Genomic DNA, 72,089 nt, shown 5'->3' with positions numbered 1-72,089 from the left:
GATCACTACTGTACTCCCTTGCCAAATTCAGGGCAGGGTATACAATAGGTCTGGTACACAGCATGGCATACTTTATAGAACCTAGGGCTGAGGCATAGGGAATGACTTTCATTGTCTCTCTATCTCCTGCCGTGGTCGGGTTTTGAGTCTTACTCAACTTCACACCTTGTAACACAGGCAAGAACTCCTTCTTTGACTGTTCCATTTTGAACTACTTCAAATCTTGTCAAGGTATGTACTCATTGAAAAACTTATCAAGCGTCTTGATCTATCTCTATAGATCTTGATGCTCAATATGTAAGCAGCTTCACCGAGGTCTTTCTTTGAAAAACTCCTTTCAAATATTCCTTTATGCTTTGCAGAATAATTCTACATTATCTCCGATCAACAATATGTCATTCACATATACTTATCAGAAATGTTGTAATGCTCCCACTCACTTTCTTGTAAATACAGGCTTCACCGCAAGTCTGTATAAAACTATATGCTTTGATCAACTTATCAAAGCGTATATTCCAACTCCGAGATGCTTGCACCAGTCCATAGATGGATCGCTGGAGCTTGCATATTTTGTTAGTACCTTTAGGATTGACAAAACCTTCTGGTTGCATCATATACAACTCTTCTTTAATAAATCCATTAAAGAATGCAGTTTTGTTTATCCATTTGCCAGATTTCATAAAATGCGGCAATTGCTAACATGATTCGGACAGACTTAAGCACAGATATGAGTGAGAAACTCTCATCGTAGTCAACACCTTGAACTTGTCGAAAACCTTTTTGCGACAATTCTAGCTTTGTAGATAGTAACACTACTATCAGCATCCGTCTTCCTCTTGAAGATCCATTTAATCTCAATGGCTCGCCGATCATTGGGCAAGTCAATCAAAGTCCATACTTTGTTCTCATACATGGATCTCATCTAAGATTTCATGGCCTCCAGCCATTTCACGGAATCTGGGCTCATCATCGCTTCCTCATAGTTCGTAGGCTCGTCATGGTCAAGTAACATGACCTCCAGAACAGGATTACCGTACCACTCTGGTGCGGATCTCACTCTGGTTTACCTACAAGGTTTCGGTAGTAACTTGATCTAAAGTTACATGATCTTCATCATTAGCTTCCTCACTAATTGGTGTAGTAGTCACAGGAACAGAATTCTGTGATGAACTACTTTCCAATAAGGGAGCAGGTACAGTTACGTCATCAAGTTCTACTTTCCACCCACTCACTTCTTTCGAGAGAAACTCCTTCTCTAGAAAGACTCCGAATTTAGCAACAAAAGTCTTGCCTTCGGATCTGTGATAGAAGGTGTACCCAACAGTCTCCTTTGGGTATCCTATGAAGACACATTTCTCTGATTTGGGTTTGAGCTTATCAGGATGAAACTTTTTCATATAAGCATCACAGCCCCAAACTTTAAGAAACGACAGCTTAGGTTTCTTGCCAAACCATAGTCCATACGGTGTCGTCTCAACGGATTTAGATGGTGCCCTATTTAACATGAATGCAGCTGTCTCTAATGCATAACCCCAAAACGATAGTGGTAGATCAGTAAGAGACATCATAGATCGCACCATATCTAATAAAGTACGGTTATAACGTTCGGACACACCATTACACCGTGGTGTTCCAGGTGGCGTGAGTAGTGAAACTATTTCACATTGTTTTAACTGAAGGCCAAACTCTTAACTCAAATATTTTACCTCTGCGATCATATCGTAGAAACTTTTATTTTCTTGTTACGATGATTCTCCACTTCACTCTGAAATTCTTTGAACTTTTCAAATGTTTTGGACTTGTGTTTCATTAAGTAGATATACCCATATCTGCTCAAATCATCTGTAAAGGTCAGAAAATAACGATACTTGCCGTGAGCCTTAACACTCATCGGACCGCATACATTAGTGTGTATTATTTCCAATAAGTCAGTTGCTCGCTCCATTGTTCCGGAGAACAGAGTCTTAGTCATCTTGCCCATGAGGCATGGTTCGCAAGCATCAAGTGATTCATAATCAAGTGATTCCAAAAGTCCATCAGCATGGAGTTTCTTCATGCGCTTTACACCAATATGACCTAAACGGCAGTGCCACAAATAAGTTGCACTATCATTATTAACTTTGCATCTTTTGGTTTCAATATTATGAATATGTGTATCACTATGATCGAGATCCAATGAACCATTTTCATTGGGTGTGTAACCATATAAGGTTTTATTCATGTAAACAGAACAACAATTTATTCTCTTACTTAAATGAATAACCGTATTGCAATAAACATGATCTAATCATATTCATGCTCAACGCAAACACTAAATAACATTTATTTTAGGTATAACACTAATCCCGAAAGTATAGGGAGTGTGCGATGATGATCATATCAATCTTGGAACCATTTCCAATACACATCGTCACTTCACCCTTAACTAGTCTCTGTTCATTCTGCAACTCCCATTTCGAGTTACTATTCTTAGCAACTGAACCAGTATCAAATACCGAGGGGTTGCTATAAACACTAGTAAAGTACACATCAATAACCTGTATATCAAATATACCCTTGTTCACTTTGCCATCTTTCTTATCCACTAGACATTCAGGGCATTTCCGCTTCCAATGACCAGTCCCTTTGCAGTAGAAGCACTTAGTCTCAGGCTTAGGTCCAGACTTGGGCTTCTTCACTTGAGCAACAATTTTCTTGCCGTTCTTCTTGAAGTTCCCTTTCTTTCCCTTGGCCCTTTTCTTGAAACTAGTGGTCTTGTTAATCATCAACACTTGATGCTCTTTCTTGATTTCTACCTTCATCGATTTCATCATCATGAAAAGCTCGGGAATCATTTACGTCATCCCTTGCATACTATAGTTCATCACGAAGTTCTACTAACTTGGTGATGGTGACTAGAGAATTCTGTCAATCACTATTTTATCTAGAAGATTAACTCCCACTTGATTCAAGCGATTGTAGTACCCAGATAATCTGAGCACATGCTCACTGCTTGAGCTATTTTCCTCCATCTTTTAGCTATAGAACTTGTTGGATACTTTATATCTCTCAACTCGGGTATTTGCTTGAAATATTAACTTCAACTCCTGGAACATCTTATATGATCCATGACGTTCAAAACGTCTTTGAAGTCCCGATTCTAAGCTGTTAAGCATGGTGCACTAAACTATCAAGTAGTCATCATATTGAGCTAGCCAAACGTTCATAACGTCTGCATTTGCTCCTGCAATAGGTCAGTCACCTAGCGGTGCATCAAGGACATAATTCTTCTGTGCAGCAATGAGGATAAACCTCAGATCACGGATCCAATCCGCATCATTGCTACTAACATTTTTCAACTTAGTTTTCTCTAGGAACATATAAAAATTAAACGGGGAGCAACATCGCGAGCTATTGATGTACAACATAGATATGCTAATACTACCAGGACTAAGTTCATGATAAATTAAAGTTCAATTAATCATATTACTTAAGAACTCCCACTTAGATAGACATCCCTCTAATCATCTAAGTGATCACGTGATCCAAATCAACTAAACCATAACCGATCATCACGTGAAATGGAGTAGCTTTCAATGGTGAACATCATTATGTTGATCATATCTACTATATGATTCACGCTCGACCTTTCGGTCTCAGTGTTCCGAGGCCATATCTGCATATGCTAGGCTCGTCAAGTTTAACCTGAGTATTCTGCGTGTGCAAAACTGGCTTGCACCCGTTGTAGATGGACGTAGAGCTTATCACACCCGATCATCACGTGGTGTCTGGGCACGACGAACTTTGGCAACGGTGCATACTCAGGGAGAACACTTTTTATCTTGAAATTTAGTGAGAGATCATCTTATAAAGCTACCGTCGAACTAAGCAAAATAAGATGCATAAAAGATAAACATCACATGCAATCAAAATATGTGACATGATATGGCCATCATCATCTTGTGCCTTTGATCTCCATCTCCAAAGCATCGTCATGATTTCCATCGTCACCGGCATGACACCATGATCTCCATCATCTTGATCTATATCAATGTGTCGTCACATGGTCGTCTCGCCAACTATTGCTCTTGCAACTATTGCTATCGCATAGCGATAAAGTAAAGCAATTATTTGGCGCTTGCATCTTATGCAATAAAGAGACAACCATAAAGCTTCTGCCAGTTGCCGATAACTTCAAAAAAACATGATCATCTTATACAACAACTTTTATCTCATCACATCTTGACCATATCACATCACAACATGCCCTGCAAAAACAAGTTAGACGTCCTCTACTTTGTTGTTGCAAGTTTTATGTGGCTGCTACGGGCTTAGCAAGAACCGTTCTTACCTACGCATCAAAACCACAACCATAGTTTGTCAAGTTGGTGCTGTTTTAACCTTCGCAAGGACCGGGCGTAGCCACACTCAGTTCAACTAAAGTTGGAGAAACTGACACCCGCTAGTCACCTGTGTGCATAGCACGGCGGTAAAACCAGCCCTTCGTAAGCGTACGCGTAATGTCGTTCCGGGCCGCTTCATCCAACAATACCGTCGAACCAAAGTGTGACATGCTGGTAAGCAGTATGACTTATATCGCCCACAACTCACTTGTGTTCTATTCGTGCATATTACATCAACGCATAAAACCTGGCTCGGATGCCATTGTTGGGAAACGTAGTAATTTCAAAAATTTCCTACGCACACGCAGGATCATGGTGATGCATAGCAACGAGCGGGGAGAGTGTTGTCCATGTACCCTCGTAGACCGAAAGCGGAAGCGTTAGCACAACGCGGTTGATGTAGTCGTACGTCTTCACGATCCGACTAATCAAGTACCGAATGCACGGCACCTCCGAGTTTTGCACACGTTCAACTCGATGACGTCCCTCGAACTCTGATCCAGCCGAGTGTTGAGGGAGAGTTTCGTCAGCACAACGGCGTGGTGACGATGATGATGTTCTACCGACGCAGGGCTTCGCCTAAGCACTGCTACGATATGATCGAGGTGGATTATGGTGGAGGGGGCACCGCACACGGCTAAGAGATCAAGAGATCAATTGTTGTGTCTATGGGGTGCCCCCTGGCCACGTATGTAAAGGAGTGGAAGAGGGGAGGAGCCGGACCTCTCTATGGCGTGCGCTAGGGGAGTCCTACTCCCACCGGGAGTAGGATTCCCCCTTTTCTAGTAGAACTAGGATCCCTTCCAACTAGTAGGAGTAGGAGAGAAGGAAGGGAAAGGGAAAAGGAGAAGGAAGGAAGGGGGCGCCCCCCTCCCTAGTCCAATTCGGACCAGCCCATGGGGAGGGGTGCGGCCACCCTTTGAGGCCTTTCTCTCCTTTCCCGTATGACCCATTAAGGCCCAATACGAATTCCCGTAACTCCCCGGTACTCCCGAAAATACCCGAATCACTCGAACCTTTCCGATGTCCGAATGTAGTCGTCCAATATATCGATCTTTACGTCTCGACCATTTCGAGACTCCTCGTCATGTCCCCGATCTCATCCGGGACTCCGAACTCCTTTGGTACATCAAAACACATAAACTCATAATATAACCGTCATCGAACTTTAAGCGTGCGGACCCTACGGGTTCGAGAACTATGTAGACATGACCGAGACACGTCTCGGTCAATAACCAATAGCGGAACCTGGATGCTCATATTGGCTCCTACATATTCTACGAAGATCTTTATCGGTCAAACCGCATAACAACATACGTTGTTCCCTTTGTCATCGGTATGTTACTTGCCCGAGATTCGATCGTCGGTATCTCAATACCTAGTTCAATCTCGTTACCGGCAAGTCTCTTTACTCGTTCCGTAACACATCATCCTGCAACTAACTCATTAGTTGCAATGCTTGCAAGGCTTATAGTGATGTGCATTACTGAGTGGGCCCAGAGATACCTCTCCGACAATCGGAGTGACAAATCCTAATCTCGAAATACGCCAACCCAACAAGTACCTTCGGAGACACCTGTAGAGCACCTTTATAATCACCCAGTTACGTTGTGACGTTTGGTAGCACACAAAGTGTTCCTCCGGTAAACGGGAGTTGCATAATCTCATAGTCATAGGAACATGTATAAGTCATGAAGGAAGCAATAGCAACAAACTAAATGATCAAGTGCTATGCTAATGGAATGGGTCAAGTCAATCACATCATTCTCCTAATGATGTGACCCCGTTAATCAAATGACAACTCATGTCTATGGCTAGGAAACTTAACCATCTTTGATCAACGAGCTAGTCAAGTAGAGGCATACTAGTGACACTACTGTTTGTCTATGTATTCACACATGTATTATGTTTCCGGTTAATACAATTCTAGCATGAATAATAAACATTTATCATGATATAAGGAAATAAATAATAACTTTATTATTGCCTCTAGGGCATATTTCCTTCATTAACCTTGGTAGGGTCTACTGCTATACCTTCTCCTGATATAACATGTCTAAGAAATCCAACTTCCTTCAACCAAAACTCACACTTGCTGAACTTGGCATACAATTGATATTCTCTAAGTTTCTCCAGAAATCATGCGCAAGTGTTCCTTGTGTTCCTCTTCATTCTTCGAGTATACCAAAATATCATCAATGAACACCACAACAACCTTATCAAAAAACTTCATAAACACCTTGTTCATCATGCTCATGAAATAGGCAGGGGCATTAGTCAATCCAAATGACATGACCGTGTACTCGTATAACCCGTACTTGGTGGTAAAAGCTGTCTTAGGTATATCATGTTCCTGAATTTTCAACTGGTGGTATCCTGGTCGAAGATCGATCTTGGAGAATACTTTAGCTCCTTGTAATTGGTCAAACAAATCATTGATCATCGGTAGTGGGTGCTTGTTCTTGATCGTCACTTCATTCAACGCCCGATAATCAATGACCATTCTCAAAGATCCATCCTTCTTCTCAACTAAGAGCACTGGGTCTCCCCACGGTGATGAGCTAGGTCGAATGTAACCTTTCTCCAATAGCTCCTTGATCTGCTTCTTAATTTCCTCCAGATCATTTGCGGGCATCTGATAGGGTCTCTTCAATATAGGTCCGGTGACTGGCAACAACTCAATCAATAACTCTATGTCTCGATCTGGCAGCATGCCTGGTAATTCCTCTAGAAATACATCTGGGTAATCCCTCGCAATAGGTACTTCTTCTCGAACAACCCCGAGAGAGAATTTACTTGGGTCCTCCTTGGCGCATGCCTAGACACATACTTGATCCTTTTTCCCTCCGGGGTGGTGAGTAAAATTGACTTGCTAGCACAATCGATGTTTCCTCCATATTTTGATAACCAATCCATGCCTAGTATAATACCCAATCCTTATGACTCCAAAATTACTAGGTCAGAAGGGAAAACATGGCTACCAATGGTTAAGGGTAACCGATCACACCATCGGCTGGCCATATACTCTGCTCCTGGCGAGCTTACTAACATTGGTGACCTAAGGGCTAAGGTTGGGAACTTAAACTTGTCCACAAATCCCCTTGATATGTATGAATGCGATGCACGAGTATCAAAAAGAACAAGAGCAATAAATGACTTGACCAAAAACTTACCGATCACTGCGTCAAGCTGATCTTCAACCTCCTCCATGTTGATATGATTCACCTGACCTCTGGTGAAGGGATTTGGCTTCTTTCCTGAGTATCCATTTCCATTGCCATTCTTCGACTCAGAACAATCATTGGCATAATGTCCAATCCTCCCGCACTTGTAACAGGTAACATGGCTCAGATCCTTCTTGGCGGGTGTTGCTGGGTTGGGACGGTTCTGATTGCTGCTTGCTCCATTCCCGTTTCCATTCTTAGGTCCACTGTGGTTATGGGAACTTCCTCCGTTGTGAGTATGCCCTCCATGGTTATGGGTGTAACCTCCGGAGTTAGGGGTAAAGCGAGGCTTCTGTTGTGCTCCAGAATTGTACTTCCCCTGTCCATACTTCTGTTTGCGGCTCTCTATCTGCTGTTGTTTGTTCTCAATCATAAGGGCCCTATCTACCAATTCCTGGTAGTTGGTAAATGTTGCCACCATCAACTGCATATTCATCTCATCATTCAGCCCTTCCATGAACTTCTCCTACTTTGCGGCATCTGTGGCCACATCATCCAGGGCATAGCAAGCTAACTTACTGAACTCATCAACGTACTGCCCCATAGTACGGTTTCCCTGGCGCAAGTTGCGAAACTCACGCTTCTTCATATTCATTGCTCCTGTAGAGACATGGGCTATACGAAAAGCTTGCTGAGACTGACCCCTTGTGACAACGGCTATGGGAAAAGTGGCTGTGTAATTCTCCCACCATGAGGCTGCAGGTCCATCCAGTTGGTGTGCGGCAAAACGCACCTTCTCAGCATATGTGCAACCTGTGGTGGTCAGCTCCCTTCCAATCCTGCGGAGCCAGTCATCAGCAACAATCGGCTCGGTGCTACTGGAAAACACCGGTAGATTCAACCTCAGAAAATGGGCTAAGTTGTCAACTAGAGGTGGTGGCAGCAGGTTGTCGTTCTTGTTGTTGACTTGGTTCTGAACTTGTAGCTGCATCAAGGCATTCTCTGGATCAACTGAGTGAGCTCCGGTGGGAAGGCAAATGCAGGGTCACGTCTCGGAGGCATCTGATGGATTTAGAGGGAAGAGATTAGAATAGAATGAGGTCTAAGGGAAATCACTACCCATATGTGCATGAGGCAAACATACAATCGTAATCACTTCACTCAATTTCAAACAAGGGCATACAAATGATCTAACTATCGTTACATAATACTCAGACTATTCTATATACATGGAGGGATACTACTGATAATATGGTGGTCTACTAGAAATTTTGATCGGAAGAAGATTCCTTGATATCTGCTCCAGCTTCCTCTTCATAGTCATCATCACTGTCGTGGTCAGAGTCGGTGTCGTCGATGATGATGTAGTCTTCGGGATGATCGTCACCTCCTGGGGCAGGGTCTCCCATGAATACTCCTAGCTTCTTCTTCAGGTCTTCATTCTTCTCCAGTAGAACTGCAATTTCCTCTTCATATCCATCACGTGTAGACTTGAGTTCCTCTTCAAGCTCCATGTTCCTGGTCATCACCTTCTTCAGGTCTATCATGCTGGCGCACATCTGGTTCTCCTGACGACGAATGTGTTGGTTTAACTCCTGGATGTAGGATGCAATGGACTTGTCCCTCCTGGTGTTGATCTTCTTCCATTGCTCATCTCGGCGTCCACATATCTGATAGATGGTGTCCTTAAGATCCTTTGCGGTAAACTTCTCCGATGCGTCCCATGGTGATGTGTGCTGCCATGCTCTTTCCTAGACTCCAGGTTGGTGCATCAAAGGAAAACTCTATGGGCTCATTCACTGGTATGAATATCCTTCCTGGAACATGAACTCGAATGGTCCAGCGCTCCTCTTCAGGTAGTGTGGCGGTGTAGGTCCCGGTGAAGCTTGGTATTCTGATTTTCAGGTATCTAGTGGCTTCCTTCAAGTGTCGTCCAAAAGGGGTGTCTTCATCCGGTTGAGCAAACTTGTTCCTCGGGTCCTCCATCTATAGAGTGGAAAATGGAGAAGAGTCAGGAATGAGTAGAGAAGAGTGACCTATGGCTCATCTTAGTGGTCGCGTCCTACAGTCAGTGTGTGCTCTGATACCATCTTGTAGCAATCCGACCTCAAATGGTCAAATCTCTATGCATAAGTGTCATCCCTGGATCGGTAATGCTGACACACACAATACTTGAAGGATTTATAACAGAGTGCAATCACACACTTATTACATCGAATGTCTCAAAGAGAACTTATTACAATAATATGGCTTAAGGCCATCTAAATAGGGTAACAGCAGAAGACTTGGAAGATAAAGCGAGTCCATCAACTCCAACGGCATAGCTGAGTGCACGACAACGACCTAGCGCACCTTACTCTTCGTCTGAAAAGTCTGCAACATAATACGTTGCAGCCCGAAACGAGTCAGCACATGGAATATGCTGGAAAATATAACACTGTAGAGCAATGAACATGTAACAGCTATAACTATATGCATATATGGCCGGTGGAGGCTCTATGGTTAAAGTTTTTGCGCAAAGCCAATTTTTCCCCACTGCAAAGGAATATATTTTATTTAACTACAAGGTTTGTTGAAAATATTGAGAATGGAAACCCCATCTCAATCCCAAATAAGTAATCATCAACCCAACAAATTAATTAAAGTAAAGTGATGAGATCAACATAATAATTCAAGCACCAGATACTCAAGATGTCCATAACCGGGGACACGACTAATCATGATTAGTTTGTACACTCTGCAGAGGTTTGCGCACTTTTCCCCACAAGACTCGATCTCCTCCTTTGATTTCTCGCACTACATGGTGTTTGACAAATGGATGACCGAGACACAGTCTTTTAGAAGCATTAGCCCTTTCGACGGGTAAACCGTACCACCTACATCCCCTACATCTTCTAGTTTACTACTGAAAGAGGTCACGCAATGTACTCAACTATGCCAGAGCCCATAATGACTTGTGGCTGCACACGGAAGTTTCCAGCATGAATAACAATATGATCCCTTTGAGCCTGGGTGGCGGACCATAGGATGATCACACGGATTCTCCAGGATCTCCTTGGACAACACTGGATTACCCCAAGTGCCCACAAACAATCCACCCATATGTGCATTAAAGTAGTCACCTTAAATAAACCCTTAGTTCATAATAGTACTCACAACTATCATGAATCTTTCAAACCAAACCACATCTACGAGCATAGCATAGAAGTATAAGCATAACGTAGAAGTAACTCCCAGTGTTTGAATGATAAGGGCAATAGATACTACCTCAACTACTACTTCCCAATACCCACATGTTTAACAGATCCTACTCATGAAGTGTTTGAGGACTAAAACTAATGCAGAAAAACTGGGTAATAAGGGGTATGATCAAAGTGTTACTTGCCTTGCTGACGATCTGCAAAACCTAGAGACTCGTAGTAGCACGCTTCGCACTCCGGAAATTCTATCGCAAACAAACAATAGCATACATAAGCAATCAAGCATAGATGCAAGGGTAAAACTCAGATAAGAAAGTCCAAACTGAAATTTTAACTGAAGTGCTTCGATTTGCAAAAAGAATCAATCAAATCAGAGCTGCGGAACTCAAACTACGATCAAAAGAGGTTCGAATTCAAATCTGCTTGCAACCAAATTTTAAATTGTCAAAATCATGTTCAAGTTGATTAACTAGAAAGAGGGGTTCGAGACGAAGATTTTGGCGTTGGTTTCACTGGATTTGGATGAACGGTTAAAAAGTAACGAGGGTTTGAAGATCAGGGGCTAATCTGCGATAAAAATAATTGCAGATAGGTCCCTAGCCAAAAATAAAATAAAAGAAAAAGACTAACGAACGGACGTTCGCTATCTTATATGAACAAACGAACGCGTTCGCGAACAGAGGCGTTCAGGTGAACGTTCGCTAATTAGCGAAAACCAAGAAAAACCCTAAACCTAAAATAAAACTGATCTAAAAACAAAACTGAAAAAACCGGTGGTTTTTACCGGTTCGTGAGGAAAACCGGTGGGTCGGCGGTTCTAGCAAGTCGGGGGCTTTGGCGAGCAACGAGCGATGGCGAGGCGGCGCGGCGGGGTCCAACAAGCGGGGCGACAGGGTCCGGCGAGTGGGGCGGCAAGCGCGGGCGGCGGCGGCTGCGGCGGGCGGCAGGCGCGGGCGGCGGCGGCTGCGGCTGCGGCGGGCGGCAGGCGCGACAACGGCGGCGAAGCTCGGCGGCGGCGACTGCGGGTTGCGGCGGCTTGGGTGAGGGAGGAGGCGGTGGGGTTGGCGGCGCTTACAATGGCCTCGGGGGGACTCCGACTTGGAGGCGAAGCCGAGCGGCGGCAGCGTCGCACCGGACTCCTAGGAGTCTGTGCCGGCCACGGGGACGGGAGGCGGTTGGCTGCGCGGCCTGCTGGGCTTCGGTCCAGTCGGTCCGAACTCTTTTTTTTAAATAAATTCCACCGAAACAAAAATCCTAATAAAATATAAAAAATTCTAAAAAATGCTTAAAACAATTTTGACCGTCTAAATAAAATATTTAGAACAAAGTGAACATTTTTCGAGCCTAAAAATGCATATTTTTCTAATTCAAATAAAATCCAAATAAAATATTTATTTGATTTTAAAAAAATTCCTATGATATTTCTCTCATATTTGAAGAAGTCATATTATCTTCTCTCTTTTATTTTGATATTAGGAATATTCAGAGAGAAAAACATTAAAACCAAATTGATCCTCTTCTCAAATTTGAGAAAATTCTAATATGAAAATATACGAAATCCCCAACCCTCTCCTTGGGTCCTTGAGTTGCTTAAGATTTCTAGGATCACAACCAAAATGTAAATAAAATATTATATGCATATGATGACCTATGTATAACATCCAAATTGAAATTTTGGGATGTTACAGTTTCATGATGACCTTGAAGGTTATCAAACTTAGACTGAAGAGGTTTAAGATCACCAGTTAGAGTTTGAGTTCGATCCATTTCCTCACCCAACAGGTCACCGCTTTTCTCTAACAAGTTCTAAACCTTTTCCAAAGCTTTTTATTGTTTCATGGTAATATTAGCAAATTTGGAATAGCTAGGTTTGAGATTTTCATCCTTCACTAGATTCAGAGGAAGGATATTTGAGTACCTTGCCACCTTTTGCCATGAAGCAATAGGTGGGAGCAAAGTCATCGTCGCCATCATCAATGGTATTGAAGTTGCCATTTTCCTCACAGTTGAAGATGGACTTGCTGACGAAAGCAGTAGCGAGAGCTAGGCTCACCACACCAGAGTCTGACTCCTCCTCATATTCCTCCTCTTTCTCATTTTCCTTAGATTCAGCTTCAGTATCCATTTCCTTGCCAATAAAAGCCCGAGCCCTTCTGGAACTGATCTTCTTGTGAGATGAAGACTTTGAAGATTTTGACGATGAGGACTTTAAAGATTTCTTCTTTCTCTTTGAGTCATCTGAACTGTTATCCTTGTACTTCTTATTCTTCGATTCCTTCACCCACTGAGGACAATCAGCCATGTAGTGACTAGGCTTCTTGCATTTGTGGCAAGTCCTTTTCTTGTAATTGCGGGATGAAGAATTTGATCTCATGTCATCACCTCTTGAAGATTTTCCAAAACGGATACGCCTTGAGAACTTCTGAAATTTCCTCACAAGCATTGCTAGCTTCTGACTTAGTTCTTCAGGGTCACCAAGGCTACTGTCAGAGTCTTCCCATTCAAATGAGGAAATTTCCTTAGCCTTGAGTGCATGTGATCTTCCATAACTTGGCCCGTAGAGGTCTCTCCTCTCGGCTTGTTGGAATTTATGAGTATTTAGTCTCTCAAGGATATCAACAGGATCCAGTGACTTGTAATCTCCATGTTCTTGAATCATCAGTGCCAGTGTATCGAATGAAGAATCAAGAGATCTCAACAATTTCTTCACCACCTCGTGGTCGGTGATGTCAGCGACACCAAGAGCTTGGAGCTCACTGGAGATATCAGTGAGGCGGTCGAAGGTTTGCTGGACATTTTCATTGTCGAGTCTCCTGAAGCAGTTGAAGAGATTGCGAAGAACATCAACTCAAGAATCACGTTGAGTTGAGATTCCTTCGTTGACTTTGGACAACCTATTCCAGATAAGCTTTGCATTCTCCAAAGCACTCACTCTGACATACTGTCCTTTACTCAGATGGACACATATGATATTCTTCGCTTGAGAGTTGAGTTGCTTGAATCTCTTCACATCAGCGGCGTTTACGGAGGGAGTAATGGAGGGAACGCCATTTTCCACAACGTACCAGAGATCATTGTCAATTGCCTCAAGATGCATGCGCATCTTGTTCTTCCAATAGGGGTAGTTTGTCCCATCGAAGGTAGGACACCTAGCTGAGATCTTGATCATGCCTGCAGTCGACATAACTAAAACTCGAGGTGGTTAAACCAAAATCACACAAAACAAGGGAGTACCTCAGCTCTGATACCAATTGAAAGTGCATTATATCGCTAGAGGGGGTGAATAAGCATTTTTTACAAAATCGTCACTGGGGAAATACTACTTGAGGAATTTTCTAAGTGATGAAATACAAGCAGCGGATAAAGTACTCAAGTGCATGCATAAAAAGGCAGTAGCATAGTCATCATGATGAAATGAAACATACATAGAGCACAACTAGCGTGTAAACATGATAAGCAGGAAGAAGACCGGATGACTGAAGAAATAGGGTTGAGAAAATTGAGAAAGTCTTCAGCCAAAGTCTTCAAACAGTAACAATCAAGTTCAACAACAAGTAAGCGGGGAAATAATGAAAGGGTTGAGGAAATAGAACCAGTAGCTCGGTCAAGACAGTGATTTGGTAGACCAGTTCCAACTGCTGTGAGAGTTGTACGTCTGGTTAGAGTGGCTTGGTATTTAAACCAAAGGACACATAGTCCTTTCTGTATTCTCCTTGAGCTAAGATCACACAGACATCGCCCAATCACTCATGGTGAGTCTTCAAGGTGACTTCCAAACCTTCACAAACTCGGTCAGCTGGTGATCCACAATTCCTCTTGGATGCTCTAGACCATGACGCTTAACCGCCTGGAAGATGCACAGTCTTCAAAGGTAAAAAGTGTCGGCTCCACACAGGAACAACCTCTTTAGTGATGCTCAATCACTTTGGGTTTTAGGTGTTGGGGTTTTGGGTTTTTCCTCACTGATGATTTTCTCTCAAAGTCCTCGGAGGATGGGATGTTCTAAATGACAAGTGTCAATCTATCTCTCGGAGCAGCCAACCAGTTAGTGGTTGAAGGGGGCAGCTATTTATAGCCAGGGAGCAGCCCGACATGATAAGACGTAAATGCCCCTAATGATATGGCCATTGGATGGATAAGATATTTGGACAGCTGGCGTAAAGCACAGCAACGGTCGGAAGTTTGAACCATGAAATTCCTCAGGGCTATCATGTTCCTCACTATAGGCAAATCGCACTGGCAAATTCCTAACTTCTCAGTTAGAACAATTTCCTTAGATACCAGAAAAACTTCGTCTCTGTCACTGAAGAAATTGACTGGACTGCAAGAGATTTCCAAAGGCTTCACTCAAAGGATTGGGTATGTGTAGGCTTTGATATGAGCATCACTTGGAAATTTTTTCTTAGTATTACCTCGACCCCCTTTAACAGTACGGTGTTTCCTATGACTCAAAAGAAGAAAATGAAACTACGAAAACATAAGTCTTTACGCTTCATAGTCCTCGCATAAATATCTTCAAGGTCACACCAATTTCCTTATTTTCAAAGTCTTCAGATGAAGACATTCATTTTTAGGGGTCGACTTTCTTTGGATATAACAAACTCCTCATAGACTTATAAGACTTCTGTACACTCACAAACACATTAGTCCCTTAACCTATAAGTCTTCAATACACCAAAATCACTAAGGGGCACTAGATGCACTTACAGCCGCCGACAACACCTCGCCCTCACCGGAGCTGAGCAAACATTGTTATAGTAGACAGTCGGAAAGTCGTCATGCTAAGGGCTCAATAGGACCAGCGCAGCAGAACAGCAAACGCTGCCAATGAAGAGAAGCGTAGATTGGAAGGATCCAACCTCAAGACACACAAACACAAACAAACGAAGACCGAACTCAGGTAGGTCCACTGAAGATAAACGTCGATCGAATCCAGCAAGATCCGCCGGAGACAAATGTCCACACGCCCTCCGATGGGGCTGGACACACCAGGAGAACTGGGCTAGGCGAAAAGAACCTTATTCCAACTCCAGGAGTCGTCGTCGTCTCGTCTTTCTGAGCAGAACGCAAACCCTAAACAGAATCAAAAGAACACTTAAAACTGAAGCAGGAGCTCTCCCACCGGCAAGGGTTGGTATCCACCGCGCCTCCATGACCCTAAGGCCACAAGAGACGAGGCAGATTGTCAACAGTGCCGGTGGGAGGCAGGAAAACCCTAGACAAGGCACTCCTGTTGGAAGAGGAACCATGTTGCTCCTAATGTCCCGGATGTTTTTAACACCAAAAGCGACACATTCCCATATGCTCTACTAGCAGGGACAGGAACGTGCGGTCTATGAGTATATATACACCCTATATGAAAATAGTAATTAAATAAAAATTCAACAAATTCTAAAAGTATTTTTAATAAACTTGACCTTCCATTGTGTTTGTAAAGAAAATTCCACGAAAAGACAAAAAAAAACCTTGACTTCTTAAAAAATCGATCAAAATAGTGTGAGTAGTGATTTTTAATAGCAATATTTTTGTTTTTCCCTTAAAACCAACGCTGGTTTTTTATTCGTGAAAATTTATATACTAATGCAAATGAAAGGCAAGTTTATTCTAAAAAAAACTTCTAAACTTTTTTGAATTATTAATTGTTATTTTTCTATATCAGGTGTATATACACACCGGAACAAAAAGGCATTTCCCTAGTAGCAGATGGTTTCATAAGAGGAAAACAAATGAGCATTGTTTGAGTATACAAAGAAAGAAAAAAAAATCTCACATGTAGATGCACCGACTCCATGCACCACGCCACTCACTTTTTCTTTTTGAACGAAGGCTTGCGGAGAGCCTGGATTTGAATTAACAAAATCATCCACTGGCTAGAAATTACAAATACACACATACCACCTCGGCCAAACGATACAAGGACACTCTAAGAGGCTTACAACTTCATGGAGCGCACAAGCTCAAAAAAGCAGGAAAAACAACGCCCCCTCCCACTTGAGCCCAACCAATCCAATCCGACCCAACTTTTCAATCATCATTGCATGTAACACATGTCCCATTCGTTGAGTCTGACCAAGGAGAGTATGCGGAGAAGCAGAGATCTTAGCAGATCAGAGTACACTTTTCTTATTAGAGAGATCAAGGAGAGTATGTCCGAACTTAGTTCCTGTATTGCTCATATTATTCGCCGTACTTGGAATTCTTCTAGCTATGTGTTGACAGATTTTGATAGGTCTCAAGTTCGAACTGTTGTATGGCTTGGGTCCGGTCCGGAGGGTTGTTCTAAACATTGTCAAACACGATTGTAGCCCTTGATTGAGTAATACAAGAATTATTATTCTCCAAAAGAAAAGGAAAAAAAACACATGTCCCATTTGTTGAGCTAGCAAGCAGACCCACCTCACTGATGTTTGAATGAATGTTATCGTTCAAGTGACATTTGTGATCTTCTGTATGCAAATATACAACAAACACATAACAATCGAGGTCGACATCTCGAGAGAGAGAGAGAAAGAGAGACTGTCATTTAATCTGCTCTCAGTCTTTCACTCCTACACTTTCTGTACGCCGTGACTCCGTCCAACAGCACGCCGCAAAAAAGAAAAACTCCATCCCAACAGCATAATATCAGAACGATGTGTCAGGGAGCTGCCGTAGAACTGAAGAACATGATCCAGCCTCCAGCCAAGCCGAGGTAGCCAGCACGCGGGCCTGACAAGCCGGATCCGTTCATACAGCAGAAAAAGGCCCACGCTGGCCCGCGCGTGGGGTCCGGTGACGTCACTCCGTGCCTGGCACACGAGTTTCAGGTGTCACGTTCCTCGTCTGACGGAGACCCCCTGCAACAGGTGGGGGGAAATAATCACTGGCTCACTTTTGGCGCACGTCGTCTGTTCGTCACATGGGTAGAAAAAGAGGAGTGGGCACACAGTGGTATAACGTACGGCCCGGCCAGGGATGAGATCATGACACTGACATATTCGAACAGGGGAATAGTCGCCGGGTAGTACACGCGGTGATGAACGATGCATCTTGCAGCAGGATGCAAGGCTTTAACTGATGCCTGTTTAACGCGGAACTCAGGTAAAATTACCGGGGATTTCAAGGGTTGCAAATATCTTCTAAATTGAGCTTTGTAGAGTATCATACACTCACTACCTAGGGACTAGTACTCCATTACGTGTTGGTATGATCAATCGTTTCACAGCGTCAGACCGCAGCGGAAGAGAACGAGACCTCTCTATTCGGTTAAGTGGGGGAAAAAAAGAGGGGATCGCTGTTTAGATCCCGTGGCGCAGGGCCAGGAGGAGTGCAAGTCGCTTCGCATGCGCTGCTGCCGAAGTGAAGGATGGCAGCTGGGCACGGGGACCAGGAGAGGAGGGGAGCAACCGCGTGCGATGCGCAGACTGCGGCGAACTGTTGCCATGGGCCGGCCAGGGCCAGGGGGAGGAAAAGGAGCTCCTGTAGCTGCCGCTGCCGCTGATGGTGATCGATGGCGTGCACGCACTCATGGCGCGCCGTGGCAAGGCAAACCACGGCACCTGCCCCTCCCTGCGTTGCGGTCACCTACTCGATCACTCACCTGCTGGCCGGGTGTGCCTTTTGCCCGGACATGGATCACACAGCGTCCTGCAACACGCCATCAGTCCGCAGCACACCCCCACTGTGCCTGCGCACTGCTCGCACGGGCACGCACACCTCACCTTGTTCATCGTCACCATTACTCTCCACTGTTTGCTCAACCGTAAACAACGAATCGGCTCGGTACCGTTGCGAAACGTACGCGCATGGTACGTTGTTTTGCGATGACTACTATTCATGAGCTAGCGGCAAGTAACTGCTTACGTGACCGTCAGCAAATTCCCCCTAGTTTCACCATGCTTAGAACATCTCTAGTAGACCTCGTATAACGCGCGAACCCGCATAATTCCGACAAGTATATAAGATCGGTCTAATTTTCTAGCCAGAACAGTGTCCGTATACTCGTCAGACCCATAATTTTTTTTACCGCGGCCCGCAAACCTCACCCCCAAAAACGTATAACTACAGGTTTGCGGGGCAAATACGGCTCGAAACCCTATCCCCTCGCCGGCCGCAACCCCTCACATTTCTCGTCGTCGGTGAGCCCACTTCTGCCTCCAGCCGCCATGTGGGGCCGTATGTGGAGCTCCGGCCGCAGCTCCGGCGGGGGCGGCGACCCCGAGCGCGAACGATGTGTCCGCGCAGACGGCGCGAGAAAGCGCGCGGCCAGGAAATGGGCCAACCAAGGCCTCGATCTGCCGGCATCTCCTCCGTCGCGAGACGGAGGAGTACGACCGCCGGCACGGGCAAACGCCCTCCTCGGCCGTGGGCTCTTCCTCCACCGTTGGCTCTTCCTCTTCCTGCGCGGCGTTTCTCCCCATGAAGAGGGAGTGGGCGGAGCTTGTCGTACGTCAAGCAGGAGCCGGAGGAGGTCGAGCTCGTTGCCGCCAAGCAGGAGCCGGAGGAGATCGCGCGTCGAGGCGACGTCGGGCCCGAAGATTTCATCGACGATGTCGACGCGGGCGCGGCCGCCATTTCGAACGGAGCTTGCGAGAGGAGAAGGAGCGCCGCCGCCACGACGAGGAGCTCGAAGACCTCCTTTTCAAGCAGGCGGTCGCGGCCAACCTCGCCGCGAAGGACAAGGACGACGAGTGGCAGCGCATCCGCGAGGAGCAGAGAGAGAAGTACGTCGACCTCGTCAGCTCCGATGAGGAGGACTAAGCTCCTCCACCGCGTCGGCCTCGCCACCGCGAGCTCGTCCGTTTTGGTAGCCGCCTCGAGCCCGCAGATCCCCACCCCCCCTCTAGTAGTAGTAGTAGTAGAATGTATCTAGGATCATGTAGTATCTGATAAACTATGAATGATCAATGTGGTTGCAATTACTCCCGCGGAAGTTTTTTTTTAATTATGCAGTTTTATATACGGGGTCTATTCTATAGCGTACGATTTCACCCCGCAAAATAGTTCCTTCTCGAACTATAAATGCGTTATGTGGGTTAAAATTATACAAGGTCTGTTAGAGATGCTCTTAGCTCTTTTTTTTGCGGAAACTGTTGATCTATTCATCTTCAATCATGACAGTACAACGAACATCAGAAATAATAAAAATTACATCCAGATTCATTGACCACCTAGCGACGACTACAAGCACTGAAGCGAGCCGAAGGCGTGCCACCGTCATCGCCCCTTCCTCGCCGGAGCCGGGCACAGCTTGTTGTGGTAGACAGTCGGGAAATCGTTGTGATAAGGCCTCAGAACATCAACCGCCGCCCATGAAGAGAATTTTAGATAGTAAGGATCCAACCTGAAGACACATGAACAAAGACTGCATCCGAGCGGATCCACCAAAGACTACCACCGACCAAATCTCGCGAGATCCACCGGAGACACACCTCCACACATCCACCGACAATACTAGACACACCATTGGGACAGAGGCTAGGCGGGGAGAACCTTATTTCATCTTCAAGAAGCCGCCGCCGTCTCGTCTTCTTGAGTCTTCTTAAGCAGAACATAAACTCTAAGAAAAAACTTGAAGAAGCATCTGAAAATAGAACCCTCCCGCCGACAAGGACCGGGATCCACCGTGCACATATGACCCTAAAGCCACAGAAGACGTGGGAGATCAGCGGCGCCGCCGACGGGAGGCAGAAACCTAGCCACCTTTTCTTAGAGGATGAACAAAGGGAAGAGACCCAGATGCTTTTGATCCACTGCTCTTAGCTCTCTCTGTGTCTTCTTTCTCCTCGTCCCTGCTGACTGGACTGGAGGATACGTATCTTAGTAGTATTTTATACGATATCAGTATGATTCTACCAAACCATCTTCTGAATAATAATACAACCCTAAGCTGCCGATACTGATATGATTCAACAGTACGTTGCAGATACGATCATACAATTCCGAAATGATCTAGCCAGTACCCCGATACCGATATCGACAACCTTGTGACAGCATGTTGGCTCCGCAAGGGGAAATTAAAGGCATCTCAAAACGAAACATTTTTCCTTCTCTCATCCGTCACCTTCTTCGCCATCACGTCACTCTTTCAGTGCGCAAGGAGAGAGTCCAGCCCTGTTTAGATCGTCTGCTGGTCTGGACCTCACCTCACCCTTGCGTGTTCCCAATCCCACCGCACCACGAAGATCTGCTCAAAAGATCGCTGCAGCGGACGCAGATTCAGTTCAGTCAGGGGCGTCAGGGGGGTAGATATCTGGTGATACGGTGCATGAGATGCTACGGTGATACAAGACCATGTGGGGCGTTGGATCTGTACTGGAGGTACAGGATTGAGCAGACTCATTTGGCATTGCAATGTGCAAAAAAGACCCTGGTTTATTCCATAATTCAGCGACGAAGTGCATATCCCTCTGCTCTGTTTGCTTCTTCAGTTACGATTCGCACCGCCGCCGTTTAGGCCGTGTCTCCTACCGGCGCCGACCACCATGGTATGCCCCATACACTTTTGCTAGCCTAAATCCAGCGCAACCTTAGGGATCTCGCGCGCCTGTCGATTCCTTAGCTCAGATCCGGTCAGTTTCATGGGAGCCGAGACCGACCTGTCCTCGCCGTCGCTGGATCCGGGGACCCTAGGCAACGAAGATCAGCTAAGGGGCAGCGCCTCCTTTGTTTTACACATATGTGCCTTTTTCTCGTGTTTGATTTTTTTGATTTCGTAATACGCATCTGGGCCATTTGATTTTAGGACTGGATGTCCGCGATGCGAGAGTCGGTGTGGTTCGGTCTATTCCTAACCGAGTCACTCGAGTGGGATACCACGCCCCCGACGACAGCCCTTGTTAGTTCACCCTCTAATAGTCTTGTGAATTGCTATCCACAATGTAGGCCTTAATGGTTGGAGATCTGCCACGATGTGGGTAAAATTATGAACTCAAGGCCAATTGTCGCAACTGTATGCGAACAAATGAAAAAATTATGCAAATGGGGCTACATCTAATGTTAGCTGTAGTTATGATAAATTGATGTCCCGTGATGCAATCTCAGCAGATGGTAAAGTTAGTTTGGAGCACATATATGCATTAGTATTTTAATCTTTGCAAAATTAGAACAATGCTTGCTACTCAGACCAAGTTCTTTTTCAGGTTACTGCATCTTGCTAATCAGGAAATCTAGCAGTGTTTAAAATGTTGGCTGCTGCTTCCTTTCCTAACCTTTCTAGCTGAATTGTATACATAATCTTTCTTATAGAGTGTCATATGATGTTTCTTACATATAATATTGTTTTTTACTTGTTACATATAGTAGTTGGAAACCACATGTACAGCCTAACGTTATTAGTCAAGCTGGTCATATGATCCAAATAAATGAGCATTTAGATATTTACCAAGTCATGTCGAGCGATTGACTAAATTCTAGCAGATGAGGCCCAATAAGGGTATCTCCAATGCTGAGTGCTTAACTAGGCGCTTATCGTGGGGGAAGAAAACTATTGCTTATCTAGGAGTGATGGTTTAATGTTGGAGATGCCCTAATGTTTGAATAACAGAAATGCAAGCAGACTTGTGGCAAGGCTGTGCCACTGAGTACTAGGAACTATTGCTCTGTAGGGGGGCAGATGTTCCAGTCAATGATGTGCATGCTTTCAGCATCGGGAAAACAACATTCATGTGTGGAATATGTTGGCTCCAAGTATGGGTTGCCCCTCACATGACATGCAAAATTAACGACCAGATGGCTGGGCCTACAGATTCCGGAGCAGAAACATGATCATCTTGACATTAGGGGAATCATGTGTGTTAGCAGTTGGCATGAGTAATGTAATACTACAGGCAATATGTGCCTTTTGGTTTTAGGAGTAACACCCTGTTGAGTTTAGCACATCAGAACTATAATTGTTGTTACATATATGTGCAATTTCCTGACCAGCTTGCATTGTGTTTTGTCAATCTCAAAGATCGTACTGCTGTTGTTTGCTTTACTAGACAACAACATGCTTTCTGAAGGCGTTACTAGTGTCGTGAAATCTCCTTTGTTTCGCCATGTCTTGTTCCTTATATTTGAGTTGAATAAAACCATCACGGTTAGTTTCACTTGTAGGATTTTATTTGCTTCACTTAATATCTATTGTTGCCTGGTCTTGATGTTTATGGATGTATGTGGCAAAACGAGGAGGGATGTTTGGATGTATGTGGCAAAACGAGGAGGGATGTTTGTTCCACTGTATATTTCCTAATTGTAGCATTTGATGCATTTTGGGACTTAAATATTCAGTTGTAAGCACCCAGTCACTCAACATGTAGGTTACCAGACTGTACTGTAGTCCATGCTGGTCTTTAGAAAAATTCATCATGCATGCTGGTTTGAGAAACAGAGAACACATGCTTCTTTTGAGGGGGAAGATGCAAATATTACAGGGGCGCATGTGTAAATAGTTGACTGAATTGATCCAGTCCATTCCCTGTAGATCCAACGCCCCATGAAGTGCTGTAGCACCGTATCACTCAATGGATGGGAGCACAGGATATTTCCCCGTCAGGCAGCTGCACACACTCGCACCACTTCCTGGGACAGAAATTTAGGAGGCACGCACAGACGGGCAATGAATGCAGAATGGTGGTAGAAGCAGCTGTGCGCACCATGGTCCCAATACACGAATGCTCACATCTTATAATAAAATGAATTGAACAAGGGTAAACAATTGTGATTCGTGATTCTCTCTATAAAACACAAAAGTATCCATGACAAAACGAGCTCAACTAATTTTGGAGGGTTTTATCACTCCAAAGTCCAAACCATGGGAACCATGCAGTGGAATCTTGAAATGAGTTTTCAATGTAAACAGGCGGCTGCTTAAAACAAGGATATAAATAGGCGGCAGTGCTAGATAAAACAGAAGCACACTGTAGATGCTCGCCAGCCCATCACCACAGAGTGTTAGATGCAAGAAACCATAGGTTCATGGCTCTTAAGCTAATGCAATCATAATGCTCTACATATTAGGTTGACATGACATTTTAGCCTTTTAACATAGCCTCAGTCTCCAAGAGGTAATGATATGTCAGCAAACAGCTAGGATGCTGGGTTTCTTTTTATGAATATATTTTCCATCCGAACGTTAACCCCATAAGGGGCAATTATCATTTCAAATGAAGGCATCTGGATACCCTTTGGTTTTGCAATATTAAAAGGTCCAAGATTGGCAATGCTTAATTGCACACTTCCCATGGTGGCATGTATATATTTGTGAATAGGGGGGAGTAACATGCCGCACTCAAGGCGCCTACTCCCACATCTGCATGAGCTTGGCAAAACATGCATCGCTTCTTGGAAAGGAGCTGAGACCACAGGGATAACTAAACTAGGAGCATTAGCATGTGTCCCCTTATCTTGAGTTATCTTGTATTCAATTCCATGGGATACCAACTCATTCATGTGCATGGAGAAACCAAACCTGCATTATCAAAAGATTGGGCAGGTGAGCTGCATCATTGAGTTAAGAAAAAAGGACCAGCAGCGTGGCTCCCTCGTCCCTATTCATGGTCATGTTTAAGTATGATACACTTGGTCAAAATTCACAAGTGCATGCACTACACCAATGTGTTTGGCATATGACTGACATTATTGTAGTTACCCTGCCACTCCTTGACAAACACATAGTAAAATCAAGTTGCAACTTGCAGGTACTTACGTATATATGATTGCAGTTCGTTCTTGATTCTTGGCCAAAGTCTAGACATGCAGTTGACAGGAGAACATTAACTGTCTATGGTATACTAGTCCATTACTGCACACCCAACTTTTGATTCTTCTAAAAGAAAAGGAAATCGTATCAATCAAGCATCTATTAAATTCCACTAGACATATCATGCGTGCGCATAATGCGCGTATTACCAGTTTTCCCAAAACAAAATAGTGAGCGCTTAATCCAATTCTGCGTAGCACCACACCTAGAGCTAAACATAGGGCTTGTAGTTTAACCAGGTCAATCCATGCGATTAAGTATATATAATCATGTAGCCGCTGAGACTCGATTTTCTTTACTGCATAGTTTTGTGCATGCACGCAGAAAACTACAGAATATATAATTTTCTGGGAATTTGTATAAAATAGGAGCAAGTATAAGGGCTGCGAGTTGTAGACACTGATAACGCAAATACACCATAGTGGAGACTAACTGGGGACAAAAATCTTATCACCTGATTCACAATCCGTTGGAAACTGGAGAAGGGTGCACGATCTCTGTGCAGGTCCAGTTCTCATCCCGGCGTTTGGGAACTTGAAGCACCATCACCATGAACGCTGAACAGAAAGCAGAAGAGGCAATGACAAGGACACGTGAGATTATGATCACGTACATGTATACCCCCCATTATTCTGGGGCAGGATTAACAGAAAGCAGGGGCAGGAGTAAAGATAATGAAATGAACAGGAGGGTGATTTGTTTAGATCTGTTAAATCATTGCCATGATTAGATTCTTGACAGTACACCCTAACATAAAAATGACCTCTCTGGTTCCTCCAAAGTTTGGCAAACTGAATAACAGTTAACATAAGCATGCATGCATTAGTCAGCACACAATGCATCTAGCCATAACAGCTTCCCCCAAAACCATGTGACGGAATGCCTGTCTCCAAAGAAGCAAGCAAAGCGACATCGCGGATTTTGTCCCTGATATTTTATGGAATCTGATACAGATCTGCCATTATAGATTTATAAAAGAAAGAAAAAAACAGATCACCCAATGTCCTGTGATTCCAATCCTTTAGCAACCATAGGTGCTCCCCAAACGCCCAATGTTTATTAGGACACAAGAAATTAAATCATTTCATTCAACCAAAACCCCCCCTTCTGTACCCTCAAGAGAGGCAGGTTATCATGGCCTCCTGGACCGTTGCAGGTACTGTAGCGCATATACTGGATTGTAGTAGCACTATGACAGCACGCACCAGCGAAGCGGGTTTAGTTTGTTGGACTGAATTTATTTTACTAGAAGTTGGACTGAACTTTCAGAAACAGAGTTTGAGTTTTAGAAGATACACAATCGTGTCAACCTTAGAAAATGCTAAACTTGCGAGATTAATAAGCAGGACGAAATTTTAGAAGACACACAATCGTGTCATCTACCTTAGAAAATGCTAAACTTGCGAGATTAATAAGTAGGACGAAATAATTGGTCTCTCAATCGCACATCAATTGTCCACTCCTCCCTACTTGCCCACTGCCCAGCCATGAACTCGGTTGATTTATTTATGACACGAGTTGTCCTGCACCAAATGGAAATAACACCAGTACTACCTTACAGTTAAATTGAAGCCATTGTGTAAGAATCCAGCCAAAACCAGCACCTTGCTTGCAAGTCCTTCTGCTCGGTTAGGTTGTCAGCCAGGCATTCAATTACACAGACCTGGCAGGACTCTTGATTGTGTTGAATCTGAGATGGAAAAATAAAAATGTCTGGTGCTAGTACCACATGATAGCGCATGATACTTAAATCCCACGGTCCATACGCCCTCAAATGTCACATCCGGCGAGGCCAGGCAGTACCAAGACGGACCTGAACAAGTAATTGCCTACCAGCTATTCCAAGCGGACCACAGGTGGTATAAACCATAAATTTCTGCCAAATTATCAACCCATCTCTTCCAGCTAATCCATCATGTCGGTCAATTACTACTACTGCATGTTATTCAGTTGAAAGTGCACGGTAGAATGGACTCCTATTGGCAATCGACTGCCAGAGCCAGGTAAAAATGGGAGGCTAGATACTTGGAAATAGAATGGGAAAGCTGGAATATATTCCTTGGTTAGAGGAAATGGGAAGCTAATGACAGTGGTTACTCACACTAGCCTCCAACCACCAAGGCACATGGAAGCAGTGGTAGGGCCTACTCTATTCTACTCCACCTCTTGGATGGCTGTGATTAGGCCACAATGGCGAGGCACCAACTTTGAAGCACCACCACCTGATCATTCCTCATCAGCACCTAGCTACACACCGAAACTACATATTCTAACCTCAGCATCGGCAGCAGCTACACACTGAAAGAAACCACACATAAATATATTCTAACCCCAGCAACTTTGAAGCCCTTCACTTTGATTCTTCCTGTCTACCTAGGTTTAAAAATACTATGCTCCCTCCAAGATCAAAATGCACTGAGCTGAGCTGATGAGCCCTCATGTACCAGAGAAAATATTAATTCGTCACATGGGCACCCCCAAAGCTCCCTCCCCTTGGTAGGCTATAAATGCCTGCCCATGACATCTGCATGGTTCTCTACACCACACACCATCACCACTGCTAGCTACTCCTACTCGATCGATCGTCCCAGCTTTTGCCACAGACAGCAAGAGCCTAACACGTTTTCCACCCAGCAGCAGCAGCAGCTAGGATGGCCATGAATCCTCTCTCCCAGGAGCACCCCAATGCATGGCCATGGGGCGTGGCCATGTACACGAACCTGCACTACCAGCAGTACCACTACGAGAAGGAGCACCTGTTTGAGAAGGCCCTCACGCCCAGCGATGTAGGCAAGCTCAACAGGCTGGTGATCCCCAAGCAGCACGCCGAGAGGTGCTTCCCTCTTGGCGGCGACTCTGGGGAGAAGGGCCTGCTCCTCTCCTTCGACGACGAGGCCGGCAAGCCATGGCGGTTCCGGTACTCGTACTGGACGAGCAGCCAGAGCTACGTGCTCACCAAGGGCTGGAGCCGGTACGTCAAGGAGAAGCATCTGGAAGCCGGCGACGTCGTGCACTTCGAGAGGGTGCGCGGCCTCGGCACCGGCGACCGTCTCTTCATCGGCTGCAGGCGTCGCGGCGACGTCAGTGCACCAACGGCAGTGGCACCACCGCCTGCCGTGCATGTCGTGCCAGCGTCTGGTCAGAGTCCCAGGGAGCAGCAGCAGCACCAGCAGCCATGGAGCCCGATGTGCTACAGCACATCCACCTCATACCCTACTAGCCCGGCCACCTCCCACGCCTACCGTCGCTCAGCAGAGCACGATCACAGCGACATGCATCATGCAGGTAAGGTTAAGACTGCATGAACTGAGGAACAAAACAAGACACGTTACCATTTCATACCTCTAACGCCATTTCTGGTGAATGAACAATCGCAGGAGAATCCCAGTGGGACGCAGACACCAGGAGCTGCAGCCCAGCCTCGGCACCGACACGCCGGCTCAGGCTGTTCGGCGTGAACCTCGACTGCGCGCCAGAGCCAGAGGCAGAAGCCGTGCCCGCGACGCCGGCGATGTACGGCTACGTGCACCAGAGCCCCTACGCCGCCGTGTCTCCAGTTCCCAGCAACTGGTCAGTACTGAAACATCAATGAGTTGAATCATCACTGATCGCGACAAGTAGCCACATATAATTCTGAAAATTGACCAATCAAGAACTTTTGACATGACAGGGGCAGTTCATGAAGAAGATGACGAGGAGATCTGATGCCATGCCTTTCTTTGCATGAGCTGAACAACCAGCGGTGGAACAAGTTTACTACCACCACCAGCAGCAGCCTACTACTGCTGCTATGCACCAAGTGACAGGTTTGAATTGACCCGTGGAAGGAAAAGAGAGGAAGTGGGGAGATCCCTTGTTCCCCAGTCAATCTTCCATCCACCCATCCACCCATCCATTCATCGCCCCTTTTCTTTTTCTTCTTTTCCCCCCTTTTTGTCTTCCAGAAACACCATTTGATGTACGGCGGCAGGCATGGGTTAGGGGAGGATTCAGGAAAAAGAGAGGGGGAGAGAGAGCTAGACAGAGAGACAGACTTGTGTACGTATGTGTCATGTCTGTAAGTGAGTGCTTCAGTGGGGGCCAAGAAGAACCTCTGAAGCTGATGTATCCTCTCCTGCCTGCTCAAGAAACATCCCCATTGGGATTTTGTTCTCTCCCCTCTCTTTTCTGTACAGTTCTACTGTGGTAGAGCTCATGCAATCAATTGGTGGTGGTGTAACTGCTTTCACTTTTGCAATCAATAGGCTCAATGCTTTCACTCCCAACTAGAGGTGCAAGGATTAAGTAGCAATGTATTCTGTTACTTTAAATCTTTTGCCTCCGCTTCAAAAAAAGGCCCTGTTAGGAATAAGCGAATAAGGGATATTTTTCATGTCCATGCCGGGCATGAACTGATTCATGTGAATAGATGGAAAGATAGCCACTCTAACAATTTCATGAAAGGAAAATTTAGCAAATGCCCAACATTAAAAAATGATGTACTAGCATAAATGATGCCCACATCTGCGGATTTTCCCTTATCTTAATATTTAGTGGTCGGTCTCAACCTTTCTGTTCCCTCGGGGAGGAAAAGTTCAACAAAAGATGAATGTGCAAGTGGGCTCAGTTTCCCCTAATAGGATACTGAAACAAAAGGCTGGCTAAGCTGATGGTCTAACAGGCACCAAGTCCAGACACAAAAGGCCGCTAAACTCCAATAACCAGCATGATTCCTCACAAACATGTACCAAAAGAAAATTAGAGCTATGTCTCCAGCTTTGTTGCCTATGTAAACAAACCAGCATGAGACAAACAACATGTTATTGTTATGACCAGTCAATGTTACAAAGCAGATGCTGAAGGAACATGAGCTAAACTGACTTGGTGATACCTGCTCTTCAAGTCTTAGCAGAGGGCAAGCCGTCGCCAGCCATAAAAGATTAGCCGTACTGCCAGCTTGCAAAACACGCCGAGGCTAAAATAAAGTGCCTGGAGAATCTAGATTAAAAGCCTAACACCTAGGTCACCAATCTGGTGTAAGCACTTGTTGTAAAGACTAGAGATTGCAGGTGCAAGTTGCCTGAGAAGTAGGTCTTGCTACATACATGCATGTACTTAGTGGAGAATACCAAGACAAGCTAATTAAACAAGGCCCTAGATCATTCGACTGATCAACTGTGGAAATGATGATTAAAACTAGCAGGCTAACTACTGTATCAACAGCCAGATTTCCTGCCCACTACTGAAACACGAGCCATGTGCACTGCAGGGGCAAAGCTTTCACTAATTCCAAAAGCATGAATGAAATTTTATCCCAGGGTTACATGATTAACACTTTTGAACACCAAAACCAATCTATCTTAGCATTAGCGCAAATGGGTCATGTGAGTGCCATAATGGTAAAGCAGACTCTCACTCCATGTAGCACATACCGAGAAGGTGCAACTGAAAAGTGCAGGCTAATCGCATCATCTGCGTAAAGACTTGCAGCCAAATCTGCAGTTTTTTAAGCTGGGAACAAAACCTATTAACTATGCCCTACTGCGTAGCATTATTGTGAAAAGTCAAAAAAAAAACAGGACTATGGAAGAAACGTCAAATAAAACATGAGCAACAGTGCCACGAGGATGCATCAATCAGATGAGTGAATGGCCACCCACACGATACAAACGGGGTGCCAGAGGCTTGATCGACCCACAAACTGGACCTACAATATGCTGGCCATGATGCACCCATCAGGCATCAGCCACTGGATCTCGTTGCTTTCCAAATAAGTCACTGCCTTCATGAGGTGAGGCTCATGAGCCAGCATGGTCCACAAGGAACGGGCTGGCCTGATGAATGCTCATGTCTTACTGTAGTTATATGCATCGTTTGCCGTTTTCCCCGGCACCAGCTAGTAGTTCTAGACGCCTGCTTTTGTACAGAAACAGTACTTCCCTTGAGAAAAACAGGCGCAGGATGCACAGAAGGTGGGCCATTGGAGGACTGTAAGGGCCTAAGGTATGTCTGATTGTCCTATAAAACTATGATGTGCCAGTGTGGAAACTACGCATATATTTAAGCTGTTAATGATAACATATGGACAAGCATATACACTGTATCGATATTTCGTCTCGTGTCTCGTTGTGGTACAAAGAGAATGAGTAGGCCTCCAAATTGTTGGCGAGATATGAGTCAAGTCTCAGAATAGCAACCTCCTAGACCAACTGATAATCATCATGACGAGGACATATGACAACAAATAAATTAGTTAAATATTTAATTTTGAGCAATGAAAGTGATGACATTTTCCGAAGGAAGAAAAGAAAGCATCAGAGTAAAGTTTTTTTTTGTTGAGAAACAAATGAAAACAGGTGTCTGAGAAGAGGAAACAGCTACATGTCAAATGGGAGCTCAAAAGGTGTGTGGCATCATTTCTAGTAGAATATTACCCCAACCCAGATGGTATAGACAAAGACAATACTGTTGAGAAAATAAAATTGTGCATAGTGTCTGACTAAAGCTTCAGGGTAACTTGGTTTCCAACTGTACAAGTCACAAGAGATGAATCACAGAATACATGAGTAGGTTTGCATTGATGCAGCACATTTTCCTGACCAAAAGGTTAAATGGATTTAAATCCTACATGAGTAGGTTTGCATTGATGCAGCACATTTTCCAGTAACAATTATGTTCAATGCAGCAAGGTGAAATACAGTATCAAACATGAAATAACATATAAGTGTTAACAAATTGCAGACCACATGAGAGTGGGAACACTGATGAGGGAATGGAGCATACCACTTTCCATAGCTCATCATTCTTTGATCGGAAACAACAATGAGGATGGTGAAATCACGAGGGAGCGAACCAAGATGTGTATCAATCGCTGCAGTTATCTACTGCAGCACGCCCATAGACAATAGTGCAGCGAATCACTTCCTGAGACACCCAGATCCACTTCCAGCATATTTCTACATGAATAAATCCTGCACATGTAAGAGGTATTGTCTTATGATGTATGGCGCAACTACTGTACAAGATAAGAGCTTGTAGGTCACTCAGTCTGTTCAGATGATCAAGGACCCACATCTGGGCTACCATTTGCTGTGCACAGTTCAGATGGTACTGCTGATATTACACCAAATGGGGTCGGCAGCATGACATTATTGACTTGAATGGCCAATCTCACAATATAAGTCGACATGGATCTTTAAAGCGGCAGATCCACTACTCACAGGACAATAATTTGCTACATGATGGGAGCACCACTTGGAGATGATTGGTCTCATTCGGTTCTCAATCCCCAGAAGTCCCCACAAGAACATGAACCATCCTTAAAATGGTTGAATCTACAGATATCTGGCAATGACCAGGCGTTCAGTAAGATGGGTTGCAGTCTTCATGAATTCATGGAGAAATAGGATATACAGATCCTAAGGTTTTACATATCGTAACAATTGGTAATACTAACTTAAGTTGATTAAACCAAAGAAAGTAACAAATCCTCACTTAAGTGTTTAAGCAGCTCCAGCCTCCCCCTTCGAGTAGTCATGCACATACATGAAGGTCACATTGTGTATTAGCTGGTCCTGTGAAGAGATCTTCTCATCTCACGGTAAATTACCTTTAACTTATTATAGAGGGTGCTCTGTCTCTGTCGTCAAGATAATATCCCACTTTGGACTGGCAGCATACATATCTGAATGTCAAACATGGTTTCCACCCTTGTCAGGTCCAAGTTGGAAAAACTGCTCAGTCTCTATTCTGGCTAATCTTATTCTCCTGTAGCTCCTACATTACCCTGGCAAATATCCTCACATAGAAGCAGCAGGTTCAAACACCGTTACTGGAACCAAATCCCAGGCCTTGTCAATCCTCCTAGCTCGTCCAGAAACATCAACCTTTCAAAAATAGAGAAGGATATTAGCCAGGTTCAACCGAATGATCAGTCATTACTCATTAGCAATCTTAAGTAGTGATGGGCCTCTCCAAATAAGCCTGCATGACTGCATACTGACACTACAGGTAAACGGGTACCTCACCCCTTCATTCAGAGAAACCCTTAACCGCTGCATTTCCTTGAAAATAATCTTAACTCCTGAAGAGCGAGCATTCCTAGAAAAACCAGCGACCATTGCACACCCCCCCCCCCCCCCCCCCCTTCCCTTTGTGCTATCTGAAGAGCATCATGCACATACCCTGCAAGCAACGAGCTCTAACTGTGACTCTCTGTGGCATCTTTTCACAAATCCGGCTTGCATTCTTAAATCGTATTAAGCTTTGCATAAACATCACGAACTACAGTTCTGACAGAACTACTAGAGTCCAGTGCAAACTTGATGGCCACGCCGTGTAACTGCTTGCATTTACACAAAGCATATTTTCCAGGACATGCACATAGAGTGCTGCTAAAGGTAAACTCACTCATGTGCATCCCTTGTTGGTGCATCACAGAAAAAAGCACCAGAACTTGCATATCCTCTCCACTACGAGTACCCAGCAATCATGGTGCTACATGAGACTATACTTTTGACCGGCATTGCATCAAAATGATGATGAGCACAGTCATTCTGATCACGTTCTGTGTACAGAATGATAAGAATAAGGGTTGCATGTGAGAGTATATGTTACCAGACAGAGAGGAATATCTAACCCGATGCCAGCTTTTCCCAACCAAGACGGCAAGAAGACCTCTCCGCACATAGCAATGCCATGACAAAAATAAGGTAATAATTTAAGAAACTCTCATATCTCATGTCGTCTGTTGTTTACTTCTTATAATGCTGCCTTGTAGCGGTGTAGGCTTGTAACATGAACAGATGTACAAACCCATTCATACAAACATGTAGAGCAACATACAGAGGTCGCCAACAATAAATCTTCTAGCATCACGGCATTTAGCAGAAGATAAAGGTGCCATATTATGAATTGATTCAACCAATGAAGCTTTCTGGTTCCTCAACAGTACTCCATCCGTTTCTTTTTAGTCTGCATATAAAATTTGGTCAAAGTCAAACTTTATAAAGTTTGACTAACTTTCTATGAAAAAATATCAACATCTACAATACTAAAGCTATATGGTATGAAAATTAATTTCATGATGCATCTAATAATATTGATTTCATGTTGTTTATCTTGATATTTTTTCCTATAAACTTAGTCAAAGTTGACAAAGTTTGACTTTGACCAAATTTATATGCAGACTAAAAAGAAACAGAGGGAGTACTATGCAGTTGCACATAAAAAAACAGTACTAAGCAGTCTCTGAAAATGACACAGGTACAAAAGGTTAAGACCAGAAGCACGAGAACACTTTGGAAAGCAAAATAAAATTCTCTATATAAACCCCGTGGGTCCCTAAAACATGGGAACACCTATCAAGCAATTGACAGACACCAATGTACCAACTAAACCAGCCACAGTACGCATACACATCTCACATTTTTTCCTTTTCCTGATTAACAAACTGTAGGTAGTAAACAAATTTGTTACTAAGGGAACCTCACAGGAAATGGGAGACCAGCTTGCTGTTTTAGGCATGTCACTGTGGAGGAAATACATACAGAAGGTACAAAACATGGTTGGAAGCATAATTACGGAACAGAACTGCAAGACACAACTATCAATTCAGCACAGCACAGAAACACACAAAAGATCGAAGCAACACATTCCCATCTCGTGAATTACTCTCCTTCAGTCGCTAGAACAATATTGTCAAAAAGATTGCTAGTGCCCTACGTGTTGCATTGGATTGCATTGCCGTATATACTTCCTTGTACCTCTTTCCAAATTCTAACTTACCTACTTAAATTGCTGAGTAGGGCTGACAGGACCGTCAGAACAGGCAACGCCACGGACTCGTGGACATCTACAGTTAATGCACAACAAGCGATACTTGCCTCGTTGATGCAAATCATCAAAATATGCCTCCGGTGGGAGACGATAACGCTTGGCATAAGACACAAAGAGATGTGAGCCTCTCGGCGGGAGCATTACGTCGAACAGCGTCGGTGCACGCCGTGCTCGATGCCTGCGGTACCTGAGACGGTTGGGGACGCAGGCAGACACCGTCCGCTTCCGAGGAGGCTGGATCAGTGGCGCGCGAGAAGGAGGAGATCGCGCAGGGGAGTTGGTGCAGAATACGAGGGAGGGAGTTGATAGGCGGGAAACCATGAGGAGGAAGACGGAGGAGACGAGAAAACGGGGACAGTGTGACGGATTGGTTTCGGCTTACAGGCGTCAGAGTTCCTCGACATAGGCGACAATTCTTATTTGACGCCCGCAAACGCTTTCTCCCGACCCAGCCCGGCCTAGTTAGCGCTCGTGAGGGACATTCCGTTTTACCGATTTTTATTTGTCCTATAAAAAATACTGATATTATTTTTATTTTGTTTCAGTTTTTATTAGTTCTTCGGTTTCCAACTTTTTTTTGTTCTCCTTCAAATTATTTTTCACATTGTTTGGGTTTTTAGTTGGGCCCTTTTTTCTTATTTTCTTTTTTATTTCTAAATCTACTTTTTATACATGAACATTTTTCACATATATGGTGCATGTTTTCACAAAACATGGTGAACTTTTTTCAAACATGGTGATAAAAAAAATATGATGAAAAATTTATAATATATGGTGATTATTTCTTAAAGAACTAATGAATATTTTTCTTAAACACAAGATGAACATTTTACAAACACATACTGGATACATTTAAAATATAAATTGAAATTTATAAAAAGATATTTTTTCTGTATTTGAATTATTTATAACTTATTTTTGGTTTATAAAAAGTTTATAATTTTTTAAACAAGTAATTTTTTGAGCAACTTTAAACAAGTAATTAATATTTTGAGATAAAAAATGCAAACGTAAATAGACCGCGTCACTGCCAGCCCATATAGGCTGGCGTGAACATTTTCCTGCCTGACATACTAGACCATGAATGTGCACATTGCCGCGCTTGTCCTATGCATGGAAGGATTTACGACATACAAGAATATAATATATGACTGAATAAATGTTTATCTATATCAATTAATTTTATTTTCTCATTTTTTTAAAACTTTAGCAAGCAGTGTTAACTTCCAATTGTTGTGTACAATACAATTAATTTGAACACATGTTTTTTGCGGCTATCTCAAACAAAATGCTTCAAGCACGATGGGAACTCTCAAGAAAGATTATGTGGAGGTTGCCATGGTTGGTGTGCACATTTAATAAGTCAGAGTAGATTAGAAGAATTATCTATTTTATATGGCTTGGTAACATGATGAGAATATTCTTCCCAATGTCGCCTCTTATCTTGAGATATGATGACAATATTTCTTCCACAATAAAGAAATCACAACTATCCTTCATATCTCAGAATAAGCTTCCAGTGTTATAACTAGGCCATGATTGTTGTAAGTATGTCACCCGAATGTGGAAATCATAAGAGAAAGTATTCAACAAAGTCAAGGAGAGAGAACAAATAAAGCTATTCGACGAAAATAATTCAACGCAGGGTACAAACCTTGAGTAAATAACATAAAACTAGCAAATTACATGTTAGGGTTCAAAAATACTATCACTTTTTAAAACTTGAGTAAATAACATAAAACTAGCACATTACATGTTAGAGTTCAAAAATACTATCACTTTTTAAAACATGACTGATGCCTACCACTTCAGTGGGTTTTCCTTTAAAAGAAACCCGGTTACCATTGGTTTAGTTTGAATCACGCTTATGACATTTGTGGCCTATAAGTGCATCTAGTGCCACCCCTAGTTGGTTTTGGAGTATTGCCGACAAACCTAGTTGAGGGACTGATGTGTTTGTGAGAATTGCAGGATAACACAGGTAGAAGTCCCTCATTGATTCGGTTTTCCTACCAGAGATGACCCCTAAAAATGTACGAAGACATTGATGTCAAAGGTGGTATATGAAGATACTCACATTGAAGACTATGACAAGAGAAGAAAATTATGACAAGAGAAGACATCGCATGAAGCCTATGGAGCTCGAAGACTTACATCTTTCGTAGTTCTTTTTCTTCTTTATTGAGTCATAGGAACCACCGTACTGTTAAGTGGGGTCCAAGTGAACCAGTCAGAATGACTGAAGTGATGCTTAACCAAAACCTATGTCTTCCAGTGAAGACTATGAGAGCGAAACTTGTCCAGAGTCGGACAAGTCAGCTTTGCTTGTAGCCCAAGTAAAGCTGTCGTGTGAGTTTGAAATCTGACCGTTGGAACATGTGTCAGTTCCTTAGTGACCCAGGGTCATTCCGGACAAATCAGGTCGGGTTGCCTAGTGGCTATAAATAGCCCACCCCCTACAACCATAAACGGTTGGCTGCTCAGAGTTAGAGTACGGCTTTTGTCGTTTGAGAGCAACCCACCTCGAAGCCTTTGAGAGAGAATTCCTTGCGAGGATAAAGCCCTAACCACCCAGAGCCTAAGAGCGTTAGGCATCACTTAAGTCTTCTTGTCTGTGTGATCTGAAGACTTATTACACTTGAGGACTGTGAATCCTCCAGCCGGTTAGGCGTCGCGTTCTGAGCATCCAAGAGACATTGTGGATTGCCAGTGAACGAAGTCTGTGAAGGTTTGGGAGTCTACCTTGAAGACTTACCTGAGTGATTGGGCGAGGTCTGTGTGACCTTAGCTCAAGGGGAATACGGTGAGGACTGGGTATCCTGAGCTGCGTGTTCAGGACTGGGTGTCCGGGACTGTGTGTCCTCAGATTTAAATATCTAGCCGCCCTAACCAGACGTACAGTTGTCACAGCAACTGGAACTGGTCCAACAAATCATTGTCTTCAACGAGTCACTGGTTTCATCCTTCCCTTCTCTTTACTTACTGTTGGTCCTTGTGAAGTCATTGTATGATTGCACTATATTTTGTCTTCACTGAGTGACTGCGTGTTCTGTTTGGCTTCAGAATATCTTCCTACCTGATCCTTACTACCTAGCTGCTATTAGTCACTGTGCTTTCACTTCATTGAATACTTGACTATGGTTTGCCTAGTGTAGTCTACCTTCCGCTGCATGGTAATAGGTTTATTTTTGTTGTTTGTCTTCGAAACTTCCATGTTTTGAAGACTTTCATAAAAATCGCCTATTCACCCCCCCCTCTAGTCGATATAACGCACTTTCAATTGGTATCAGAGCAAGGTACTCCCTTGTTCTGTGTGATTTGGTTTAACCACCTGGAGTTTTAGCTATGTCGACTGCAGGGATAATCAAAGTCTCCGCTGCGTGCCCCGTCTTCGATGGAACTGAATATCCCTACTGGAAGAATAAGATGCGCATGCATCTTGAAGCCATTGACGTCGACCTATGGTATGTCATCAAGAACGGCGTTCCCAAGGCTGGAGAAGGTGTCACTGCTGCTGACGTCAAGAAGTTCGTTCAACTGGACTCTACTGCCAAGAATATCATCTGTGGTCATCTGACCAAAGGACAGTATGGCCGCGTGAGTGCTTTGGAAACATCTAAGCTAGTCTGGGACTGGCTCTCCAAGGTCAACGAAGGCGTCTCAACCCAGAGAGATCAGAGAATCAGTGTCCTTCGCAACCTCTTCAACCGCTTCAAGAGAAATGACAATGAGAATGTCTAGCTCACGTTTGATCGACTCACTGACATCATGAATGAGCTTCAAGCCCTTGGCGCTACCGATATCACCAAGCATGAAGTCATCAAGACACTACTGAGATCACTTGACAGTTCGTTTGACACCCTAGCCCTGATGATTCAAGAACGTCCTGATTTCAAGACACTCGATCCGTCTGACATACTTGAGAGGCTCAACACACATGAGTTTTAGCTTTCTGAGAAAAGAGATATCTACGGTCCAAACTATGGGCGAACTCGTGCCTTGAAGGCAAAAGTTGTCTCCTCATCTGAAGAAGAATCTGACAGCAGTTCTGATGATCCTGAAGACATTGGAAGGGAACTTGCTATGCTTGTGAAGAAGTTCCAAAAATTCACCAAGAAGAAAGGTTTCAGAAAGTCTTCCCGATCAAGCTCAAGGAATGATGAAGGTTCTGCTCATGACTACAAGAAGAAAACATGTCACAAGTGCAAGAAACCTGGCCACTTCATCTCTGAGTGTCCGTAGTGGGACAATGGGAACAAAAAGAAGAAGAAGAGCAAGGAATATGACTCTGACGACAAGAAGAAGAAGAAATACTCAAAGTCTTCTTCCAAGTCTTCGTCAAAGTCTTCATCACACAAGAAGAGCTCATCTGGCAAGGCACGTGCGTTTGTTGGCAAGGAAATGGATTCAGAGGAGGAGTCCGCTTCTGAGGAGGCGGAGGTGGAGTCTGAGGAGGAGTCCGATTCTGGCGTCGCAAGTCTGGCTACAGCATACGTTGCCAAGTCCATCTTCAACACTGAAGACAATGACTTCATCATCGACACCGATGCAAATGACAAGGACTACTCCGCTCCTACCTACTGCTTCATGGCACGCGGTGCCAAGGTAAACACACGCACTACTCACTATCAAACATCTAGTGACGATGACTCTGATTGTGGTTAAAAACCCAGCTACAAAACACTTGCTAAAATTGCAACTGAACAATAGAAAGCCATGGAACATATTTAAAAATTGTTAGACAAAAGCGATGATCTGTTAGGCGCTGAAATGACTCGATCTGAGTCCTTAATTGAAGACATAAAAAATCTTCACGTTAAGTATGAGGAACTTGAAAGTCATCATGAAACACTCTCAACAACTCATGAAAAGCTTTCCTATGATTATCTTCAAAGGAAGCAAGATCTTGAGAAATTGAGAGCGGCTCATGAAGATCTTCAAAAGGAAAATAAGTCACTTCACGCCAAACAGATCAGTTCCGCTCAGGAAGGATTTGAACCACCATGTCTCAAATGCATTGAGCGTGATAATACTACTTCTGTTGCTGAGTGTTCTACTGCTGCTATTGTTGCAACATCTTCAACTGTTGATGTAGAAACTAACCCCTCTACTGAGGATACCACTGCTATTGCTGATGAGAATGCTAGGTTGAAGACATTGCTTGAAACAGGGATGTACAAAAGTCTTAAAGGGCATCAGACACTATGTGTGTCAGGACCCCGATTCCAAGTCACATCGATCTAGCCGGTAACACCTCATATCACTTTGCGGCCTCACGCACGGTATCCCACGGGTGTCACCTTACCATGTCCCGGGACCGTTTGCGCCTTTTGGCTCACGTATATGATAGTGTCGCTAGCATCCATATGACAGAGAACCCGGGCCGACATGGATAGTCGTGAACCCAAAGTGGCACAGACCTATGGAGACAGGCATACATGAATCACATCGAGCATGTCGGTCATCAGCGAGTGATTCTGGGCTGTAGCACTGGGCTAACAGGACTCCGGATATCACCGCGTGACATTTCCCCGAAGGGACAGACATAGGAACAAAGTGAACCACATGCCGGCCAGTCAAGTGTCCTGAACAGTAGTGCTGGGCTAGCAGGACTCCGGTGAACCGGGCTATAGCGGACTACTATGGCTCGAGGAACACTAGACTACATTTCCCCATAAGAAAGGCTGCCAAGGATAAACAACTAGATTGTCGGATCCCACTCATACCAAGCATTTCAATCATACATACAATATGCCCGATATGAGTACATACAACATGGCATCACAACAAAACTCTACAACTCAAGTACTTTATTTAAAGGCTCCAGGGAGCCATACATAACATGTTCATACAGATAGGGGTCACATGACCCGACACTCAAGTCATACAATCATACAAGCACATGCGGAAGCAACTAGTCTGAGTACAGACTCTAGAAAGAAAGAAGGCTTCTCGAAGCCTGTCTATCTACATAGGGCCCTCCATGGCCAGGATCACCACCTGGGTGGCTAGTCACTCGTCGACGTCAAGGTCTACGTAGAACCCATCGGAGGGGGCGGTGTTGTCGTCTGAAAACAGTAATTAAGCAAACATGAGTACAAAGGTACTCAGCAAGTCTTACATCAGAACCTAATATACATGCTCATTCTCAAGAAGGTGGTGGGGTTATTGCAGCAAGCCAGCTTTGACTCTTGGCTAAGCTATCCTATGGAACTTCACTAGTAAAATAGTTTTCGCACACGAGTCCACTACTCACCAACACAATACTCCACCGGGAATCCTCCCTCGTCATCCTACGAGGGAGCCATCCTCGGTACTCACACTTATCTTGAGTCTTTTAGTAGTATCCATTAACTTGTCTATGAACTGTATAGGCAACCAAGTAGTCCTTTACCGCGGACGCGGCTATTCGAATAGTTTTATACCCTGCAAGGGTGTACTTCTTCATACATGCTTTCACCACTTACCGTCGTTTACACGACATGTACTCGGCAACCTTCAAGCGGAAGCCCAACGAGGGTGTCGGCCACGGCCTACCTAAACACTTAAGTCTCTAGTCCAGGTTTATCGCCTATCCAGGTTCCATCCACAGGGAGTTCGGCCGAGGTTTCCACATACGGCCCCGAACGATGTGAACAGGGTCCCGAGATGCCAAACGGGCGCCCGACATACCCGGCCACGGTGTATCTACCGCAACATAGCCCACCCCTAGGGTCAGCGCTACGCACGGCTGCCAACACATAACCTACAAACACCAGAAACTATTTGCAACTCCTGGACAGAGTACTAGGGTGATTAAGAAGCCGAGAGGGTCAATTAAGGATCCCAATGCATGGTAGTAGCTGAATCTTAAATCACACATACAGATCTCAGTTCTTAGGGACGGCCTCAATGAAACAACCCACCATGTACTCCTACATGGCCTCTCATCGATACCTTTACCAAAACATGTTCAACACATCCCTCATATTACCGACATAAGCATTTCACTCTAGCCCATCACCCAGATGAACCAGACCTGACACAACTCTAAGCATAGCAGACATAGCAAGGTAGGAATCACACACATGGCTCAATCAACTCCTACACATGCTAGTGGGTTTCATCTAGTTACTGTGGCAATGACAGGTCATGCAGAGGATAAGGGTTCAACTACCGTAGCACACAACAGTTTGAATCGCGTTGTCTTAATGCAGTAAACAAGAGCAGAAGCGAGAACATGGGTTTGTATCGGAATGATCAATGGGTTGCTTGCCTGTTGTAGAGGTAGTAGGGTACTGCCCTTCAGACGGATACTCGGGGTTATCCTGGGAGGCAGAACCTACCACGAAAGACACACCGAACATAATCAACTCATGGCAATATGCAACAATATGATGCATGCTATGACATGGCAAGATAAAAGTGTCTTGGCCTAATGCAAGCTAAAACAGAAGGGAATGAACTCATTTGAATCAAAGATTCAAATATTAGCTCATTAAACATGGCCTTATTAGTGCATTACCTTATTCTGCTTAAACAGCAAGGTAAACTTGTTTTGTCATGCATGAAACCATTACAGATGGATAGATTGAATTTTTCTGATCATTTTTCATATATAAATCTTTGCATTTGGAGCTATGGTTGATTTTATATGATTTTTAGAAGTTTTGATTATTTTCTGGAATTTTCTATTAAAGAATAAATCCAGTAATTGAATTAATGCGTCAGCACTGCGTCACTGTGACGTCGGCGGGTCAAAGGCGCCAGCCCAGGTCAAACCTGACTGGTGGGCCCCTTCTGTCAGTCTCTCAGCTAACTAACAGAGTTGGTTAGTGTTTAGTTAGCACTAAACTGGGTTAGTTAGGCTCTTGGCCCACATGTCAGTGAGAGAGGGTTAGTTAACGACGTCATTAAGCTCTAACAGAGTGATTAGTGTTGGAAATATGCCCTAGAGGCAATAATAAAAGTATTATTATATTTCATTGTTCATGATAATTGTCTTGTATTCATGCTATAACTGTATTATCCGGAAATCGTAATACACGTGTGAATACTTAGACCACACTATGTCCCTGGTAAGCCTCTAGTTGACCAGCTCGTTGTGATCAACAGATAGTCATGGTTTCCTGACTATGGACATTGGATGTCATTGATAACGGGATCACATCATTAGGAGAATGATGTGATGGACAAGACCCAATCCTAAGCATAGCATAAAAGATCGTGTAGTTCGTTTTGCTAGAGCTTTGCAAGTGTCAAGTATCTCTTCCTTCGACCATGAGATCGTGTAACTCCCGGATACCGTAAGAATTCCTTGGGTGTACCAAACGTCACAACGTAACTGGGTGACTATAAAGGTACATTACAGGTATCTCCGAAAGTAGCTGTTGGGTTGACACGGATCGAGACTGGGATTTGTCACTCCGTATAACGGAGAGGTATCTCTGGGCCCACTCGGTAATGCATCATCATAATGAGCTCAATGTGACCAAGGTGTTGGACACGGGATCATGCATTACAACACGAGTAAAGTGACTTGCCGGTAACGAGACTGAACAAGGTATTGGGATACCGACGATCGAGTCTCGGGCAAGTAACGTACCGATTGACAAAGGGAATTGCATACAGGGTTTTGATCGAATCCTCGACATAGTGGTTCATCCGATGACAACATCGAGGAGCATGTGGGAGCCATCATGGGTATCCAGATCCCGCTGATGGTTATTGACTAAGAGAGTCTCGGTCATGTCTACATGTCTCCCGAACCCGTAGGGTCTACACACTTAAGGTTCAGTCACGCTAGGGTTGTAGGGATATGTATATGCAGTAACCCGAATGTTGTTCGGAGTCCCGGATGAGATCCCGGACGTCACGAGGAGTTCCGGAATGGTCCGGAGGAAAAGATTTATATATGGGAAGTCCTGTTTCGGGCATCGGGACAAGTTTCGGGGTTATCGGTATTGTACCGGGACCACCGGAGGGGTCCCGGGGGCCCACCGGGTGGGGCCACCCATCCCCGGGGGCCACATGGGCTGTAGGGGGTGCGCCTTGGCCTACATGGGCCAAGGGCACCAGCCCCACAAGGCCCATGCGCCTAGGGTTCCAAAGGGGGAGGAGTCCTACTAGTGGAAGGCACCTCCTAGGTGCCTTGGGGGGGAGGGAAACCCCCCTAGGCCGCCGCACCCCCTAGGAGATTGGATCTCCTAGGGCCGGCCACCCCCCCTTGGCACCCCTATATATAGTGGGGGGAGAGGAGGGACTTCATACCTTGTGCCCTGGCCTTTGGTTGCCTCCTTCTCCCTCCCCAACACCTCCTCCAACTCCATAGCGCTTAGCGAAGCTCTGCCGGAGTACTGCAGCTCCACCAACACCACGCCGTCGTGCTGCTGCTGGTGCCATCTCCCTCAACCTCTCCTCCCTTCCTTGCTGGATCAAGAAGGAGGAGACGTGGCTGATCCGTACGTGTGTTGAACGCGGAGGTGCCGTCCGTTCGGCGCAGGTCATCGGTGATTTGGATCACGTCGAGTACGACTACATCATCACCTTGCAAGCTTCCGCACGCGATCTACAAGTGGTATGTAGATGCAAACTCTCTCCCTAGACTCGTTGCTTAGATGAACTCATAGATGGATCTTGGTGAAACCGTAGGAAAAATTTTAATTTTCTGCAACGTTCCCCGACAGTGGGATCAGAGCTAGGTTTATGCGTAGTTCTCTTTGCACGAGTAGAACACAACTTTGTTGTGGGCGTGGATTTTGTCATCTTACTTGCCTCTACTAGTCTTTTCTTGCTCAACGGTATTGTGGGATGAAGCGGCCCGGACCAACCTTACACGTACACTTACGTGAGACCGGTTCCACCGACTGACATGCACAAGTTGCATAAGGTGGCTGGCGGGTGTCTGTCTCTCCCACCTTAGTTGGAGCGGAATCGATGAACAGGGCCCTTATGAAGGGTAAATAGAAGTTGACAAAATCACGTTGTGGTGATTCGTAGGTAAGAAAACGTTCTTGCTAGAACCCAATTGCAGCCACGTAAAAGATGCAACAACAATTAGAGGACGTCTAACTTGTTTTTGCAGCGATTGATCATGTGATGTGATATGGCCAGAAGTTGTGATGAATGATGAATTGTGATGTATGAGATCATGTTCTTGTAATAGGATTCACGACTTGCATGTCGATGAGTATGACAACCGGCAGGAGCCATAGGAGTTGTCTTTATTTTTTGTATGACCTGCGTGTCATTGAATAACGCCATGTAAACTACTTTACTTTATTGCTAAACGTTAGTCATAGAAGTAGAAGTAGTCGTTGGCGTGACAACTTCATGAAGACACGATGATGGAGATCATGGTGTCAAGCCGGTGACAAGATGATCATGGAGCCCCGAAGATGAAGATCAATGGAGCTATATGATATTGGCCATATCATGTCACAACTATATAATTGCATGTGATGTTTATTATGTTTTGCATCTTGTTTACTTAGGACGACGGTAGTAAATAAGATGATCCCTTACAAAAAATTTCAAGAAGTGTTCCCCCCTAACTGTGCACCGTTGCTACAGTTCGTCGCTTCTAAGCACCACGTGATGATCGGGTGTGATGGATTCTTACGTTCACATACAACGGGTGTAAGACAGTTTTACACAGCGAAAACACTTAGGGTTAACTTGACGAGCCTAGCATGTGCAGACATGGCCTCGGAACACGGAGACCGAAAGGTCGAACACGAATCGTATGGAAGATACGATCAACATGAGAATGTTCACCGATGATGACTAGTCCGTCTCACGTGATGATCGGACACGGGCTAGTCGACTCGGATCGTGTAACACTTAGATGACTAGAGGGATGTCTAATCTAAGTGGGAGTTCATAATTTGATTAGAACTTTATTATCATGAACTTAGTCTAAAACCTTTGCAAATATGTCTTGTAGATCAATGGCCAACGCTAATGTCAACATGAACATCAACGCGTTCCTAGAGAAAACCAAGCTGAAAGATGATGGCAGCAACTATACGGACTGGGTCCGGAACCTGAGGATCATCCTCATAGCTGCCAGGAAACAATATGTCCTAGAAGGACCGCTAGGTGACGCTCCCGTCCCAGAGAACCAAGACATTATGAATGCTTGGCAGTCTCGTGCTGATGATTACTCCCTCGTTCAGTGCGGCATGCTTTACAGCTTAGAACCGGGGCTCCAAAAGCGTTTTTAGCACCACGGAGCATATGAGATGTTCGAAGAGCTGAAACTAGTTTTTCAAGCTCATGCCCGGGTCGAGAGATATGATGTCTCTGACAAGTTCTACAGTTGTAAGATGGAGGAAAACAGTTCTGTCAGTGAGCACATCCTGAAGATGTCTGGGTTGCACAACCGTATGACCCAGCTGAACATTAACCTCCCAGATGAGGCGGTCATTGACAGAATCCTCCAGTCGCTCCCACCAAGCTACAAGAGCTTTGTGATGAACTACAACATGCAGGGGATGGAAAAGACCATTCCTGAAGTGTTCTCGATGCTGAAGTCAGCAGAGGCTGAAATCAAGAAAGAACATCAAGTGTTGATGGTCAATAAGACCACTAAGTTCAAGAAGGGCAAGGGTAAGAAGAACTTCAAGAAGGACGGCAAAGATGTTGCCGCGCCTGGTAAGCCAGTTACCGGGAAGAAGTCAAAGAATGGACCCAAGCCTGAGACTGAGTGCTTTTATTGCAAGGGGAAGGGTCACTGGAAGCGGAACTGCCCCAAATACTTAGCGGATAAGAAGGCCGGCAACACCAAAGCAGGAGCTGCGGAATAAACGGAGACTGGCAAAGGACGAGGTGACGATGCGCGTCGGGAATGGTTCCAGAGTCGATGTGATCGCCGTCGGCACGCTGCCTCTACATTTACCTACGGGATTAGTTTTGAACCTTAATAATTGTTATTTAGTGCCAAGTTTGAGCATGAACATTGTATCAGGATCTCGTTTAATACGAGATGGCTACTCATTTAAGTCTGAGAATAATGGTTGTTCGATTTATATGAGAGATATGTTTTATGGTCATGCTCCGATGGTCAATGGTTTATTCTTAATGAATCTCGAGCGTAATATTACACATGTTCATAGTGTAGATGCCAAAAGATTTAAAGTTGATAACGATAGTCCCACATACTTGTGGCACTGCCGCCTTGGTCACATTGGTGTCAAGCGCATGAAGAAGCTCCATGCCGATGGACTTTTAGAGTCTCTTGATTATGAATCGTTTGACACGTGCGAACCATGCCTTTTGGGAAAAATGACCAAGACTCCGTTCTCCGGAACAATGGAGCGAGCAACCAACTTGTTGGAAATCATACATACCGATGTGTGCGGTCCAATGAGCGTTGAGGCTCGCGGAGGATATCGTTATGTTCTCACTCTCACAGATGACTTGAGTAGATATGGGTATGTCTACTTAATGAAACACAAGTCTGAGACCTTTGAAAAGTTCAAGGAATTTCAGAATGAGGTGGAGAATCAACGTGACCGAAAGATAAAATTCTTACGATCAGATCGTGGAGGAGAATACTTAAGTCACGAATTTGGTACACACTTAAAGAAATGTGGAATCATTTCACAGCTCACGCCGCCTGGAACACCTCAGTGAAACGGTGTGTCCGAACGTCGTAATCGCACTCTATTGGATATGGTGCGGTCTATGATGTCTCTTACCGATTTACCACTATCATTTTGGGGATACGCTCTAGAGACAGCTACATTCACTTTAAATAGGGCACCGTCTAAATCCGTTGAGACGACACCGTATGAATTATGGTTTGGAAAGAAACCTAAGCTGTCGTTTCTAAAAGTTTGGGGATGCGAAGCTTATGTCAAGAAACTTCAACCTGAAAAGCTCGAACCCAAGTCGGAAAAATGCGTATTCATAGGATACCCTAAGGAAACTATAGGGTATACCTTCTACTTAAGATCCGAAGGCAAGATCTTTGTTGCCAAGAACGGGTGCTTTCTGGAAAAAGAGTTTCTCTCGAAAGAAGTAAGTGGGAGGAAAGTAGAACTCGATGAAGTACTACCTCTTGAGCGGGATAGTGACGCAGCACAGGAAACCATTCCTGTGATGCCCACACCAACTGAAGAGGAAAACCATGATAATGATCAAGGTACTTCGGATCAAGTTACTGCTGAACTTCGTAGGTCCACAAGGACACGTTCCGCACCAGAGTGGTACGGCAACCCTGTTCTGGAAATCATGTTGTTAGACAACAATGAACCTTCGAACTATGAAGAAGCAATGACGGGCCCAGATTCCAACAAATGGCTTGAAGCCATGAAATCCGAGATAGAATCCATGTATGAAAACAAAGTATGGACTTTGACAGACTTGCCCGATGATCGGCGAGCGATAGAAAACAAATGGATCTTTAAGAAGAAGACGGACGCGGATGGTAATGTTACCATCTATAAAGCTCGACTTGTCGCTAAGGGTTACCGACAGGTTCAAGGGATTGACTACGACGAGACATTCTCTCCCGTAGCGAAGCTAAAGTCCGTCCGAATCATGTTAGCAATTGCCGCATACTATGATTATGAGATATGGCAGATGGACGTCAAAACAGCATTCCTTAACGGGCATCTTAAGGAAGAACTGTATATGATACAGCCAGAAGGTTTTGTCGATCCTCAGAACGCTAACAAAGTATGCAAGCTCCAGCAATCCATTTATGGACTGGTGCAAGCATCTCGGAGTTGGAACATTCGCTTTGATGAGATGATCAAAGCGTTTGGGTTTATGCAGACTTATGGAGAAGCCTGCGTTTACAAGAAAGTGAGTGGGAGCTCTGTAGCATTTCTCATATTATATGTAGATGACATACTCCTGATGGGAAATAATATAGAATTTCTGGACAGCATTAAGGCCTACTTGAATAAGTGTTTTTCAATGAAGGACCTTGGAGAAGCTGCTTATATATTAGGCATCAAGATCTATAGAGATAGATCGAGACGCCTCATAGGTCTTTCACAAAGTACATACCTTGATAAGATTTTGAAGAAATTTAGAATGGATCAGTCCAAGAAGGGGTTCTTGCCTATGTTACAAGGTATGAGACTGAGCTCAGCTCAGTCACCGACCACGGCAAAAGATAAAGAAGAGATGAGTGTCATCCCCTATGCTTCAGCCATAGGATCTATTATGTATGCCATGCTGTGTACCAGACCCGATGTAAACCTTGCCGTAAGTTTGGTAGCAAGATACCAAAGTAATCCCGGCAAGGAACACTGGACAGCGGTCAAGAATATCCTGAAGTACCTGAAAAGGACAAAGGACATGTTTCTCGTTTATGGAGGAGACGAAGAGCTCGTCGTAAAGGGTTACGTCGACGCTAGCTTCGACTCAGATCCGGATGACTCTAAGTCACAAACCGGATACGTGTATATGTTGAATGGTGGAGCAGTAAGCTGGTGCAGCTGCAAGCAGAGCGTCGTGGCGGGATCTACGTGTGAAGCGGAGTACATGGCAGCCTCGGAGGCAGCACATGAAGCGATTTGGTGAAGGAGTTCATCACCGACCTAGGAGTCATACCCAATGCGTCGGGGCCGATCAAACTCTTCTGTGACAACACTGGAGCTATTGCCCTCGCAAAGGAGCCCAGGTTTCACAAGAAGACCAGGCACATCAAGCGTCGTTTCAACTCCATCCGTGAAAATGTTCAAGATGGAGACATAGAGATTTGCAAAGTGCACACGGATCTGAATGTCGCAGATCCGCTGACTAAACCTCTCTCGCGTGCAAAACATGATCAACACCAGAACTCTATGGGTGTTCGATTCATCACAATGTAACTAGATTAGTGACTCTAGTGCAAGTGGGAGACTGTTGGAAATATGCCCTAGAGGCAATAATAAAAGTATTATTATATTTCATTGTTCATGATAATTGTCTTGTATTCATGCTATAACTGTATTATCCGGAAATCGTAATACACGTGTGAATACTTAGACCACACTATGTCCCTGGTGAGCCTCTAGTTGACCAGCTCGTTGTGATCAACAGATAGTCATGGTTTCCTGACTATGGACATTGGATGTCGTTGATAACGGGATCACATCATTAGGAGAATGATGTGATGGACAAGACCCAATCCTAAGCATAGCATAAAAGATCGTGTAGTTCGTTTTGCTAGAGCTTTGCAAGTGTCAAGTATCTCTTCCTTCGACCATGAGATCGTGTAACTCCCGGATACCGTAAGAATGCCTTGGGTGTACCAAACGTCACAACGTAACTGGGTGACTATAAAGGTACATTACAGGTATCTCCGAAAGTAGCTGTTGGGTTGACACGGATCGAGACTGGGATTTGTCACTCCGTATAACGGAGAGGTATCTCTGGGCCCACTCGGTAATGCATCATCATAATGAGCTCAATGTGACCAAGGTGTTGGACACGGGATCATGCATTACAACACGAGTAAAGTGACTTGCCGGTAACGAGACTGAACAAGGTATTGGGATACCGACGATCGAGTCTCGGGCAAGTAACGTACCGATTGACAAAGGGAATTGCATACAGGGTTTTGATCGAATCCTCGACATAGTGGTTCATCCGATGACAACATCGAGGAGCATGTGGGAGCCATCATGGGTATCCAGATCCCGCTGATGGTTATTGACTAAGAGAGTCTCGGTCATGTCTACATGTCTCCCGAACCCGTAGGGTCTACACACTTAAGGTTCAGTCACGCTAGGGTTGTAGGGATATGTATATGCAGTAACCCGAATGTTGTTCGGAGTCCCGGATGAGATCCCGGACGTCACGAGGAGTTCCGGAATGGTCCGGAGGAAAAGATTTATATATGGGAAGTCCTGTTTCGGGCATCGGGACAAGTTTCGGGGTTATCGGTATTGTACCGGGACCACCGGAGGGGTCCCGGGGGCCCACCGGGTGGGGCCACCCATCCCCGGGGGCCACATGGGCTGTAGGGGGTGCGCCTTGGCCTACATGGGCCAAGGGCACCAGCCCCACAAGGCCCATGCGCCTAGGGTTCCAAAGGGGGAGGAGTCCTACTAGTGGAAGGCACCTCCTAGGTGCCTTGGGGGGGAGGGAAACCCCCCTAGGCCGCCGCACCCCCTAGGAGATTGGATCTCCTAGGGCCGGCCACCCCCCCTTGGCACCCCTATATATAGTGGGGGGAGAGGAGGGACTTCATACCTTGTGCCCTGGCCTTTGGTTGCCTCCTTCTCCCTCCCCAACACCTCCTCCAACTCCATAGCGCTTAGCGAAGCTCTGCCGGAGTACTGCAGCTCCACCAACACCACGCCGTCGTGCTGCTGCTGGTGCCATCTCCCTCAACCTCTCCTCCCTTCCTTGCTGGATCAAGAAGGAGGAGACGTGGCTGATCCGTACGTGTGTTGAACGCGGAGGTGCCGTCCGTTCGGCGCAGGTCATCGGTGATTTGGATCACGTCGAGTACGACTACATCATCACCTTGCAAGCTTCCGCACGCGATCTACAAGTGGTATGTAGATGCAAACTCTCTCCCTAGACTCGTTGCTTAGATGAACTCATAGATGGATCTTGGTGAAACCGTAGGAAAAATTTTAATTTTCTACAACGTTCCCCAACAATTAGCTCTAATTTAAACTAATCTAAATTAGTTAGGAGCCGGCCCCACCTATCAGTGTCTCAGGCGGAGTCAAACTGGGGTCAAACCCCTGGTCAGCGGGGCTAATCCCGCCGGCATTGAGTCGCCGGCGAGGCCGAGACGGCGGAGGGCTTCGGGAATCGCCCACAGGCAACCAAATCGACCGCGGTTTGGTCCTACGCGTAGTTGGGGCTCGCGCGCATCTAGTGGGGCAAGTGGGAGGAGCTGGGGTGGAGCGAGCTCGCCAAAACCGAGCTCGTCGCGGCGGCCGGAGTTCGGACGGGGTTGGGTTCGATGCTACGATGCACGAGAGAAGGAGCTGGTGGTGGCTACGGGCTCCTGGTGCTGCGCTGAGCACAACGGTGAGCTTGGCTTCGAGCCACTGTGGGTCTAGCCACGACGGCGCCATGGCCGGCGGCGGGGAGCTTTCGGGTGCGGTGGAAGTGGTGACTACAGAGGCCAAACGAGCACGGGAGCTAGGGGAAGAGGAAGAGGAGCTCACAGCGGGGGCGGAGAGGGGGTCAGCGAGCTCGGGGAGGTCCTGGCGGCGGCGAATCGACCGGAGACGGCTCGGGTGCCCGAGGTTGAAGACGAGGGCGAAGACGGTGTTCGGCGGCGTTTGGAGTCGCGTGGGTCAGCGGAGAGGTCCAGGGCGACGAGGCGGAGCTATTGGGCTTATCAGAGGGGCGAGGGGGTGGCTCTGGTGACGTCTACGGTGAACGGCAGCGAGGATCGCGCTCGGCCATCGCGGGAGAGGGTGAGGGAGACGAGGGGGAGAGTGAGGGAGGATGAGAGGGGGACGTGGGGGTCGGCATGGCATCCCTGGACGTCTCCAGGGCGTCGGCAGAAGCAGGAGGTGGCCGGCGTGTGGCCGCGGGCGCCGGCCACGCGCTCCTCGTCCTTCTGGCGGGAGGAGGACGACGACTGGCAAGGCCAGTCGGCTGGGCCGAGCCAGGTGGGCTGGGCCAGCACAGGTAAGGCCCAGGTGGGCTTCCCTCTCTCTCCTTTTTTTGATTTGTTTCTGTTTTCTATTTAACTGCAACTGTTGGGCTTTATTAAAAATACTAAAACGTTTCCAAAAATCCTGAAAATAATTGTGGGCTCTGTTTAGAATATTTCCAACAGCAAACATTTATTTCCAGAATTATTTGAGCATTTAAATTATTTTATAGCATTTAAATGCCCAAATTCAAATACTTATGATTTAATTCAATGACCTTCTATTGACCTAGAAAATTGTGCACCAATTTTGCCAGAGGTTCTAACCCAAGACAAAGAGGGTGAACTTTTTAGAAGGGCATTTCAGGTTCATTGAAAATAATTTTAGTAAACCCTAGTTGTTTCCAAGGGGGTGTTCGGGGTTTCTGCCTTCCCCATTTCAAACTTAAAAGGAAATTAAACATGATGCACACTCTAATGCTTGAACTAGCTAGGGTGTGACAACTCACCCCCACTCAAAAGAATCTTGTCCCGAGATTTAGGATCCTCTGGGAAGAAGGTGGGGTACTCGAGTCGAAGACGATCCTCCCTTTCCCAAGTGGCTTCTTTCTCGGAATGGTGTGACCATTGAACCTTGAGAAACTTGATATTACGATGTCAAGTGGTACGCTCGGCTTGATCAAGGATACGAACGGGATATTCCCGATATGAGAGGTTATCTTGTAGATCAACCGTTTCGTGGTCCACTCCATGGATAGGATCCGCGAAGCAACGCCTGAGTTGAGAAACGTGGAAGACATCGTGAACTCTGGATAGATGCAAAGGTAGTTCCAATTGGTAGGCAACTTCTCCTCATTTGGCAAGAATGCGAAAGGGTCCAATGTAATGAGGAGCCAATTTGCCTTTGATACCGAAACGATGGGTTCCCTTTAACGGAGTAACCCGAAGGTAAGCCTTCTCGTCGACTTCATAAGTCATAAGCTTATGTTTATGATCATATTGACTCTTTTGACGAGATTGGGCTATTTTCAATTTCTCACGAATAACGTGAACCTGCTCTTCTGCTTCCTGAATCATATCCGGGCCAAAGAGTTGTCTTTCCCCGGTTTCTGACCAGTTAAGAGGCGTTCGACATTTTCGTCCATAGAGAACTTCGAAAGGAGCCTTGCCTAAGCTAGCTTGATAACTATTGTTATAAGCAAACTCCGCGAATGGAAGGCATTTCTCCCAACTCATTCCGAACGAGATGACAGAAGCTCGGAGCATATCTTCCAGAATTTGATTTACTCGCTCTACTTGACCACTTGATTGAGGATGGAAGGCGGTACTAAAAGAGAGACGAGTTCCCATAGCATTTTGGAAACTTTCCCAAAATCGAGAGGTGAAGAGACTCCCACAGTCTGAGTTAATTTCCAATGGAACACCATGAAGAGACACTATTCGGGAGATGTATAAATCGGCTAGCTGGCTAGCGGTGATACTCTCACGAACAGGTAGAAAGTGGGCTACTTTGGAAAGTCGGTCGATCACAACGAAGATGGCATTATTCCCTCTCTTGGTCCTGGGAAACCCAATGATGAAATCCATACTGATTTTATCCCATTTCCACTCGGGAATAGCCAAAGTTGAAGGGTGCCAGCAGGCCGTTGATGCTCTGCTTTAACACAGCGACAAACGTCACAATTAACAATGTATTGAGCGATTTCTCTCTTCATCCTAGTCCACCAAAACCTCTGGCGTAGGTCTTGATACATTTTTGTACTACCGGGATGAATGGTGAGAGGGGATTCATGAGCTTCCTTAAGGATCAACTGGCGTAGATGTTGTTTCTTGGGAACCACCAAACGGTTCTCGAAGAAGACAACACCCCGCTTATCCATGGAAAAACATTTAGCAACTCCGCTAGCAATGTTTTCCTTAATTCGGGATATGCCCTTATCATACCGCTGGGCGGTTATGATTTAATCCATAAGGTTAGGTTTCGCTACCAGGGTGGATAGAAAACCTTGAGGAACAATGTGAAGATTAAGCTTACGAAATTCCTCGTGGAGAAGTGGTTGACTTTGTTGTAACATTAGGTTGTTACAATAGGATTTACGACTTAGTGCATCAGCCATGACATTGGCTTTGCCCGGGGTGTAAGTTATTCCTAAGTTGTAATCCGAGATCAACTCGACCCAACGTCTTTGCCTGAGATTCAAATCTGGTTGGGTGAAGATATATTTCAAACTTTGGTGATCGGTGAAGATCTCGCAACGATTACCGAGAAGGTAATGTCGCCAAGTTTTAAGTGCATGGACTACAGCTGCAAGCTCTAGATCATGTGTGGGATAATTTTCCTCATGTGGGTGTAACTGTCGTGAAGCATAGGCAATTACCTGACGATCTTGCATGAGTATGCAACCTAGTCCTTGTCGCGAGGCGTCGCAATAGATAATCAAGTCCTTGGAGAAATCTGGTGGTACCAGTATGGGAGCAGATGTCAGGCGTCTTTTCAGTTCCTGAAAACTGAACTCGCACTGTAGAGTCCACTCGAACTTTTTATCTTTCTTGAGGAGTTCAGTTAGAGGTTTAGCAACCTTGGAGAAATTCTCAACGAAGCGGCGGCAATAGCTCGCTAAGCCAAGGAAACTCCGAACTTGCTTGACCGTCTCAGGTGGAGTCCAATCAAGGACAGCTTGAACTCGCTCGGGATTGACAGCAATACCCTTACCAGAGATTACATGGCCTAGATAGGTCACTTCTGGCAACCAAAATTCACACTTGGAGAATTTGGCATAAAGGCGATGCTCTCAAAGTTTCATCAATACCAGCCTTAGATGTTCGGCATGTTCCTCTTCATTCTTGGAGTAGATGAGTATGTCATCGAGGTATACTATGACAAATTTGTCCAAATACTCCATGAAAACCGAGTTCATTAACCGGGAGAAGGTGGCTGGGGCATTGGTTAAACCGAAAGACATAACGGTGTACTCATATTGGCCATATCGAGTAACAAAGGCCGTTTTGGGAATGTCCCCGCTTCTGATTTTGATTTGATGGTAGCCCAACCTCAAATCCATCTTGGAAAAGACTGAGGATCCAGCGAGCTGATCATACAGATCGTTGATCCTGGGAAGCGGATATTTGTTCTTGATGGTGACCAAATTGACAGGTCGGTAATCCACAACCATTCGATCCGTTCCATCCTTCTTCTTGACGAAGAGGACGGGGCAAGCCCAAGGAGAGGAACTAGGACGGATGAAACCCTTTTTCAAGGACTCATCGAGTTGGTTCTTAAGCTCGGCTAGTTCTAAGGGTGCCATCTTGTAGGGTCTTCTAGAAATTGGAACGGTTCCTGGAACAAGGTCTATCACAAACTCGACATCCCTGTCAGGTGGAACACCTGGCAGTTCTTCTGGAAAGACATCCGGAAAGTCTCGGACTATCGGAACATCCTCAAGGTCTAGAAGGGGGTTGGCATTTAAGGAGTAAAGCTGGCGCTTGGCCACTCGAGTTAAGACATTGACTGTCTTGCCCGATGGGTGAGTAAGTTGAACGGTTCTAGTGGCACAATCAATCTTAGCATAATGAGCTGACATCCAGTCCATACCCAAGATGATGTTTATGTCTGAGGACTTGAGAGCTATTAAGGATGCAAGGAAGACAAGTCTATCGACAAGAATTTCGTTCCCATGGCTTACTCTAGAAGTTTGCCATCTAGAGCCAGGAGTTTGAATTTCCATGGTAGAGGGCATGTCACAGAATGTCGTGTTGTGCAATCGAGCATAGTTCTCGGATATGAATGAATGAGATGCTCCAGTATCAAAAAGAACAGATGCCGGATGGCAGTTACCAAGGAGCGTACCAAGGACGACGTTGGGATCCTCATGAGCCTCCTCGGCTGAAACATAGTTGACATGGCCACGGGCAGTGGTGACCGGCTTGGCGTAGAATGTCTTTCCCGCGGGCTTACCACGGCCAACGGACTTCCAGTTTGAGTGGGGTTGTTGTTCTGGGAACACTCTCGACTATAGTGACCCGGCTCTCCACACTTAAAGCATGTCACCACATTGGGGCGTGGAGCAGCATTAGCAGCGGGGCCACCATAGGGCTTGGGCGGTGCAAATTGCTGGTTGGGACGAGGCGCCTCAAAGGATGGCCTCGGGATGAACCTGGGTGGCAGTGTCGTGCTTGGAATCCACACCCGGCGCTTCTGAGCTCCAGAGCCGGATGAAGAGCCAAAATCACGGGAGTGCTTGCGTGAAGCGTCATAATCAGTCTGGCCTGTCTCAGCACTCATGGCTTTATTGACCAACTTCTGAAAGGAGGTGCACTCATGCAGACGAAGATCACGGCGGAGCTCAGGGCTAAGTCCCTTGCGGAACCTTGCCTGCTTCTTAGCGTTAGTAGATACCTCTTCAGGGGCATAGCGTGCCAGATTCCCAAATTCACGACTATATGCATCCACAGTCAGTCTTCTTTGGGTGAAATTGCAGAACTCCTCCCTCTTGCGATCCATGAGACCTTCCGGGATGTGATGCTCACGGAAAGCCTCACTGAATTCAGCCCAAGTAGTAATTTGGCCGACCGGGCGCATAGCTTCAAAATTCTCCCACCAGTGGCTAGCAGGGCCTTCGAGGTGGTAGGCAGCGTAAGTAACCTTGTCGGCTTCGGCTATGTTGGCAGAACGTAGCTTGTGGGTAATGCTGCGAAGCCAGTCATCCACGTCGAGGGGTTCGACGGAATGGTTAAACTTTGGTGGGTATAGTTTGATAAAGTCATTGATTGACACCAAGTCATTTCGCGGGTGGCGTGCAGTGTTCTGCTCAATCCGCTCTAGCAGGCGGTTAGTCTCACGCTTGTTTCTTTTCGCCTCCAGCATCACTTCGGCCAGAGAAGGCGGGTGAGGCAGATTTTCACCCCTAGCTGCACTGGCTTCCCCCTGCTCCGAGGCAGCAGGGTTGCTGCGGGTGTTGACCATCCTAGGAGAAAACAAAACAATGGTTTAGACAATGATGGCTCAAACTTAGCAAGGAAGTGCAGAATGTAATGGATAACACGGAATGCAAATATGTTCATCCGTATGTCATGGTAATATAAAACTGCCATATATATACCAATGGTCATACACATCATACATAGTTTAGTGCAAGCCCAGGCTACAGTACAACTATGATGAAGGACGTTACATCTCATCGGAGGCATTCCAAGCTCCTATACATTATTTGTCTACACCTCCGGAATTGATTACACACAAAGTCATATTCCACAAGTCACGCAGGACAGGGGAGATACAACTACTACAATACTAGTGGTACTACTACTAACTCAGACAGCTCCGTAGTAGTCCTCATAGAAGTCACCTCCATAGCCTGGAAGTTCAACGTGACCATCCGGGAACAGACGGTCCTGAGGAGCCTGTGGACCAAAGGGACTAGGATGAGGTCTTGGACCAACAAACGGTGGCCTGCGGGGACCACGGGGTGGGGTGATGCCTCCCACATCACGCCAATCCACCATGTCTGGCAGAGCAGATCTCACAGGATATAGATCCCTTGTATCCATACATCCAGCTTGCACCGCTGGTGCAAACCGAGTCAATGTGGCCCAATGATGGGTATTGAAAAGCTCTAGCCTCAAGGCCCGATTCTCTCGGTCCTTATCTTCCAGCATCTCGGCAGTGGTACGAGTTAATGAGTCCTCCTGAGTGGAGTCAGCATAGATAGCCTGAAGATACCCTTGCGCTCCCGGAAGTGAAGCTGGCATGTAACGAAAGTCGGTGTTCTGAAGCAGGCCAGTCCGGACTCGCATGATGGTCATCATGGAATAGGCAGCATCCTGCACAGCCATCTCAATAGTAACCCCGAGTCCATAGGAACAGTGAAGGGGCTCGGTAGATCCAGGATAAGAAGGAAATATCCTGACGGTGCAGAAATATTGGCTTTGATTAAAGTCTCGGAATTGCTCTTCGACGGTGTATTCGGGATACCAACGGTAACCCGTCTTGATCATTACTCGGACTAACATAGCAGTATGATCAGGCACGTTGAGGCACCGGGTCAGGCGAACCACTTGGTTTTGAACACGGTTGGCCATCTGAAAGCACAACCACAATGCAAAGACATCAGAATTTCTAGGGAAAATTGGACAGCATAACAGCTGTAAATGCTCAGAAAAAGATTTGAGACATCCACAACAGTTTGCAATACCACTCAACAACATCATATCAAGGTTCTGATCCAATTAGCAACATACTAAAAGTAGTAGAAACTGTACTGAGGCTTGTAATAACAATCCTATAAGCTACTACAGATTAGTAACACGTGAACCTGATAGAAGAAGAGAGCCTAGTCCTTAACCCACGTTGAATGAGAAGAGAATGACTCAGATCAGAGGGCATAGGGTAAAGGAGTAAAAGAGCCTTACGTTCCCTCCCACAATCAATTCCCCTACATATAACTAAAGCATTTCTAGACTCGACATCGACCAGTTTGGCTCAACGAACCTACTGGCAGTCCGACTCTAATACAACGCTGTCAGGACCCCGATTCCAAGTCACATCGATCTAGCCGGTAACACCTCATATCACTTTGCGGCCTCATGCACAGTATCCCACGGGTGTTGCCTTACCATTGCCCGGGACCGTTTGCGCCTTTTGGCTCACGTATATGATAGTGCCGCTAGCATCCATATGACAGAGAACCCGGGCCGACATGGCTAGTCGTGAAACCAAAGCGGCACAGACCTATGGAGACAGGCATACATGAATCACATCGAGCATGTCGGTCATCAGCGAGTGATTCCGGGCTGTAGCACTGGGCTAACAGGACTCCGGATATCACCGCGTGACATTTCCCCGAAGGGACAGACATAGGAACAAAGTGAACCACATGCCGTCCAGTCAAGTGTCCTGAACAGTAGTGCTGGGCTAGCACGACTCCGGTGAACCGGGCTATAGCGGACTACTATGGCTCGAGGAACACTAGACTACATTTCCCCATAAGAAAGGCTGCCAAGGATAAACAACTAGATTGTCGGATCCCACACATACCAAGCATTTCAATCATACACACAATATGCCCGATATGAGTACATACAACATGGCATCACAACAAAACTCTACAACTCAAGTACTTTATTTAAAGGCTCCAGGGAGCCATACATAACATGTTCATACAGATAGGGGTCACATGACCCGACACTCAAGTCATACAATCATACAAGCACATGCGGAAGCAACTAGTCTGAGTACAGACTCTAGAAAGAAAGAAGGCTTCTCGAAGCCTGTCTATCTACATAGGGCCCTCCATGGCCAGGATCACCACCTGGGTGGCTAGTCACTCGTCGACGTCAAGGTCTACATAGAACCCATCGGAGGGGGCGGTGTTGTCGTCTGAAAACAGTAATTAAGCAAACATGAGTACAAAGGTACTCAGCAAGTCTTACATCAGAACCTAATCTACATGCTCGTTCTCAAGAAGGTGGTGGGGTTATTGCAGCAAGCCAGCTTTGACTCTTGGCTAAGCTATCCTACGGAACTTCACTAGTAAAATAGTTTTCGCACACGAGTCCACTACTCACCAACACAATACTCCACCGGGAATCCTCCCTCGTCATCCTACGAGGGGGCCATCCTCGGTACTCACACTTATCTTGAGTCTTTTAGTAGTATCCATTAACTTGTCTATGAACTGTATAGGCAACCAAGTAGTCCTTTACCGCGGACGCGGCTATTCGAATAGTTTTATACCCTGCAAGGGTGTACTTCTTCATACACGCTTTCACCACTTACCGTCGTTTACACGACATATACTCGGCAACCTTCAAGCGGAAGCCCAGCGAGGGTGTCGGCCACGGCCTACCTAAACACTTAAGTCTGTAGTCCAGGTTTATCGCCTATCCAGGTTCCATCCATAGGGAGTCCGGCCGAGGCTTCCACATACGGCCCCGAACGATGTGAACAGGGTCCCGAGACGCCAAACGGGCGCCCGGCATACCCGGCCACAGTGTATCTATCGCAACATAGCCCACCCCTAGGGTCAGCGCTACGCACGGCCGCCAACACATAACCTACAAACACCAGAAACTATTTGCAACTCCTGGACAGAGTACTAGGGTGATTAAGAATCCGAGAGGGTCAATTAAGGATCCCAATGCATGGTAGTAGCTGAATCTTAAATCACACATACAGATCTCAGTTCTTAGGGACGGCCTCAATGAAACAACCCACCATGTACTCCTACATGGCCTCTCATCGATACCTTTACCAAAACATGTTCAACACATCTCTCATATTACCGACATAAGCATTTCACTCTAGCCCATCACCCAGATGAACCAGACCTGACACAACTCTAAGAATAGCAGGCATAGCAAGGTAGGAATCACACACATGGATCAATCAACTCCTACACATGCTGGTGGGTTTCATCTAGTTACTGTGGCAATGACAGGTCATGCAGAGGATAAGGGTTCAACTACCGTAGCACACAGCAGTTTGAATCGCGTTGTCTTAATGTAGTAAACAAGAGCAGAAGCGAGAACATGGGTTTGTATCGGAATGATCAATGGGTTGCTTGCCTGTTGTAGAGGTAGTAGGTAACTGCCCTTCAGACGGATACTCGGGGTTATCCTCGGAGGCAGAACCTACCACGAAAGACACACCGAACATAATCAACGCATGGCAATATGCAACAATATGATGCATGCTATGACATGGCAAGATAAAAGTGTCTTGGCCTAATGCAAGCTAAAACAGAAGGGAATGAACTCATTTGAATCAAAGATTCAAATATTAGCTCATTAAACATGGCCTTATTAGTGCATTACCTTATTCTGCTTAAACAACAAGGTAAACTTGTTTTGTCATGCATGAAACCATTACAGATGGATAGATTGAATTTTTCTGATCATTTTTCAAATATAAATCTTTGCATTTGGAGCTATGGTTGATTTTCTATGATTTTTAGAAGTTTTGATTATTTTCTGGAATTTTCTATTAAAGAATAAATCCAGTAATTGAATTAATGCGTCAGCACTGCGTCACTGTGACGTCAGCGGGTCAAAGGCACCAGCCCAGGTCAAACCTAACAGGTGGGGCCCTTCTGTCAGTCTCTCAGCTAACTAACAGAGTTGGTTAGTGTTTAGTTAGCACTAAACTGGGTTAGTTAGGCTCTGGGCCCACATGTCAGTGAGAGAGGGTTAGTTAACACCGTCATTAAGCTCTAACAGAGTGATTAATTCTAATTTAAACTAATCTAAATTAGTTAGGAGCCGGCCCCACCTGTCAATGTCTCAGGCGGAGTCAAACTGGGGTCAAACCCCTGGTCAGCGGGGCTAATCCCGCCGGTGTTGAGTCACCGGCGAGGCCGAGACGGCGGAGGGCTTCGGGAATCACCCACAGGCGACCAAATCGACCGCGGTTTGGTCCTACGCATAGCTGGGGCTCGCGCGCATCTAGTGGGGCAAGTGGGAGGAGCTGGGGTGGAGCGAGCTCGCTGGAATCGAGCTCGTGGCGGCAGCCGGAGTTCGGACGGGGTTGGGTTCGACGCTACGATGCACGAGAGAAGGATCTGGTGGTGGCTACGGGCTCCTCGTGCTGCGCTGAGCACAACAGTGAGCTTGGCTTCGAGCCACTGTGGGTCTAGCCACGACGGCGCCATGGCCGGCGGCGGGGAGCTTTCGGGTGCGGTGGAAGTGGCGACTACAGAGGCCAAACGAGCACGGGAGCTAGGGGAAGAGGAAGAGGAGCTCACAACGGGGTCAGAGAGGGGGTCAGCGAGCTTGGGGAGGTCCTGGCGGCAGCGAATCGACCGGAGACGGCTCGGGTGCCCGAGGTTGAAGACGAGGGCGAAGACGGCGTTCGGCGGCGTTTGGATTCGCGTGGGTCAGCGGAGAGGTCCAGGGCGACGAAGCAGAGCTATTGGGCTTGTCGGAGGGGCGAGGGGGTGGCTCTGGTGATGTCTACGGTGAACGGCGGCGAGGATCGCGCTCGGCCATCGCGGGAGAGGGTGAGGGAGACGAGGGGGAGAGTGAGGGAGGATGAGAGGGGGACGTGGGGGTCGGCGTGGTATCCCTGGACGTCTCCAGGGCGTCGGCAGAAGCAGGAGGTGGCCGGCGTGTGGCCGCGGGCGCAGCCACGCGCTCCTCGTCCTTCTGGCGGGAGGAGGACGACGACTGGCAAGGCCAGTCGGCTGGGCCGAGCCAGGTGGGCTGGGCCAGCACAGGTAAGGCCCAGGTGGGCTTCCCTCTCTCTCCTTTTTTTTGATTTGTTTCCGTTTTCTATTTAACTGCAACTGTTGGGCTTTATTAAAAATACTAAAACGTTTCCAAAAATCCTAAAAATAATTGTGGGCTCTGATTAGAATATTTCCAACAGCAAACATTTATTTCCAGAATTATTTGAGCATTTAAATTATTTTATAGCATTTAAATGCCCAAATTCAAATACTTATGATTTAATTCAATGACTTCTATTGACCTAGAAAATTGTGCACCAATTTTGCCAGAGGTTCTAACCCAAGACAAAGAGGGTGAACTTTTTAGAAGGGCATTTCAGGTTCATTGAAAATAATTTTAGTAAACCCTAGTTGTTTCCAGGGGGTGTTGGGGGTTTTTGCCTTCCCCATTTCAAACTTAAAAGGAAATTAAACATGATGCACACTCTAATGCTTGAACTAGCTAGGGTGTGACAATGTGATGTCCTCAAAAAGCAGATCTTGAACCGAAACCTGAGGAAAGAGGGTGTTGGGTTCGTAAGGAAAATGAATGCTGATGGCTCTCACTGGAAACCTGAGCAGTACCCCAAAACCACATGGGTTGCTGCAAAGGAATCTTCAGCAGATCCATCCACTCTATCTGGCTTCACTTGTGCTAACCCCATTGTGATTGATGAATCCTTTGATGCAAACTATAAACTATTTAAGAATAAGAATGGTGAAGTGTTTGCCAGGTACATTGGTACTAACTGCAGGAATGGACCGCCTATGAAGAAGATCTGGGTTCCGAAAAAGTGTCTGAAGAATCTTCCTGTGAATGTCATCATGACACCACACGTGAAGAAGAGAAACCCCAGACCACAGGCTTCATACGGTCCAAAGGCTTCATACAGACAGAGGACTCACCTGAGTCGCACTAACGCACATGTTTTACAGGGAAACCATACTCGGGCCTATGAATATGAGCGCGGTTCATCAAACCGCCATGTTCATAACACCAAGAACTATTCTGCTTATTCCTATGAGTACTATTGTCCACCTGCAAGACTATTTGCTAGGGCTCCAAAGCCAAAGTTCTCAGATGCTACACTTAGACTTATTGCTTCTAAGCCACCCTTGAAGATGTGGGTGGCTAAGAAAGCTTAACTCTCTTTTGCAGGGAAAGGTCTCTAGCAGAAAACCAAAATCATCTGACGCTATTGCTGGGGACCTTAAACATCTTGTAGGGCGCAATATCAAATGCCCGAATGGTCTTACTATGTACTTCGTTCCTGAATCACTTGCTACTCTCCCTATTAGTCCTAATCTGGATCTAAGCTTTCATAACCCACTGGTTCATCAAATGTTTTTGCTTCACAATTCTCTTCGTGAAGCCTATCCCCCTAACTGCACTGTAGGGTACGACACCAGCGTCTTCAGGATGGATTATTGATAGTGGGTGTACCAATCACATGACTGGAAAAAGAAGCCTTCTTATGGACTCAACCCTACGTCCATCCAACAAGAGTCACATCACATTTGCTGACACTGGTAAAAGTAAGGTACTGGGTCTAGGTAGAGTTGCAATCTCAAAGGATCAACACATGGATAAAGTCATGCTTGTTGAATCCCTTGGCTTCAACTTAATGTCTGTCTCAATGCTTTGCGATTTGAACATGATCGTAATGTTTGGAAAATATCGCTGCCTTGTTCTAATGGAATCTGACAAGTCTCTAGTGTTTGAAGGGTATCGGAAAGATGATTTGTACGTGGTAGATTTCTCAGCAGGACCACAGCTTGCCGTATGTCTTCTAGCAAAAGCTTCAGAATGCTGGCTCTGGCATCGAAGGCTAGGGCATGCTGGCATGAGGAACCTCCACACCCTTGCAAAGAAGAAGCATGTCATAGGCATCGAGGGCGTCAAGTTCAAGAAAGATCACTTATGCGGTGCCTGTGAAGCAGGAAAGATGACGAGGGCCAAACATCCCTCGAAGACAATCATGACAACCACTCGACCCTTCGAACTGCTCCACATGGATCTTTTCGGTCCCACTCATTACTCAACTCTTACTACTACTGCTTGTCTCTATGGCTTTGTCATTGTTGATGATTACTCTAGATATACTTGGGTGCACATAATCCTCTACAAGACTGAAGTGCAGGATGTCTTCAGACGCTTCGCCAATCAAGCAATGAACAACTATGGTGCCAAGATAAAGCACATCAGAAGTGACAATGGCACTGAATTCAAGAACACTGGCCTTGATACATATCTTGATACTTTGGGCATCACACATGAATTCTCAGCTCCGTACATGCCACAGCAGAATGGCGTCGTCGAACACAAGAACAGAACACTCATTGAGATGGCCCGAATGATGCTAGATGAATACAAGACTCCAAGAAAATTCTGACCTGAAGCCATTGATACTGCATGCCATACAATCAATCGTGTTTATCTTCACAAGCTTCTGAACAAGACATCTTATGAGCTCCTTACTGGCAAGAAGCCAAATGTCAGTTACTTCAGAGTATTTGGCGCCAGGTGCTGGATCAAGGATCCACATCACACTTCAAAATTTGCACCAAAAGCACATGAGGGTTTTATGCTTGGATATGGAAAGGATTCGCACTCCTACAGAGTCTTCAATCTCTTTCATTATAAAGTGGTTGAAACAGTGGATGTGCGGTTTGATAAGACTAACGGTTCACAAAGAGAGCACCTCCCAAATGTGCTAGATGAAGTTCCATCCAGCGAATCAATCAAGCTAATGGGAACTAGAGAAATCATACCCTCTGAAGCTCAACCTGAAGAGGAACTTATCATCTCCGCACCTGATCAACCTGAAGACAATGCTCAGCCTGAAGACAATCCCACTAACAATGACAATGATCAGCAAGAGCAAAACCTTCGCCCTGTACATCCTCATGTTGCTAATGAAGTGCAGACTGAGAGAATAATTGATAGCATCAATGCCCCTGGTCCGCTCACTCGTTCAAGGGCAACTCAGCTAGCAAATTTCTGTGGGCACTTCGCCTTCGTCTCAATAACAGAACCCAAGAAAGTTGAAGAAGCCTTCATGGAACCTGAATGGATTCAAGCTATGCAAGAAAAGCTTCAACAGTTTGAGCTGAATAATGTATGGGAACTGGTTAAGCGTCCTGATCCTCAGAAGCACAACATAATAGGCACCAAATGGATATACCGCAACAAGCAAGATGAGCATGGTCAAGTTGTCAGAAACAAAGCTCGTCTCGTTGCTCAAGGATATACTCAAGTGGAAGGCATTGACTTCGATGAAACATTTGCTCTAGTGGCTAGACTGGAAGCCATACGCATACTACTAGCCTATGCAAATCATCATAACATACTTCTATATCAAATGGATGTGAAGAGCGCCTTTCTCAATGGCAAGATTGAAGAAGAAGTGTATGTTGCACAACCGCCTGGCTCTGAAGATCCAAAACATCCTGACATGGTATACAAGCTCAACAAGGCACTGTATGGCCTCAAACAAGCCCCTCGGGCTTGGTATGACACACTCAAATACTTCCTGAAGAGCAAAGGCTTCATACCTGGTTCCCTCGACCCCACTCTCTTCACGAAGACATATGATGGTGAACTGTTTGTTTGCCAAATATATGTGGATGACATCATCTTCGGCTGCACCAATCAGAAGTACAGTGAAGAGTTTGGATATATGATGCAAGAGCAATATCAGATGTCCATGATGGGAGAGCTGAAGTTCTTCCTCGGTCTTCAAATACGACAGCAACGCAATGACATCTTCATATCTCAAGAGAAGTATCTCAAAGATTGTCTGAAGAAGTTCGGTATGCAAGACTGCAAAGGCCTCACGACGCCAATGCCAGCCAAACATCATCTGGGTCCCGACGATAATGGTAAAGAGTTCGATCAAAAGGTATACCGCTCCATGATTGGTTCTTTACTTTATCTATGTGCATCTAGGCCAGATATTATGCTTAGTGTTTGCATGTGTGCTCGATTCCAAGCGGCACCAAAGGAGTCGCATCACTTAGCTGTGAAGCGAATTCTTCGATATTTGGCTCACACCCCAACTCTAGGATTATGGTATCCAAAGGGCTTAGAGTTTGATCTGGTTGGATTCTCGAATGCTGATTATGCTGGTGACAAAGTGGATCATAAGTCTACATCAGGCACATGTCACTTTCTGGGATGATCACTTGTATGTTGGTCTTCAAAGAAGCAGAACTGTGTATCTCTCTCCACTGCTGAATCTGAATGCATTGCTGCTGGATCTTGCTGCGCTCAGCTTCTGTGAATGAAGCAAACACTCAAGGACTATGGCATTCATCTGAAGCAAGTGCCACTCTACTGCGACAACGAAAGCGCCATCAAGATTGCCAACAACCCAGTTCAGCATTCGAAGACAAAGCACATTGAAATTCGTCATCACTTTCTCAGAGATCATGTTGTGAAGGAAGATATTGATATCATACACGTCAACACCGAAGAGCAATTGGCAGATATCTTCACCAAGCCCTTGGATGAGAAGAGATTTTGCAAGTTACGGTGTGAGCTAAATATCCTGGAATCCTCAAATGTCCTGTGATCAAGCACACATCCTAACACTTATGCGTATTGATGACTTAGATGTGCAACACATGAAGTAAAGTATATCTTCAATCAATGAAGACATACATTCTAAGTGTGAATACATTAATGTGGAATTTGACTTCAGAATGCCACGATAATTGTGCGCCATGTCTGGGTCTGATACTTCCTATACGGTGGGTAACGCCACCACCGAAGGTTCTGTTCGAAGTGTTTCACTCATGGCGTTACAGTTGATATGTATTCACATTTGGTTTGGCTTAAATTTCAACATGTCTTCATGATTATCTTCTCTATGTTGAATATATATATATATATACTAGTGTTTTGTCCTCTATAGCATTCACTTATAGCTATGTCTTCATGTTGAGTCTTTTGAACTAAGTGAATGTGATCGGACCCTAACCTCTCTATGCTTTCTATCTCAAACTCCATCTCTCCAAGTCATATGCATTCTATTGAAACTGCCGAATGTCTTCTCTGCATCCTTGTCAGCAGAAGATACAGAGACAAACATTAAGTCCGTTTTCAATGCTCATTCCTTCACCTGAAACCCGGAGAAGTGGGAACGACCACCCGACAATCCAGGCGTGCGTGGGACGTGGAACAACCCCCGATATGTTGCATGATGGCCACGTGTTCCTCAGATGTGAATCGCCAGGGGCACCTGTGTAATAACACTGAGCCGCCCCTGTCCCTATAAATATACGCCTCACCACAGTCATTATCTCTTCTTCCACTCTCGCACGAACCCTAGCGCCACCGCTAGCCCTCGACGACGCCGGCGACGAAGCGCTTAGCTGCCGCAACCTCTACGACACCGTCTTCACGCCGACCGCGGACATCGTCCTCTCCGCCGTCGCCATAGGTGTCCTCCGTCGCCAAGTTAGGGCACGGACGATCGAACTGCTCGGCCTCCTCTTCCACTCCGTCTAGCAGTTCCTTGTGTGGTAAATAAAACTTCCTTTTTACGGCCCCTTTGATCCTACAGATTCGTCATTTTCTACCACAAGTAGTTTCTGTTCACACATGTTGGATCCACTTCATACTGCATCTCATATTATGCCTAGTATGTTCACTTATGCTTCACAAAGCAGTTAGATTCCTCACTTGTACTGATCCATGGATTCGTACAAATCTGGAACCAACCCCTTATCTATGAGTGAATGTCTTCGCACGATGAGGTCAATGTCTTCTAAACTGATTTATCTTCAAAATATTCTGAGAATGCATATGACCTCTTCCCCTTCCCTCGCACCTTAATGCTGTCACAGGTACATGTCCATGGGAGAATCCCTTGGTTCTCACAGTCTGCATTCATTTGCAGAATTCTTACAGTATCACATAAATTCTCCCGAAGCCAGTTCCTGTTTGTCCAGCAAGCGAAAGCCTTTGAGGCCTTTGAACATATTGAAGCTTTTTAGTTTAAAATTCATGGCTTCAGAGAAATCAGCAAGGAAGGGTGGCAGAAAGCGTCGAGGAGAAACATCAAGGGATCTGCCCGATGACCTCTCAGAGTTGTACAAGACAGATCCTGAAGAGGATTACAATCAGCGCAAAACACGAATCCAATGGATTCGACGATATTGGGCAGAACAGTGGTTCAAGTACAGATTTGTGACCAAGGAATATGATGAAAAGAATGCCATCAAGCGACCATGGGAGACATCCTCTATAAAAATCTTCAACCCAGGACCAGAGATGAAGCCATTGAACGAGGCTTCTATCCCTGCATGGTCCGTGGACCACAGCCTGCGGATGCTGACCCATTGTTACTGCTATGGTGTCATGACGACAATCTGTTCAAGCGCAACTTCCAGTTTGCCCAGAACTCAGCGAAGCAAAACAAGAAGTCTTTGGGATTAGACTTCAACCCTGGTCCCTCTGCTCCCCGTGCCGATGAACTCGCGAAGCTGAACCCAATCTTCTTGGGCCCTTCTACAACTTGGAAGGTCTCATCACCCATATCGTGGTTCAAGGGACAGCCGTAAATGAGCCTGTAGATGACGCTGACTCAGATGAAGCGCCTGCAGCGCTGAAGCCAAAGAAACTGAAGCAGCCAAAAGCTTCCAAGCCTGCCTCTGCACCAAAAATCTCACGAGCGAAGCCATTGGCAACTGCACCTCCTGAAGACAGTGTGCAGTCTGAAGATTTGTCACGCATCTCCAAGCCCCAGAAGGTCAAGATGCCTCTGCCACACACCGGCCAAGAGCTGACAGCTGTTGCCATTCTGCGCAATGATGCCATTGATCTGTCCAGTGATGAAGATCTTGCAGATGACGCTCTTGAGCAACTCATCAAGAGCAAAGAGGAAGCAGAAATCTTCAATGATCTGCCTCTCTTTGACGTGACAATCATCCACAACTTCCTTGATGAGTGGTTTGATACGCCAAACATCAGCTTCGAAGATCTGCAACTACCCATTGGCCTCAGTGTCGCCTTCCATGGCGCCATTGCTTCAGAGCTAGCTCTCGCTCAGCGCATCGTCGAACTAAAGCAAAAGATTGACTATAAAAAGGCTCAGTTCAATAATCATATGGCCAAGCTCAGCGTGCAAGAGGTAAAAAACTTCAAGATTATGCTGCACGAGCTCAAAGAAGCCTTTCTCAAGAAACGCGCAGAATCTCGGGGTTCTCGGGAGCGCATGAAGAGCCTGGCTGACAAGTGTGTGCAAGGCTACAACGAGGCTGAGAAGCGCAAGGCCCTTGGACGTCCGGGCATTGATCCCAGGATGGCTGCTAAGCAGAAGAAGAAGCCCATTCTGGCCAAACCCAACGCACCAAGGCAGGAAGCAGATCCCATTGTCTTCCCAACTAGCATGACTGGCTCGAAGCCAAAGGCCCGGTCAACCGCTTCAGAGCTGAAGAAGACGAGGACTGCTGAGGCTGAAGCCAGGAAGAGGAAACATCTTGAAGCCTCTGCTACTGCCCCCTCCAAGAAGAAGAGGAAGACCAAGAAGGAACGGCCTGCTCCCACAGAGCCCTTGATTGTTGAATCCATCTCCATGGTTCACCCTGACGCTGAACCGCAAGAACGTCAACTGACTGTCCATGAGCCTGCTTTCACAGAGGCTCATGAAGCTGAAGACTTTCCAGCAGCTGATCCCGTCGCTGCTGAAGACATTGGTCACCATGACCATGTTGAAGATGATGCAGTTCTTCCTCAGCTCGAGCACCAACAGGTATCATTGCCTGTGCTAATGCACAGCGAACTCATCAGCATTGGTCGTCCTGTGACGCCAATTGATCAGGATGCTTCATGGGCTGATCGCCCACAAGAGGAAGAAGACTTTGAGGCCCATCCAACTCCTCCACAGACGTCGCCAGCGTTGCGCAGGCTTCGCAAAGGACCAAGGCCTCCAGTCTCTGAGTCTGAAGCTAAAGCTGCTGAAGACATTCCGGCTGCATCAGCCGATGAAGAAGAAGCCCCACAAGCTGCTACTCCCCTGTCCCACCAAGAAGCTGTTTTCGAGGAGAACGTGACTGTGACCGATCCTCTAGCTCGTCAAGTGGAGGTTGAAAATCTTGAGGCTGCCACCACCAACACCAATGAAGCCACTGACACTGTCATGGCTGAAGCTAATGTGGAGCCTTCACCCACCCAAGCACCAAAAGTCAGTGAAGCCACTGATCCCACTGCTTCTGTTCCTGCGCCTGCTGCTGGTCCTCAGTTCGACTATCATGTTGAGCACAGGCCTCAGGTACAGAAGCCAATCCAAAGATTGCCCAGGTTTCCAGGTCCTGCATCAGCACCTGGATCCTTCAATGTCAATGGCTTCAGAACAGACAACACTTTCTTCAATAGCTCCAGGAACCCCTGATCAAGGGAAAGAATATCATCTGATCGGTTCTGGAGCTATCTGCAGCGAAGCTATTACTCCTGCATTCTATACAATCAAGGTCGCATCTTCTCACATAAGCGTCTTGACATTGAAGCAATAGCTGGTCTGCCCTGTCTAGAAGAAGCTCTGGATTGCTTCAAGAAGGTTGGATTGCTGTCGTTCGTCACCGACCATGAGCATTGGAATGAAGAGTTGCTGCTCCAATTCTATGCCACACTTCATATCCGCGGGTACAACAGAGATCCGAAGACTTGGGTCCTGGAGTGGATGATAGGAAACGTTCATCATGAAGCCAAAGCCTTTGACATCATTGAGCTCACTGGTCTACCCACTCCTGGTGATCTCTATGAATCTAGCTGTCAACTTCACAGTGAAGCTGTGGAGAGCATCTTTCAGAAGCCTGAACCTAACATGAGTCAGATGCTCAACATGATGAAGCCATTGCCCCAAGATGCTGCTTATCCCAAGGAGTTTCTTGTTGAAGACCTTGAGTATCTGCCCAGGACTATTTATCGTATCATAAGGCGAACTCTCTGGCCCATCAAATGACACTCTCCACATGCCAAGCTGGAAGGTGCAATGAAGACTTTGGTCTTCTATATTCTTCATGGCAAATGCTTCAATGCACAGGACTTCTTCATTCGCCAACTTGCTGCATCAGGCTCTGATCTTTTTGGCTTGAAGTTCTACGCCCCATGGGTAATGCGGCTGATCAAACTTCACTCCGCTATCTCATATGAGCCATCTGCTCGCAATCATCGGATCTTTCTGCCTGATGTGGATATGTCTATTGAAGCCATCTATCCTGAGCCTGCCAATGAACCTCTAAGTCTTCAGAATGCAGAGCATCAAAGTTTTTCTCAGAATATTGAAGGAGTTGAAGCAGTCACTCGTGTGTATCCTTTGGCTGGCACTACACGTGCACCGCATCCTGCTCTCACTGAAGCCACCGATAGCACAACTGCCCAACGACCCAAGAAGCGCACTCGTGTTCTCAATGACCGAGAGCTTTTTGTGGCTCTTCATCAGAAACAGGGTAGGCATCATGACTGGCTGAAGTGCCAAATGCAAAGCCTCTTGGTGGATGTTAACCGCATTCGCAATCTTGCCACCAAGAATGCCTTTGTTGCACATGAAACCTCTCGACGCACTTGGAAAGGGCTGACGCTAATGTGCTCTGAAGATGATCTTCAAGAGGATGGCTTCTCTGAACGCTTCAAGTTTGAACCTCCTCGAAGGGCAGTGCTGCGACGCACTCCATCTCTTGAAGACTCTGAGTTCTCTTCCTCTGCTGCAACTGTGAATGCCAGAGTGATCGAGGATGAAGACGATGCCACTTCACCGCCACCTTCTTCAGCACGCTTCGACACTGCTCCCAGTTCTTCTGCACCGCCGAACACCACCGACGACCCTGCTGCTTCACCTACTCTTCATGGGAACGAGTAGATGCTCTATGTCTTCAAACCTTTTTGGTCCTTGCTGACAAAAGGGGGAGAAGCATATGAGTTTGATAGTCTTCAAGCGGATCCATATGGGCGGGTGCTTTATATTTTGCTTCGTGTTTACAACTCTCGTTTTGATACATTTGGTCCTTTGAGTTGTAACACTTAAACTCGATGGTCGTCTGCTACTTATTTGCCACTTTG

General features: G+C 45.7%; 1 protein-coding gene and 3 long non-coding RNA genes across 4 annotated transcripts; 2 read left to right on the top strand and 2 right to left on the bottom strand.

Annotated features, from left to right (window-relative positions):
• Positions 1 to 21,124: 21,124 nt before the first annotated feature.
• Positions 21,125 to 22,728, top strand: LOC123086508 (uncharacterized). Its single transcript, XR_006440931.1, has 2 exons — positions 21,125 to 21,212; positions 22,271 to 22,728. It is a non-coding gene; the product is annotated as an uncharacterized lncRNA (long non-coding RNA).
• Positions 22,729 to 23,341: 613 nt separating this feature from the next.
• LOC123086507 (uncharacterized) lies at positions 23,342 to 27,931 on the bottom strand. The gene is made up of 3 exons (XR_006440930.1): positions 27,809 to 27,931; positions 24,921 to 25,023; positions 23,342 to 24,175 (listed from the first exon to the last, which is right to left on the bottom strand). It is a non-coding gene; the product is annotated as an uncharacterized lncRNA (long non-coding RNA).
• LOC123086506 (B3 domain-containing protein Os11g0156000) lies at positions 26,508 to 28,731 on the top strand. Its single transcript, XM_044508268.1, has 3 exons — positions 26,508 to 27,751; positions 27,844 to 28,036; positions 28,137 to 28,731. Exons 1-3 carry the CDS (start codon positions 27,118 to 27,120, stop codon positions 28,147 to 28,149), a joined length of 840 nt encoding a protein of 279 aa, XP_044364203.1. The 5' UTR covers positions 26,508 to 27,117; the 3' UTR covers positions 28,150 to 28,731.
• Positions 28,732 to 29,008: 277 nt separating this feature from the next.
• Positions 29,009 to 34,660, bottom strand: LOC123086505 (uncharacterized). Its single transcript, XR_006440929.1, has 3 exons — positions 34,427 to 34,660; positions 31,940 to 32,331; positions 29,009 to 31,789 (listed from the first exon to the last, which is right to left on the bottom strand). It is a non-coding gene; the product is annotated as an uncharacterized lncRNA (long non-coding RNA).
• Positions 34,661 to 72,089: the final 37,429 nt, after the last annotated feature.

Source organism: Triticum aestivum, chromosome 4A, assembly GCF_018294505.1.
Source record: "Triticum aestivum cultivar Chinese Spring chromosome 4A, IWGSC CS RefSeq v2.1, whole genome shotgun sequence".
NCBI lineage: Eukaryota > Viridiplantae > Streptophyta > Magnoliopsida > Poales > Poaceae > Triticum > Triticum aestivum.
The sequence above is the reverse complement of the archived record's forward strand: the minus strand, read 5'-3'. Positions and strand labels throughout refer to the sequence as shown.

What these genes read in the sequence shown, in the direction of transcription:
- LOC123086506 (XM_044508268.1), top strand. Translation starts at nt 27,118, where the DNA reads ATGGCCATGAATCCTCTCTCCCAGGAGCACCCCAATGCATGGCCATGG. An exon ending in CAGCGACATGCATCATGCAG is followed by an intron (nt 27,752 to 27,843) that starts GTAAGGTTAAGA and finishes GAACAATCGCAG; the next exon opens with GAGAATCCCAGTGGGACGCA.